At 41.7% G+C, this 72,089-nt stretch overlaps 1 pseudogene; it reads right to left on the bottom strand.

The window, feature by feature from the left end:
* Positions 1-26,608: 26,608 nt before the first annotated feature.
* On the bottom strand, positions 26,609-28,670 carry LOC147902954 (cytochrome P450 94C1 pseudogene; annotated as a pseudogene).
* Positions 28,671-72,089: the final 43,419 nt, after the last annotated feature.

A 72,089-nucleotide genomic window follows, 5' to 3' on the forward strand; every position in this document is an offset into this window, starting at 1 on the left:
AGGGTTAGGCTGAGGTTGAGGCTGAGGGGAAGGCTGAGGGGAAGGCAGAGGAAAAGGCTGAGGGGAAGGCTGAGAGGAGGGCTCACAAGAGTTGGGGGAGGGCTCATGAGAGTTAGGGGAGGCCACTAGACCCGGATAGGTTCATGTGCATAGATGCCATGGAGGTGGTGGAGCTAGAGGAGGAAGGGTGGAGGCGGTGTCCCGTGGGTCTAGCAGTGTTCTTCACTGTTGCTATTGAATAATGAGAGTTAGGGTTTTTTAAAATGTTTTATATAGGCCCATCATTTTTTGACATCCCTTTTGATTACGTTTAGGGTTTCATCGTGCCCCCTGCCCTAACCCCTCCACCCCCCCACCCTCGTTGCCCTCCCCCCCCATTGCCCTCCCCCTACTTGCCCCGCCCACACCTGTCGCCCTCCCCCATACCCCCCCTCCCCGCACCCTTGCTACCACTCCACCCCTCCCCTTGTCCCACCCCATGCCCCTCCCTTCTCTCTGCCTCCTTCACCATGTCCCCACTTTCCCCAACGTCTTGTGAGTATAAAAATTGTGGTCAAAATAAGCAAGATATTAAAGAGTGAGTACACAAATTGTGGTCAAAATAAGCAATATATTTATTTCATATTTGTATACAATTACACCATAGCTTCGGTTGGTGGTTGGACCCATTTGCTCCCTTCTCTCACTCTAGCTTGCAACCAATGTGGACTCCTCGACTCCCTATGGATGCTTTCCAAGCACTATGCCTTCTATTCTTTGATATAATTTGAACTGATTTTGCAAGTTCTGATGCCTTTGCCTTTTCAGACTTCAAATTCCTTCCTAGTAAACATCTAAAAAACCAGTCAAACATCTCATGCAATGCATTGCTCTGCGAGTGACACCACCACCATGCCTTGAGTTCTTGAGGTAGGCTGCCTTGGCTCTATAGTGTAACTTCTCCATGCCTTGTGTATTCCAAATGGATAAAGGGCCCCAATTTTGTACAAACCATGGCCCGTGTGCATAGATAATATGCTGTAAACATGATGAGAATCATTGCTACAACAAAAACTGTTTATAAAGCAAGCGCTAAATATAACGATGGTGCGAAATTACCATGTAATGCATAATGTGTGATCCCCCCATGCTTTCACCACCCATTAATTGCATAAACTCTTTCACAGCCATCTTGAACCTTTCAAAATACATCTCATCGATTTGAACCTGGCGAAGCAATTTTATCAATGCATCTACCTTTGTCCATACTTTAGCTCTCAAAGTTGCTACTTGAGGATGAGAAGCCTTATTGGTCATGTATTCACACAATGCTTTCCAGTATTCCCAACCCAAACTACTTTGAGACAATGTATGTTTGCCTTTGTCGAGATTGTGGTTTAATAGAAATCTCCTTGCCTTCCCTCCACCCATGGACACTTTTGCAGGAAGATTCTATGTTGCCCAGACATTTTCTTATCCTCCTTAAGTTTGACATGTCCTCCATGGAATCCCATCTCTGATAGAAACTTCTCAGCTTTTGCAATGCACCGTGTGGATACTTCTTGCGGAATTAAATTTTAAGCATAAACAAGATGCAAATACAACAACTTATCAAGCACGCAGTTCTACGTGTAAAGTACATATGTGTACTCTCTTATGTGGGATGGGCAAGATGGGATCCCACTTTGGATCCTTCTTGTCATGATTGGGAGCTTGCATTTGGCTACAAGATAGAATGCCATTCTCCCATTGTAAGCCATCCTTTTGCTTACATTGCAAACACGTGTAATAAAGGCATGTGTTCATTGCATTTGCACCTATATCACAACCATGCAAGCACTTGAGGGTTTTCAAATCACGAGCAAGATGCCATTCAACTTGAAAGGTTACATGGCCATCGACTGTCAATGTTTGCCCTTCCTCCTGTCTTCAGATCGTCGATGGGAATCCTTCTTCGGATCGTTGATGGGAATCCTGATCTATCTAGAACCCACTTCAATGTCTCATGGCACTCTTTCGGAGTCTCAAATGCTGCAAGCCACCATATATCTTTCTCTGATTGCACTGAGAAATCTTTCTCTACTTCTTTGTTCCCTTGAACAAAGGCTAAGGCTTTATTCATAATGTAGATGCTGACTCTCTCTAACTTGTGCTCTTTCACCAATTGAGCTTCATCCATTTTGATGACAAATATGAGCTTTCCATTGCAATCTATACAACAAAAGAGAGAAATCAACATCTAAGTAGACATTGTGGAAAGCATTCATCTCAAAGGTTTGCAAGCTAGATTTCTTTTTACTCTTCCAAGTCATTGTGCCACTTATGCAATGGTACCCTCCAAGCATTTCTCTTGCACATTGGTTTATTTCTCACCATGCACATCTCACAGACCAAGGAGTGGGTAGGGGCACTGTAGACTTCTTATACTTTAACAAAATAGTAGACTTGAAAAATTTTGAAAACAGATGTGTAAGCTTCACGACTTACACCGGCAATATCACAAGCTGCAAGCATCTCCTTTACATCCACAATATCCTTGAAGTCCTTCATCACCTCTTCAGTAACTTGCACACGTAGGTGCTTGTGTCTTGGGTCCCTTAGTATCCCAATGACATCACTTGACTTCAATAAATTAGCTAGAGGATATGAACAGTCAATATCGTCCCCGTCCGTTCTTCCCATCACATCTTCCATGAACTTCCTAAAGAAGAACACAATAAAAACTTAGTCACAAATAATGTAGCACAAAAGAGTGTAATTTCATTGGAACATTTGATAACCAACCTTGTAGCCTAGACTCTCCTCTTTCTAGCACCACCGAGTGCCAATGCATCCATGTGATGTAAGTACCTTCTTTTTCTCTCCTTCAATCCCAAAGGTGTCTCTTTCATCTTTTGCACTCGTTCTTCTACCTTCTCTTATTCCTTCTCTATGGCTCATCGAACTTGATTGTATATAGATCTTTCCAAGCCTTTTTTGGACTTTTCTAGCTTACAGAGTAGCTCTTCTAATTTACGTCGCTCCAAGTCGAATGCATTTCACTGCAAGTCTAATGCTTTGGCTTTATCATGAAGATCCTGGTTCTTCCTTTGAAGATCTTGCATAGAGTTATGCATTGCCAACAATGGTGCTATTTCCTAAATGTGCTAGCATCTCTGCTTGGGCTTTGTACATCTCGCTTTCTTGCATAGCCATTGACTGAGCATTGTTTAACCGATTGCAATAACCAAGCAACCTCGCATGTCCATTTTCAACAAACCAAACTAGCTCATGCATTATATGGAAAGGAGGGCTCTTTTGGTTGGTAGGATCTAAAGGATACAAGGATCCTTCTACCCAAAGGTCGAGATGCTTCTTTCCTTGCGAACGAAGACTGTGGATTTTGGAAGCTCCCCTCAATCCTAGACTACATGTGCTTGCATATTCAGCCTCCAATTCTAAGTGAACCTGGTACTTGTTGGAGATGTCCTCGAATGGTGCCATGACTAAAGGAGTGTAGAGAAGGAGAAGACCAGTAGTTGAAGAGGAGGAAAGGGGGGCACACCAGTAGGTGTGGAGGGTGAGGAGGAGTAGGCGTGGAGGAGGGAGGGAGGAGCATGAGGGAGGGGGGAGGAGGAGCAACCGTGGAGGAGGAGGGAGGGGGAGGGGAGGAGGAGTAGGCGTGGAGGAGGGAGGGAGGGGGAGGGAGGCAGGGGGAGGAGGAGGAAGGGGGAGGAGGGAGTGAGGAGAGGGAGGGGGAGGGGGAGGGGGAGGGGAGGAGGGGGGAGGGGGAGGAGGGAGGGAGGGAGGGGGAGGAGGAGGTAGGGGGAGGAGGGAGTGAGGAGGGGGAGTGAGGGAGGAGGAGGGAGGAGGGGGAGGGAGGGAGGGAGGAGAGAGAAGGAGAGAGGGAATTCAAAATTCTAATTTTGAATTTTGAATTTTTTGGTTCCCACCTAGGAGTAAGAGTTGTGTAAGAGGTGGGGTCACTTTTGGGCGGGGTTAGGACTTTTTGGGACCTACCTTGGCCCTTTCATTAGGACTAATCCATTTCTTAATCCATTCCTTATGAGGCCCTTTTGAGACCCCAATTCTCCCCTAATGAATTGACACCTACAAATTACAATTCATTTTCAATGGTTATTCCAATGAACATGGCATAGATTATGAAGCGGATTTTTTGACAATATGATAACAAGCCAAAACAGTATTTGCTTTAGCTTCTCATTTTGATTTGTTTATGAATTAAATGGACCTAAAAATGGATTTCTTGAATGGTTATCTAGATGAAGCAATCTACATGCAATAATCAAAATGCTGTGCTCTTAAAGGATCAATAGAACAAATTGTATAATTGCTCAAATCCTTGTACAAGTTGAAATAAGATGAACAAATATGGAGATTGGAGAGAAGAGTGGAGATAAGGAGGGAGGGCATAGCTAGAGAGCACACCACAAATGACTAACTTTACACTAGATTTAGTTGAAAATGATCATATATAGACAAATTCCTTTAGGGTTAGGGTTTTCAATCCTTTCCTTTTTAGCACTCTTTTGGGTTAGTGCGATGCACGTACCGAACATCATGTTGAGATGAATCCTCAACACCTTCCCTCAAGATCAACAACATGAAGTAGGCCTTCCCTCAAGATGATGATTATAGAGAATTGAAGAAGGACTGAGCATTACATTCGATCACACCCCTTTAATGGGAATGTTGTTTTTCTGCATCAAACCAAGAGCTTGTTAGTGCTTCTGAAATAGATCTTTCCAAGTGGTTTGGTAAAGATGTATGCAACATTTTCCTTGTTTTCACAATGTTGTAGTGTGATGTCACCAAGTAACTCTTTCTCTAATGAATTGCTCTTTGACATCTGAAATGTGCTTTGTCTTGGAGTGATATCCAAATTTCTTGGATAATGCTTGAGCCGATTGATTATCACAGTATATTGTTATTGGCTTTGATTCATCAAAGTAATTTGTTTTTGACAATAGTTTTCTTAGACATATAGCCTCACATGTGCCTGTTGTGAGTGCCTTATATTCTTCTTCTATTGAAGACAAAGAAATACTTCAGTGTTTGTTGATAACTATGATATCTTTACCAAGGAAAAATGCATATCCTTATGTAGTTCTCATGGTCTCATGATCTCCTTGCAACCTTGGATGACTCCCTTTGTATTATATTCCAAACTATCTTGTACAAATGATGTATCTCAAGACTCTTTTGGCTGCATTTTAATGAGACTGTTTTGGATTTTCCATAAACTGTGCAAATATTTTACTGCATAACAATTATCTAGCCTTGTGATAGTTGTTAGATATCAATGCTCCACTCTCGTGTAACTATGCGGAAACCATCTAACTCTACTTGTAAGCCCCCCATATGAGGAGAAGGCATTTGAGTAGCTTGGTTATCTGGTAGGTCCTGGTTTGGACACCAGATGGGGGCCATGTGTGGCCTGATGGCTAGATGGCTTCAGATAGAGTTGGCACACCGCCAACTAGGCTATGTGCAAGTGCAGGAAGGCATCCTTTGGCTGATCGCATTGAGGGTATATGGAGCATTTCTCGGGGCAGCCCACTCTCGAGTTGCAGGGCCCATTTGGAGCCTTAGATGATCCCAGATGGCACTGGGCTGAACGGTCACCGTAGGTTCGTTGCTCTGTTTTGCACACCGGTTCTATCGTATGGTCAGTGGCCTATTTCGGGACCAACCCCCAATCGACCATTTTGGGTGGACTAGGTCGGTCACCCAATTGAGCCTAACCAACTACGACTGGTGGCTATATAAGAGCAAGCCCGTGAAGCCCATTTCATCACTGGCTACAGCAATCCTGATTCCTTAGCATTGAGCCTCGGTCTTCTACTATTTCTAGCACACCATCGAAGCTTCTTTCTCAGGAGCACACGGTTGGGAGGCAGTGCCATCTATTGTATCAAATCTACAGTAATCAAATTTTTGATTCTCCATACTATCTTGTTTTCTCTCTTGCGTACAAGATCCTGTTATCTGTTGAGCATATATGTTGTATTATTTTCTTACATGGTATCAAAGCGTGGACTCTAGCAAGAACATTTGGTAGTGTGTTTCTGTTTGGGAGCAGATTGTGAGAGATGGCCCAGCCCGCAAGACTGCGAATCCCACCGTTCGGCGAAAGCGGAAAGTTGGACGGCTCTAACTATCCACTCTAGAAGTTCAAGATGAAGACCATCCTAAGTGCATACGAGCTTTGGGACACTACTACTGGGGTGGTTGCGAGATTGGATCCAGCCAATGCAGGATAAGGGACCAATTGTGGATGAGATTCTCGCATGGACAAGAAGAAATGCAGATTCGATGTGTTCTATTGTCTGCAGTGTTAGTGATTCCATCATGGCGTTAATTCAACATGTCACCACAATGGAGGAGGCATGGACGGTCTTGAAAAAGCAATACGAGACCATGAATCAAACACAGATTCAGAATCTGGAGACTCAACTCGCGAATGAGTTGTCTGAGTCTGAAGCAGCAGAGAAGTTCATCACCAGGGTGAAGAATCTGTGCGATCAGATGACTGCGATTGGAATCACCATCATCAGCGAGAATCTAGCACGAAGGTGCACACGGATTCTCCCACCAAAGTACGACAGTCTTGTTACGATGCTGAATATGCAGAACAGAAATCTACCCCTCAACTTTGAGGATTTCAACGCGATGCTTCTGGAGGAGGAGATGCGTCAAAAGATGAGGACTGGAGAAGATTCGGCTTTTTGGATTGGATCAAAGAAAGGTAAGGGTAAGGACTCTGGTAACCCATCTTCTTCTGATGATAAAAAGAGAAAGAAGAAGATCAAGTGCTTCTATTGCAACAAGGCAGGGCACAAGCAGAATGAGTGTCAAAAGAAGATTGTAGATGAGAAGAACGGAGTAAAGAAAGAGTCCAACAACAACGCGTAGGCAGTACCAGTAGAGCTGTTCGTTGCAATTGAGGAGATTTGCACGAAGGTAGTTCATGTACCTGCGGATGAACCGTGGATCATTGACAGTGGTGCATCACGCCACATGACCAGTCGGAAGGATTGGTATATCTCTCTATAGCCAGTAGGGAATGACATCCTGGTAGTAGTCGGCAATGATGCAAAATGTCTAGCAAAAGGAAAAGGTACGATTGCTCTCAAGTCAGATGGAGTTGTAAAACAGTTGTCTGATGTTCTTTATGTGCCAGATATCAAGAGGAACTTGTTGTCCATTTCTGCGATCACGGATCGGGACCTCAAAGTTCAATTCGATAAGAATGGTGCACATATCCTGGATCTTCAAGGAAAGGTCGTTGGTAAAGGTACATGGTGCAACAACATTTACGAACTCTCAGCTTTCAGTGCTCAAGCGGATGTGAAGAACACTAAGCTGTGGCATGAGAGGTTTGGTCATCTAAAACTTAGTTCTTTTTAGGAGATGCATAAAAGTGGAATGATTGCAGACCTAACAGAAATTTCAGATCTGCTCGATGTATGTGAAGCTTGCATGATGGGCAAGCAGCATCGGCATCCCTTTCCTAATGAGGCCAGTAGGGCAAAGGCTCCTCTAGAGCTCGTTCACACGGACCTCTGCGGAAAGATGGAGATGGAAGCTTTGGGTGGTTCCTACTACTTTATGATGTTGATCGATGACTACAGTAGAAGGATATGGATATACTTCCTGAAGACAAAAGACGAGGCTTTAAGTAGGTTCAAGGAATGGCATGTGATGGTTGAGAAAGAATCGAGGAGGAAGGTGAAGAAGTTGAGATCAGATAGAGGTGGAGAGTTCACATCGACTAAATTCAGAAGTTACTGCAAAAGTCATAGAATCAAGAGGCAGAAACCCCCGCCACATACATCACAGCAAAATGGAGTAGCAAAACGCAAGATGTGCGTCATCTGCGAAATGGGCCGGAGTATGATGAAAGGGAAAGATTCGCCAAAGATTTTCTGGGCTGAAGCATGTAACACTATAGTTTACATCCTGAATCGTAGCTACACGAAGGCTGTGAATGGGATGACTCCACTACAAGCCTTTTCTGGTAAGAAACCTTCAGCTACACATTTTAGAGTTTTTGGATGTGACTGTTTTGTGCATGTCCCTGATGCTACCAGGACCAAATGGGAATCAAAGAGCCGGAAGTGTATTTTCTTCGGCTACAATGAAGAGGCAAAGGGTTACCGTCTCTATATCCTATTACCAAGAAGGTAATTGTAAGTTGCGATGTGGTCTTCTCAGAACAGCCGCATCAATTGGAGGAGGATGCTTCCTTCCCAGACAACCAGGACCAAGATATCCATCCAGTACTACTACCAATAGCAGACCGAACTCCCCCAATGGTGCTTGGGAAGATTCAAGACAAACAAGATGAAAAAGAGACTACAGAATCACAATGGCAACGGCCATTCTCGATGTGGGTAAAGCAGCTTTTGGATGGCAGATAACCTCCAGCCATTGAGGAGGAACCATCTGAACATTGCCGGTCCAAGAGATTAGAGGAGCAAAGAAGGGTGCTGGAACACTTGGTCAACTATGCTTTGATGATAGAAGTGATCCATGCTGATGAACCCAAGTGTCTTGAAGAGGCACAAGGCGATGATAGGTGGATGGAGGCTATGCAGTCGGAGTATGGCTCCATAATGAAGAACAACACTTGGGACTCTATGGATCGACCACCAAAATGCAAGGTAATCGGAACCAAGTGGGTGTACAAGACCAAGAAGAAGTCCGACGGCATGTTGGATAAGTACAAGGCTCGGCTCATGGCAAAAGGATTTGCACAGGTACATGGTTTTGATTATCACGATACTTTTGCTCCCATAGCTCGACTAACCACAATTGGCAGTGTTTTGGCTTTAGCTGCCTAGGGAAGTTGGCCCATGTTTCAGATGGATGTGAAATCTGCCTTTTTGAATGGAGATCTCAAGGAGGAGGTATACGTGGAACAACCACCAGGTTTTGAGATCCCCGGTTCAGAAGGTAAAGTCTGCAAACTGAAGAAGGCACTTTATAGATTGAAACAGGCCCCATGAGCGTGGTACCAACAAATTGATGCCTACTTTCTACAAAACAGGTTCAGAAGGAGCCCATCTGATGCAAATTTGTATATCTTCAGAGAAGGAGGCAGGTGTATGATCGTGGTTCTTTATGTTGATGACCTTGTCATAACAGGGAACCATGAAGAGAAGATCTCACAGACGAAGCATTTGCTAGGAAGAGAGTTTGAAATGATAGACCTCAGATTGATGCATTTCTATTTGGGGATTGAAGTTTGGCAGGAGCCGAAACAGATCTTTATTTCATAGCTGAAGTATTCTGGAGAGATACTGAAGGCATTTGGCATGGCTGAGTGCAAGACAGTTGGTATCCCTATGGAGGTTGATGCGAAGCTCTCAAACGAGGATTCATCACCACTGGTGGATGAAGCGAAGTACAGAAGGCTTGTGGGCAGCTTGATTTACCTATGCAACACATGGCCAGACATTAGTTTTGTGACAGGTGTACTAAGGAGGTTTTCCAATAAGCCCCGGTAGAACCATTGGAGGGCAGGGATGCGGGTGCTGAAATACATCAAAGGCACACTTGATTATGGCATCACCTATACCAAGGGCAACATCTTGACGGATTATGTGACTCGGATTGGGCAGGAGATGTGGACAATAGGAGATCAGTGACAGAGTACTGTATCTCACTTGGATCTGGAGTTGTGTCATGGGTCAGTGTCATGGGTCAGCAAGAAGCAACCCACAATTGCTCTTTCTTCTACCGAGGCCGAGTACAAATCTGCATGCTTTGCTTCTTGTGAGGCAGTGTGGTTGAGGAGGATTTTGGGGGACATGGGTGTAGTGCAGAACAAGCCTATGCAGTTATCATGTGACAATCAGAGTTGCATGGCGATTGCAAAGAACTCAGTGTTCCACGCTTGCACAAAACACATTGAGATTTAATATCACTTTGTACGCGAGCTCATCATGGATGGAGAGGTCGACTTAGTGTACTGTCCGACTACAGAGAATGTACATCTTCACAAAGGCTCTTGGAAGAGACTTGCTAGAGAGGCATCTTCATCACCTTCACATTGGACCGAAAAAGTAAGTTCACTTGCGGGTGGACATTGAGGGGGGGTGTTAGATATCAATGCTCCACTCTCGTGTAACTATGTGGGAACCAGCTAACTCTACTTGTAAGCCCCCCATATGAGGAGAAGGCATTTGAGTATCTCGGTTATCTGGTAGGTCTTGGTTTGGACACCAGATGGGGGCCATGTGTGGCCTGATGGCTGGATGGTTGCAGATAGAGTTGGCACATTGCCAACTAGGCTACATGCAAGTGCGGGAAGGCATCCTTGACTGACCGCACTGAGGGTTGACGGAGCATTTATTGGGGCAGCCAACTCTCAGTTGCGTGGCCCGTTTGGAGCCTCAGATGATCCCGGATGGCTCTATTTTGTGCACCGGTTCTATCGTATGGTCGGTGGCCTATTTCGGGACTGACCCCCAGTCGATCATTTTGGGTGGACTGGGTCGGTCACCCAAGTGAGCCTAACCGACTACAACTGGTGGCTATATAAGAGCAAGCTCGTGAAGCCCATTTCATCACTGGCTACAGTAACCCTGATTCCTTAGCATTTAGCCTCCGTCTTCTACTATTTCCAGCATGCCATCGAAGCTTCTTTCTTAGTAGCGCATGGTGGGCAGGCAGCGCCATCTATTGTATCAGTTCTACAGTAATCAAATTTTTGATTCTCCATACTATCTTATTTTATCTCTTGCGTACAAGATCCTGTTATCTGTTGAGCACAAACATTGTATTATTTTCTTATAATAGTTAGATATATAAGAGATCCGATGAGCTGTCGATGGTACTTGTCATTGACTGTAGGCTTGTCTAGAACTTTTGTAAGTTCAAACTTAGTTCCATGAGAGTGGCTGCAATCTTGCAATCTGCCACATGAAACTTCTTCAGGAGACTGTGCACATATTTTTGCTTGCTCATGAAGGTGCTATTTGAGTCTCTCCAAAACTCAATGCCAAGACAATAGTGCATAAATCCAAAATCTTTCATGTCAAACTTTGCAAATAAGTCTTGTTTCAGCTTCTTGATGAAGCTTTCATTGCTTTCTGTCACAACCAGATTATCAACATACAAAAGTACAATAGTGACGTCTTCCCCTTGAACTTTGTAGTAGAGAGTATGATATGCATTGGACTTCATGTATCCTAGATTAGCAAAATACTTGTCGATTTTGCTATACCAACTTCTCGATGCTTGCTTTAAGTCATCAAAACTTCTTGTCAAGTGTGTCTTCGAAGTATACTAGCTCATTTAAAGCCATGATGGTAGTCATGAGAGCATAATTGGTAGTTTCAATCTGAATTGCTTTGCCTTTTTGAGCATATGTCAATTCGACTGGTGGTCTGCTTCTTTTGGTAGACCATCTGAGTTGTTGCTCTTCTTGGGGTGTCTTTGGCAATTCTTGCTCTTCTTCATGAATAACACCTATTTCATTAATTTTGGACTCGTGCACTATCCAAATTCATTTTGTGAGATAATTTTGGATAAAACATTTTAAAAAAAGAGGCTCTGATAAAACAAAACATTGAGTCAAAAAGGAAGATTTTAAAAAATCAAATTAGAAAAAATGACGTGAGATGTTATTAAAACTAGAGTACATTAAAAATAGAGGACATCACATTGTTAAAAGAGACAAAAAGTAAGATTTTAAAAAATCAAATTAGAAAAAATGGCATGACATGTTATTAAAACTAGAGTACATCTCAAAAAGAGCACATCACATTTGTACAAGAAGTAGATCATAACTTAAACAAACTCTACATAACTCCCTACTGCCCAGAAACAACACACATGACTGACTAAATGACCAAGTGCTGAGTCCACTTCTAAGAACGACATACATAGTCGAATAAATGACTAAGTGCCGAACTATACCTAGATATTGGTTAGAAAGGAAGATGTTACATCTCAACAACACACATAGTCAAAAAGTCGACCAAGTGTAGAGGAGAGTAACAGTACCATTGACTGGATATAGCCAACTGAATTTTTACTCATTATCCTCATGTAGGGGCATTTCAAGGATAGATCAAGGGGACCATATCTTTGGTCAGGATAAAGCCATATGTTGTCAAAAAACACCTTAATACAGTCTCTCTTATCTTCTTAATCACCCAAAGTCTAGAAGATCTCATCATTGGTCTCTCTTATCTTCTCAATAACCCAATCTTTCACTGCCTCCATGGCTGTATCCTCAACATAATTACATGCAAAGAAGAAATTTAAGCAATCACAAATTGTTTCTTTATCATTTCTCTGTGAGGCTCTTATTGTTCTCTCAGCATCCGCATCAAATCGCCCATGATGAGAGCTGTGATAACAAAGGTTACTTAAGAAGTCTAAGAGATCTTGTCGTGCTTTTATCATACGTCTTAAAAGTCTTTCACTTTCTGCTATCTTGAGAGTCTCCTCCCTCTTTGCGTGCCTTTGTGCATCAAATTCCTCTCTCTCCATGTGTGTCAAAGGAGAACCTTGTCGAATTCTGGCCTCTCTCTGTGCTCCTTGGTCAGCAATCCATTCTTTGAGACTGTTAATTCCGAACTCCACGTCTTCGACAATCTCAAGGACATCCATGGGTGGGGAGATGATAAAGAAAGGGAGATGGACTACGATGGAAGAAAGAAGAAAGTGTTTGTGGAAGGACTAGGATGGAAGAATACAAGTTAATGAGAAGCACTAGGATGGATGAAAGAAGAGAGTGTTTGTGGAAGAACTAGGATAGAAGAATACAAGTTATCAAGATGGATGAAAGAAGAGAGTGTTTGTGGAAGGACTAGGATAGAAGAATACAAGTTACTGAGAAGGACTAGGATGTAAGAAATAAGAGAATGTTTGTGGAAGGACTAGGATGGAAGAATACAAGTGGACTAAGGCACGATGTGTTCATTATGATAAGGATAAGGGTTGGAATAAAGTGAGAGAAGCATTGGTAATGCTCTACTTTAAGTGAGTGGAGATTGTCCAACTGAATAAAATTTTGCAGAGCATTGGGAATGCTGTACTTTAAGTGAGTGGAGCATTGGGAATTGATACTTGCAAGTGAAATATATTACAAGTGAGAGAGAGAGAGAGAGCGATAAGACGAATACAAGTTAATTAGAAGGACTAGGATGTAAGAAATAAGAGAGTGTCTTGAAGGGATCGAAAGTGAGGGAAGATGTAAAGTGAAAGACGAATACAAGTTAATCAGAAGGACTAGGATGTAAGAAATATGAGAGCGTTTGTGGAAGGACTAGGATGGAAGAATACAAGTGCACTAAGGCACGATGTGTTCACTATGATAAGGATAAGGGTTGGAATAAAGTGAGAGAAGCATTGGGAATGCTCTACTTAAAGTGAGTGGAGACTAGGATGGAAGAATACAAGTGCACTAAGGCAGGATGTGTTTGCTATGATAAGGATAAGGGTTGGAATAAAGTGAGAGAAGCATTGGGAATGCTCTACTTTAAGTGAGTGGAGACTATCCAACTGAATAAAATTTTGCAGAGCAATGGGAATGCTGTACTTTAAGTGAGTGGAGCATTGGGAATTGATACTTACGAGTGAAATATATTACAAATATTACATCATCACATATTCGTATCAAAATTCTCATCACACAAGGATTTATTTCCAAATAATCACATCATCACACATTCATATCATAAAATTGTGTGCATGAAGAAATATATTACAAATATTACATCATCACATATTCATATCAAAATTCTCATCACACAAGGATTTATTTCCAAATAATCACATCATCACACATATATATCATAAAATTGTGTGCATGAAATAATTATACAAATATCATCAGTAAATGCCACTTAAGTAATAAGTCACAAATTGGTGTATAATCAACAAAAACTACAAACACAACATCATACATGCATCACAACTCTTCTGATGCTTCTAGTGGAGACTATGGCAACTCTTCTGATGCTTCTAATGGAGGCTGTGGTGCCCTAGATGTACACTCAGTCTCTACTTCTTCTATAGTATGTAGTGCTTTCGGAGTAGACTTAGTATCCTCTTCCTTAAATGCAAGCGGAGGCTGTGGCAACTCTTCTAATGCTTCCAGTGGAGGCTGTGGTGCTATAGGTGTACACACTGAGTCTCTACTTCTTCTGTAGTGTGCAGTGCTTTCACAGTAGACTCAGTCTCCTCTTCCTTAAATGCAAGCTCTGATATTGCTTCAATTACATGTTGTATTCTAATGGCAGCAATTAGGTCTCGAATGATTTTAGCCCTAAACAATTGTATATCCTCCTCTGAATATTTGAGCTCCAAAGAGTCTTCTGATGAGATCTGTGGCTTAAGTGAGAAAATTTCATTGAAAATCAACATGCAGTTGTAGGCAACTCTCCACCCACAACTATGCCCATCTTCCTGCTCTACTAGTAAATGCTTTTGGAAGTCTACCGAGTCTTTGTACTATCCTGTTTCTCTGATAGCAGATACCAACTTCTCAATCGACCTGCTCATCATGACATATTAAAAAAACTTAGTGTGTCTATTACATAAGGTACATAATATAGAAGTAACAACAGATTAATAGAATACTTACATTTGCACTGAGCCATGAAAGCCTACAATTGAGTTAACAAACCAACAATAGTTGTCTTCAAGGTCCCAAACCACTAGACTCCAATGTTCCCTACACGAATAATTAAGAACCATTATTATTTAATACAATGTTGCCAGTATAAGATGAAAATAAAGGTTGCCATGATACTTACATCTCATGATATGCCATAAATAGGACTCACATGCCATGTAAATGTAAAGGCTGTAACCATTTACAAACATCGGCTATTGTCTTTCTACTATCGCTAAGTATAGGAGAAAGGAGGGAATCCAACATATACACACGGTTTTGTATGGCTCTACCAAATCGTGAGATAACTATACTGCACCAACCAATAAATGAATATTAGCTTATTAGATTTAATCAAAATATTGAATTATCAAGCAGAGAAAAAGTTTGTATCAAACCTGAGAATGGCCATCATAATGTTGTTATTGACCTCATTTGAAGCTCTAGAGAGGATTGAAATCTCCTCTCCCCCAAATTCAAGATACTGAGGTCTATGTTGAATCATAACCCTAACATTAAAAGAGCTTCCCAATTCTTCCAATGAAGCCATGTTTGTAGAGTTGAGGTCTTCTATCCCCTTTGACTCTTTGACAGCATTCATTTCGCACTCCTCTGAGCCATTATCTATTTGCCTTGTGGGAGGGTCCATAATGTCGCCCTTAATGATTGCTCGAATTGTACATGTTATAAATGCATAGAGATGCAAATCCGTATATGTTGACAGTGTGGTGTCATTTTGTATCTCAAAAATTTGAACAAGTACCAAAAAGCAATTGTAGCCCACCCTCCATCCACAATTATAGATGTGGCTATTCTGTTGATGTGATACCTGACATGTTATATACTCTATTTGTTGTGCCAAGTCACATTGCCGCATGACTGTGTCGATAGCACCTACTAACTTTCGAGCTGATCTGCACATCAAAACATATAACAACAGTGAAAATGTGCATTGCATATCAATCTACATGTCAAGAAGTGACAACAAGTGTAGTCTATACTTACTCTAACACAGTGCCATGGACGGATGTCATTGAGTTGGCAAAGAAGCACTTCTTTGCAAAGATGTCCATGACTACTAGACTCCAATGTGAGCTGCATTATCAATAAAGAATAATTACTATGTTTGAGACAATTCTAGCAATACAATAGAAAAAACAAGTAGAATAATTACTGTGTTTGAGACAATTCTAGCAATGCAATAGAAAAAACAAGTAGGATTTGATGCTTACTTCTCATAATATGCTATAAAAATAACTCGTGCGTCATTCATAGGAACGTGCTTCAACCACTTGCAAGCATCCTCTATTGTTTCTTCTTTGTTGCTAAGCACTTACGAAATACAAGGATCGAGCATATATGAAACGCTTTGTATATTTTGCGAAAAATTTGCTATAACATTACTATATTTAAAAAAAAAGTATTAGCTTCTTGGGTTTAATCAAAATAAGCAAAGTATAAAGCCAAGGAAAAGGCTGCATCAAACCTGAGGATGGTTGTAATGACTTTGACATTAACCTCTTTCTTAGGATTCAAGAGGATTGAAATCTCTTCTTCACCAAATTCAAAAAAATGAGATTGTTGTCGAATTAACAACATAGCGGTGAATGAACTTCCAATCTGCTCCAATAGATTCATATTTTCATGACTCATCTTATTGAGAGAGTAGTCTACATCATATTCTTCTTCACTTGCTATGTCTTCTACATCCTCCTTCTGCTATAAAAATATAAAAAAGTTATGTGATGTACACATCCCAAATAAAGGCTTAAACAAGCAGATAAGGTTTCATAGATGCTTTCATTAGAGTGAGTCTCTCCTCCGCTTGGAGTTAAAATTTAAAAAGTAAGGTTTCATACATGCTTTCATTAGAGTGAGTCTCTCCTCTTGGAGGAAAAATTTAAAAAGTTATGAGATTTACACATCCTAAATAAAAATAAAGGCTTAAATAATCATAGAAGTATAAAGATAGAATGCTTTCATTAGACTCAGTCTCTTCTCCTCTTGGAGGAAAATATAAAAAAGTTATGAGATTTACACATCCCAATTAAAGGCTTGAATAAGCATACAAGTATAAAGATAAGGTTTTATACATGTTGCAATGTAGTCATATTTTCAGGTTGTTTCCCAATGGTAGTAATTAGACGCTGAATACTCTTAGCCCGAAATGCTAGCAGATCGGCTTTTGTATATGATTCCATTTTGACTGGTAACTCCAAATCAAAAATCTCTCTAAGAAACAACATGCAGTTGTAGGCAACTCTCCACCCACAGCTGTGCCCATCTTTTTGCTCCATTGGTAGACGTCTTTTGAATTCTACTTGATCTTGTTGCTCCATGGTTGTTCTGATAGCAGATACTAGCCGATATGCAGCACTGTCCATCATGACATATTAAATATATTAATAAGTCATGATCATAAGATACAAAATAAGAAAGTATCAAAAATATTAAGAGAATAATTACCTTGGGGAGTTGGCATGATAGCCTTCCATTGAATTCACAAACCATAAACGGTTGAGTTCAAGGTCCCAGATGATCAGACTCCAATGTGAGCTACATGACCAGAATAAAAATGATTATTGTTTTACACAAACTTGCCAAAGAAATAGTAAAAATAAGGTTAGAGTTGATACTTACGCCTCATGATAAGGCATTAAGATGATTCTCACCCCATCTAAATTCAAAGGGCTTGATTAGGTACAAACATCTTCTATAGTCTTTTGAGGAGAGCTAAGAATAGAAGAAAGGAGAGCATCGAGCATGTAGACACGATGTTGCACTACACTAGGAAGCTGAGAAATAACTACACTGCACCAAGAAATAAACAAACGTTAGCTCATAGAATTGATTTGCATTCTGCACTAGGAAACTGATATATAACTACACTATATAACTACACTGTGAATAAATAAACAAATGTTAGCTCATTGAAGTAGCAACAAATAAACAAACGTTACTTGAGAATGGCCAAGATAACATTGTCATTAACCTCTTTTAAAGGATTGGAGAGGCCCTGAAACCTCCTCTCTACCAAAGCTCAAATACTGAGGTTCTCGTTTCAAAACGATCCTAACTTCAAATGAGCTCTCCATTTTATCCAATGCAGCTAAATTTGCAGAATGGGTCTCTGTCATAGCTTGTATTCTATGTTTGGCGTCATTCTGCTTTTCCATGGTGCCTTTAAAGCTCTTGTGTTGCATTGTTGAAGTAGAAGGGAGTGCCTCCATATTGACTCCATCCATTTCTTCTCCCTCTATTACGTGTAAACAAATATGAGAGACTAGATTCATTATCTTTAAATTTAAATCTTATTTAAAAAATTGTATTTAGTTGAGAAATAGAGAGTTCATACCAGTAAGTATTGTCGTAGTGGCCTTTTTTCATAACCCTGCGAGCCATAATTATCAAAGAAGGCATCATCATGTTTGTCTTCATCCACCAACCTCTCTCTGAACGGGTCATGTAAGTCCATCTTTTCATCATCATCAACTGGGACATTATGATCTTCAAGGTAATCATCCATGTCATCAGTGTCCTTGTGGTCTATCTCTTTTTCATAGCCTGTGGTTAGATCTGCTTGAAGCTGAAAATAAGCCATGAAATGCTTATTTTCAATAATATTTGTGGAGTTGCCTTTTCTGAGGAGATCCTCAAATAAATATCCCATCTTGCACAAGGTGACCTCCCAACCTACCGGTAGCAAATTCTCCATCATGGTAAGCAAGAGACTCCCACTTTTTGCAGGACTTCCATAGTTGTTTTTTTGATAATGTATGGACTTGGGAATATCTTGCTCTTCTAGCATCAATCTCAAATTATTTGAATTCCCTCTTATGTTCTTTTGTAAGGAGTGATCAGGGTTGGGACTCTGCATACACAAAAAGAATGATTCAAGAGATTGAATCGCTATGCCACATTCTCTCTTGCCTCTCTTTGCTGCATAAACACCACTAAAGATCTTCAAATCTGATGAATATGCTCACTCTAGAGTAACCTGCATGGCTTCTTTGTCTTTTTTATCAACAAAAATGACAATGTTGCAAATTTCCACTTTGCTAATGGTGGTATATACTATTCTATCAATGAAGTTATGGATATCATCGCTAGAAACTTCATTGATAAAGAATAGTTGTGGATTATCCCATGCTGACTCATTCTTGAAGAAGTCATCTTCTGAAACTCCCCTGAAGTTCAAAAGCTTTCTAGACTCTGCTGTAACCTCTACATTGAATTAAAAGCTTTGGTGCATATCTGTCGACATCCTTATCTCGCTGATTATTCTTTCCACATATGCAACCACTTGTTGTGGGATTTCTTTTCTCATATAAGAGGTTACTATTTCTGACCCATCTTCATCCTTTTTAATCCACCTCGTGTTTGCCCATAGCTTTACCTTGGGTGTTGGCAAAGAAGCTATATGCTTAACCACATTATAGTCAATGTTACAATGAGTAAGTGGAATTTGTTTCTCTGACAGCAAATACTTAATGGCACTATGCATTGCATCACGCCTCACCTGTACATTGATGCATTCTTCCATGCAGTGGTCTTTGTCTTTTTTTCCAAAAAACCATTCTTTCTTTAAAATTTTTTGTGTTGCCATGGATACATACTTGTCAGGTAAGTACTTTATAGGCCTCCACATCCTTGCCATCAACTCCTTCTTATCCATTACCTTTGACTTTCTGGAGATAAACAAAGGAGCTTCATAGGTCAATTGTCCACGCTCACAAGCAATGCACGTTTCAAGCATCTCATTGAACACTTCAACAGGACGAAATATGATAGAAGTGTAGTCGGCATATCTGTCCCTCACCACCTTAAGGCTTGTCATACTTTCTTCTCGCTCTTGAGTTCCCCTAGGCACAACTGCACTCAAAGAAGTATAGAAGTTCGTGAGTGTGTCGACATCTGCTTTTGTGACCTTTTGCTTCAAATCAGGATTTGGAGAACCAAATGTTGTCCATATAACACTTGCCTTCTGTAAGACCTCTGATGTTGATGATATCTAATGCTTTCCATGGACATAATGATTAAGTCTTTCGGACTCAATCAAATACTTGATCTCATGCTTGAATATACAGACTGTTGCAGGATAATAATGGAATGAACTTATCTTTGCAAATTGTTTTGGAGTGAGTCTTTTGACCTCCTTTGCTTCCCTTGCGATCTGATTACAAGCATAAGCCCAATGTTGACCATCAATGGGCTGGAATTTGCAATGAAGGAGGAATTCCTTCTTTGCTTCCTTTAGCATATTCTCACCTTGTGCCTCTTCACCTTGTTCTTGTGGAATATTTTTAAGAGTGTCTTTAAAGAATCGACTAAAGGTTTCCTCGAAATGTGTAGGCCCTGTAAATGTTATTTGATCTAGAAAACTATTTTTGCTTGGACAAAACATTATTGGGTGCAAGACCACATTGCTTGCCATAGGTTTCTTACCATCTCTCAAAGCGTCGTATATTTGCATTGCATAGGATATATCAAGGCTTCAGCTATTAGTAAAGAGAGATGCAGCTTCCACATCTTTGGCATTCACAAACCACGTCCTTTGACCCCAGATATATCCCACATCATCATCTGTAACTGCTTCATTAAGACGCAGATTGAGATTTTTATTGATGTGAGTTCATCCTGATCATCTTCAGCCTCAGGTTCTGAGTCTTCTTTATCTTTCTCTTCTTTTAACCATTCATCCACATTATCTCTTTCTACAGTGGGACGATGTCTTTTTTTACTGCTTGGAACTGTGGCTCTTGCAGTACTAGCCTTTTGCATTTCACATCGTGGTTTGCTAGCAAGAGCTTCTAGCATAACTGCAGTGGATCGACCTTGATCTTCTTCAAATTTTTTAAATTCCCGTGCACTCAAGGCTTGTGTTTCATCATCCTTAGTTACATCCACCATTTCTTGCTCTAGAAGTTTGCGCTCATGTTCTACACGTTTGTGATAGTGTACCTGTTCTTCTTGTCCTTGCATCGAAGTCTGAGCTTTTTGATCTCCTTCATGTGAAGATCCTTGAATATGAGGAGCATATTGTGCATCCTGAAAGTACTTAAACATTATCTTTGCATGCATCCTTTTTGCCACCACACTAGGAAATTCCTCCCAAGTATATGAAAGAGTGTCCAATGCACTTTGCAGCTTTGGAAACTTTGATGGTTGAGGAGGAGGCATCACAAAGTTCTTTGAGTCTCTCCTTGACACAACAATATGAATACCGCCAACTTCAGGATCTGAACTCTTTGTAAAAATATCCACAAAAGTCTCTTTTGGCTCTATCATTATGCCTATCACAAGGCTTGAAGTCATATCTTTTTTGAAGAAAGTAGCATCCCATGGATCTTCATCACCATTGAACTCCCTTTTTGACATAAGTAGAAAGAGTCTCTTTTCCTTTTGATGAAGAAACCAAGCTCTTTTGCCCATGTGATATCGAGTCCACCTACCAAAGCCATTGGGGCTATATTCCTTTCCTTTGAAATTCAAAGTGACATCAGAAACCCATTCTCTAATCTCAGAGTCATTTAGGATAGCCACCACATTAGTTGATTGCTCCATAATCCTACAAGAAAAGATAAGGAAGAATTTAGATACATACAAGTAAAGTACAATATACAACACTTGATACAATAAATGTGGGAAATAGCCCAAAAGGCTTTACAAGGCTTCATATGGCAATAAATGTGGGAAATAGCCTAGAAGGCTTTACAAGGCTTAAATATTTGTACAAATGTAAACAAATTAGCCAATAAAGCTTTACAGTAATATAAAATGTCGTCTAGTGATAAAGCTTCAATCTTCGTGAAGACATGTAATCTATCCATCCATTGATTTGCCCTCTAGTCATAAAGCTTCAATCTTCGTGATGACATGTAATCTGTCCATCCATTGATATCTGTGCACTGATACACAACTGATGCAATCTACCCACTTAAAACTGTTCCACTGATATCCACTTATGCAGACCACATGATATCCACTTATGCATCCCACTGATACTTGTTAAATAGTAAATGGTCAGGATGGTCGGGTTTATTACAAGGCGCTTCATATGACAATAAATGTAAAAAATAGCATAGAAGGCTTTACAAGGTTTTTTATGACAATAAAGGAGCTTAAATATTTATACAAATGCAATAAAAATAACCAATAATCATCAAGCTCCAATATGTCCCATGACATGTAATCTGTCCACTGACATATGTAATCTGTCCACTAATATCTGCTCATGCAATCTGCCCACTGATAAACTTCTTGGTAAATGGTAAAAGGTCTTATTTAATAGCATGTTATGAGTGTTAACTGCATGTGAGCGAAGGGACTGACAACGATTAGGAACTAGTTAGAAAAATTTGAGCATGGCTTCTCTTGTCTCTCTCCCTCCCTACTCTTCTCTCTCATTTCTCATTCTCTCTCTCCCTTTGGTGGCCACGGCCCCGAAGAGCCCCTCTTCTCTCTCTTAATTTCTCTCTTTCCCTCTCTCCTCTTGCCACGTTTCATTCTGATAAGCATCTCTCTCTCTCCCTCTCTCTCCCTCTCTCTCTTTCTCTCTCTCTCCCTCTCTCTCTTTCCCTCTCTCTCCCTCTCTCTCTTTCTCTCTCTCTCTCCCTCTCTCTCCCTACTCTCTCCCTCCCTCAAGCAGCCACGGCCCCCAGGAGACCCTCTTCTCTCTCTTAATCTCTCTCCCTCTCTCTCCTCTCTCTTTCTTTCCCTCCCTACTCTTCTCTCTCATTTAAGGAGCCCCTCTTCTCTCTGTGAATCTCTCTCTCTCTCTCCCTCTCTCCTCTCTCTCTTTCTCTCCCTCCCTACTCCTCTCATTTCTCATTCTCTCTCTCATTTCTATTCTCTCTCTCCCTTTGGCGGCCATAGCCACCAAGAGCCCCTCTTCTCTCTCTTAATTTCTCTCTTTCCCTCTCTCCTCTCTCCTCTCTCTTTCTCTCCCTCCCTATTCTCTCATTTCTCAAATTTACAAACTCAAATATAAATAAAAAACTAATTAAAATAGAACTTAAAAACTCAAATAAGAAACTAATTTAAAAAGAATTGTAATGCCTTCTAAAAGACCCCCCTCCTCAAAAACTTTAATAATAAACTAATTGAAAAAGAATTGTAAGTAAAGAAAAAGAATTACAAGACGAATTTTAAGAAATAGAACTCAAAAACTTTAACAAGAAACTAATTGAAAAAGAATTGTAAGTAAAGAAAAAGGATTACAAGACGAATGAAAAAGAATGCAAGTACCTGGAAAAAGTGAAAAAAGTAAGGCTCCGCTTATCCTTTCTCTTCCGCTCTTGGTTGCTTCAATGAAATGAGGAGAGAGTTAGAATGAATGAATGGAAAGAAAAGTATATATAAGAAAAACTAGCCCACTCCTCCTACGCATGATAAATTTGAATTTTCAAAAAAGAGAGGGAAATTTGAGTTCATTATAAATTTGAATTCAAATTTGTGTTCAACATTCTTCTCATACTTTCTTCTCGTAAGTCCCTTTCATTCTTCTCGTAAGTCAAATCTTATTTGTCGCTCTTGCTCGTGATAGTAAGTCAAATCTTATTTGTCGCTCTTGCTTGTGATAGTAATCTTATTTGAGCAAGAATCCTATTTGTCGCTCTAGTAAGTCAAATCTTATTTGAGCAAGAATCTTATTTGTCGCTCTTGCTCGTGATAGTTCTACTCTTAGTTGTAAGAATTCAAATTTGTGTTCAACATTCTTCTTGATACTTTCTTCTAGTAAGTCCCTTTCATTTAAGTCAAATCTTATTTGTCGCTCTTGTACTCCCTTGTTTCTCTCTCCCTCACTCTCTCTCTCTCTCTCCCATACCTTTCCCCCACACTCTCTCTCTACAATCAGAGATGAGTTCACTTATGAAGAATAAGACTTGGGACTTGGTTTCTTTGCCACATGGAAAGAAAGCATTGCCATGTAAATGGGTCTACAAAATGAAGGTCACAAGTGATGGTGTGCCTAGGTACAAGGCCTGTTTGGTCGCTAAAGGGTTCAAGCAAGAGAAGGGGTGGACTTTGATGAGTCATTCTCTTCGGTTGTGAAGGTGACCACACTTAGATGCATGCTTGGACTAGTGGCATCAGAGGATATGGAGCTTATGCAAATGGATGTCAAGACAGCTTTCTTGCATGGGGATTTGCATGAGGAAATTTACATGGTGTAGCTAAAAGGCTTTGAAGAAAAGGGCAAAGAGCTTTTAGTTTGCAAGCTGAAGAAGAGTCTCTATGGTCTTAAGCAAGCACCTAGAGAATGGTATTAGAAGTTTGATGCTTTCATTCGGTCCCAGGGTTTTAGAAGGAGTGAAATTGATCACTGCCTCTATACTAAAAGGGCTAAGGATAATAGCCTGATAATCTTGGCACTATATGTGGATGATATGCTATTGGCTAGCAAGAATACTTATGAGCTAGATGCATTAAAGGCCAAGTTGCATGAGGCCTTTGATATGAAGGATTTGGGACTTGCAAATCATATTCTTGGTATGCGCATCACGCATGGTCAGAGTAGGAAACTCCTTTGGCTTTCACAAAAAGAGTATGTTACAAAAGTATTGCAGCGTTTCAATATGGAGGGGGGAAGGAAGTGAGTACTCCATTGCCTCCATATGTGAAACTGAGTCATATAAATAGTCCCAAATCAGATGAGGATAGGGCCATGATGGCCAAGGTTCCTTATGCATCAACAGTTGGGAGTGTTATGTATGCTATGATAGCTACTAGACCAGACATTACATTTGCAGTGGGAGTTGTTAGCCGGTATATGGCTAATCCAGGAAAGAGGCATTGGGAGGCAGTTAAGTGCATCATGAGGTACATGAAGGGTACCAAGGAGATGTGCATCTGCTTTGGTAGAGGAGACATGTATGTACTTGGGTACATACATTCAGACAATGCAGGGCATGTGGATAGTAGGAGATCCAATTCTGGTTATGTGTTCATCTTTGTAGGTGGTGCAGTGTCGTGGATGTCTCGTGCACAGAAGTGCGTTGCTTTGTCTACCACAGAGACTGAGTCTGTTGCAGCCACAGAGGGTTGCAAGGAGGCTATATGGCTTGATCGGCTAGTGGGAGATTTGGGGATTCATACAAGTGTATCGACATTGCATAGTGATTCCATGAGTGCTATTCAGCTAGCATATTCAGCTAGCATGGAATCCGGTCTTTCATGCAAAGACCAAACACATTGAGGTCAGGTACCATTTCATCAGGGAGGTACTTGAGGACAATCGCATAGAGCTTGTTAAGGTTCATATAGATGATAACCCTGCACATATGCTGACGAAGAGTCTACCTAGTCAGCGGTTTGAGTATTGTCGTGTATTGATGGGCATTGGATAGTATGCTCACTGGTTGTTCTCCCTTAAAGGCACATTGTCCTTTAAGTGGGAGGTTGTGGGGGTTAAAGGCCACTGTGCCTTTACCCCGGTTATGTACAATACTCAAACACATATATAAATGAATGAAAAAGAAGATTAGGGTGTTCTGCACCCACCAAAACTTGTGTGGCTCTCTATTTCTCTCTCTCCCTCTTCCGTTCTTGCTTCCGTTGTGAGCACTCTCACACAGCTTTATTAATAAGCATAGTATAACTTTGCCTTGACGTGATGCTATATGCTTACTAGTTTGTGGATCGATTTGTGTAAGGGCCTTGTAACATTGGCTAAACTCATGGCATTATAGAGTAAGCTTGGAAACTAAAAATTCAAAATGGTCTCCATAGAAGGGAGCCCTATTTCATCTCTCATAAAATTACTTTATTATTAATAGGCACGTTAGCTTCATTTGCAAGTTGTGGAGATCAGGATGTAGTTTAATGCTTTCATTGTGAAGACCATTAAAGACAATAGAATGACATTCATAAATGATATTTTCATTAACAAAAAACAAGTCCTAAAACCTTTTCATAAAAGATATCAAGATCAATAGTAGCCAAATTACTAACTAAAACAATGAGGCATATAACAAAGATTAAACTTATGAAGCATGACTACTTCAATTAACTTATTAAAGACAACTCAATGCAAGGTTTCTAAAGTTTATAGCGTAATCCACCCTTAATGTACAAGAACTTATTCCCCTCTTCAGTGTGTAAGGAGTTGAAACAAGGTAGAAAAAGAACGGCATAACTAATTGCAACTTGCATCACAAATGACATCACAACCTCTCTTGCAAATGTGATCTCTTGCTCACATTTACAACTTGCTTTGAATGGAAAGAGGACATTGCATGCATTATGGGGTGGAGCTTTGGAGAGATATGGAGAAGGAGAATCACATAAACATGCTAAAGGAAGGCACTTTATTCCAAAGGAAGGTACTACTTTATTCAGACACTTTATTCACTACTTTATTCAAAAACTTTATTCTCTTAAAAGATTGGAGTTTTATTCTCTTAAAAGATTGGAGGTGAGACCTCAAGAGAAGGAAACAAGAATGAGAAACAAAATTTGAGGATGATAAGGGAATATGGGAGCTTAGAATGAGTAAGTAGAATAAGGGGGGATTAGAATACAAGGGGAGCGAGTGTAATGAGCACTTGGGGGGTGCAGTACCGCAATAAAATCACACCTCTTTACTTTATGAACTAATGAATTTTTTTATAAATTTGAATTACAAAACCCCTATTGTTATTGTAATTCTGTTAAAATTTTTATTGAAGAGAACCCCTCCTTTTGAATGCACATGGTATACTAGCATTCTATTAGGGGAGCCCTTGAGAATGAGGTGAAAGATTGCATGGGAAGCTAGCATTTTTAGAGTCAAGTTACAAACTAAGAGCCGAAGTGAAGACCGGGAGTCAAAGCTGACGTGCAATGCCAAGAATAGCATGCATGCGAACACACACCCACTTTTGTTTGGGTGAAAATACACACACACACACATCCCCAACACGAACTAGAGGTGCAATCACCAAGCGAGAAAGGATGGCTTACTAAGTGAAGATACATAGTTACAAAGGGAGAGCCTAAACGACTCATGAGACTCACGTAAAGAGTTAGGGAAGGAAAACGGGGCTAAATGAGCGTTTAATGAAAGGACACGCTCCAAAGTAGATAGACAGATCTACGTAAAGAGTCAGGAAAGGATTACGCGGGTAATGAGCGTTTGAAAGTCACGTAAAGAGACGCTCCATAGGACATAGACAGATCTATGTAAATGCAAATCTAGCGAGGCCAACCAGAGATCTAGATGAATACGTACGTAGATGCAAATCTAGCGAGGAAGAACATAAACAGGGAGGCCGTCTTTGATTTTCATGGTTAACGAGAGGCTGTAGGACGGAACGTATCCGTCAGCCACCTTCATCTTGAACTCGTGAATCAACGAAGCTGCCACTGCTTTCATCTGCATGATCGCCATCTCCTTCCCCAAACACACTCTCGGCCCTCCTTGAAATACCGGAAACTTGTAAGGACTCGCTTGCACAAACTCTCCCCCCCCGTCCAGCCACCTCTCCGGCTTGTACTCCTCGCAGTCTTCCCCCCACACCCTCTCCATCCTCCCCATCGCATATGGATGGTAGCTCACCTGCGCGTTCTTCCCCACCTCTGTCCCGTCCGGTAGTACGTCCCCTTCCTTCGCTAGCTTCGTGTCGTGTGGCAGCGGTGGATATAGCCTCAGTGACTCGTGCACTGCCGCATGTAAATACTGCATTTGCTTCAGCTCTTTGAACGAGAACACCGCCCCTGATATTCCAGCTCTACCCTGGTGAGCTGCTTTCTCTCTCACGGTAGTACTGTCGCTGTGTTGCAGTCCTCCCGTGGCCTCGCCTTCCTCACTAGTGTCGCTCCGCGCTCGCAGAACTCCTTGTATCTCCTCAAGGATGGTGTTTTCTACTCGCGGATTGAGACTCAGCAACCAGAAGAACCAGCTCAAAGCAATCGAGGAGGTGTCCCTCCCCGCTAGCAAGAAGTTTATCACCATGTCGCTCAGTAGCTCGTCAGATCTGGCCTGCTGTGTTTGTGCGTCCTCCTCTTTACTGGGACTCGTAGAAATTTGCCGATCCATGCACTGCGCCTTCTCCTCTTCTGCAAGACACATGAACCTGAACAAGAGATCAGGGTTTTGATTTTGGATGGCAGCCTGCACCTGCTCGTTTCTTCGTTTGCGGATCGCATCCATCGCAAATTCGTGCACCACCTGCAAAGCTTCCCGCATTCGTTTCTCTGAGCCTATATTAAGGGCCGCCTTGAGCTTCCAAAGCCAAGAGGGTGTTATAAGCCTTTGGCCACTGAGCTCGGTAGCATCGTCAAGGGCCTGTGCAAAGGGTACATTGTGGAAAGAGGGGTTAAGACAACCTGGATCAACTCCCAGAGAAATTTGGCATATATTGTCAAATGCGAATCTGAGAAACACGTCCTGCAAATCCACTAGAGTGCCTTCATCGCGTGCTGCTCTCAGCACAGGCAGAAGACGTGAAGAAATTAAGACCCGAATAGACTCCAAGATCAAGCTCCTAAGCGAGTGCGAACTGAACTCGTGACTGGCGACTTTCCGTTGGGCTTTCCATAATTCACCGTCGACATTCAGAATCCCTCGCCCCATCAGGTCCTGCATCATCATGTGGAACCGGAAGCCTTTGGGATAGTTATGGAAGCCGGTTTTCAGGATGTGCTCGATGTTTGCGGGGTTAGCAGTGACGAACATGTCAATACCGCAGAGAACAGTTCTGATGGTGAGGGAGGGAGAATTGCGCAGCAAGTCTGCGATCCAATCGTAGAGTCTGCTCTTGTTTCGCAAGAGGGGGATGGAAGAGCCGAGGATGGGGTAGATGGGCACCCCAGGGTTCTGCCCAAAGCGAGGGTGGTGCCACCAGACGAAGGAGAGGAAGGAGATGAGGAGCATTAAGCAAGGGAGGGAGATCAGGAGGAGGGGGATAGAGGCAGGAGAAGGTGAGATGAGGAGGAAGCTCATGGTTATCTTTGATCTCTATGATGGAGGAGACTCACAAGTGAAGCAAGGAGCAAGGAGCAAGATAGTCGCAAGAGGGCTCTATTTGTAAATCTATGGGATCCATGTAGGAGAAGAGAGTCTCAAAAGGGGAGGTGGGGGGACATAAATGAATTTTGCATTAGCACTAGTTTGGTAGAAGGACGCACAAACTCTCCTAGGACACTTTTATTGTGAGTGGCTGTGCATTAGAATAAGGGGAGAGTACATTTAAAGGAATTGAATTTTTGGCCTCTTCCCAAATTCCCCTTCTTAAAAGTTCTAGTTCTCTCCTTTAACTTATTATTAATGATTTCTTTGCAAAGTACAACATGGACCAATTGTCTAAGTGGCATAGGAAAGTGAGATAGAGGATACTTATTACTTTACTAGTGCAAATAAACAATATTCCCTTTAGTGAAAGAACAACTAGGGATATGTACCACTTTCCTGTTGTAGAAAAAAGTTAGTAATCCATGAGTCTTTATTGGCTTTGTAGCAAAGAATTAGAAGTCTCTTACAATTATTTTCTAAGTACACTATTTTTTAGGTTTTTAAATTCAATACTTTATTGCTTTGTTTTTTGTCAATTTCTACTTTTAGAAAGTCAGTTTTAAGGCACCCCCCCCCCCCCCTCTCTCTCTCTCTACCCATGAGGCAACGTGCCATGCTCTTGCCATGCCCATGCATTAATTTTACCAGCTAAAGTCTCAATCTAGGATGAAATTGGATTCGGACATCAAGGATTGAATATTGTAGACATGTATCACATATGTTTTTGAAAAAGCATTTATGATTTCTTCAATTAACAAGGGTGCATGTATTTACGAAAGCACTTGGCTCCAAGTTGTGGGTTTTACGGGTCTTTAGACATTGTCGATTGTTTAGTAAAAAATAATAAAAAAGATACGCTTTGAGGACTCACAAGATCCATTAGGCTTTGCCAAGGTTTTATAGTTATTTGCATGCTCTCACATTGACTGCAAAGCCACTGCCTTTATAAAAACAAAACTATAATTTAAAACTAAAAGATAAATTGGCATTATTTTGCCTTGAAGTTTTTACGAATGATACTTGCAAAGTGTTGATGTTAAGTTTTTGGGGTTTTTTTGGCTTTATTTTTATTAATAGATCCAATAGACGACAATCTCTTCACCGGTAGGCATAAAGCCCATTAGGCAAGCATAAAGCGCATTAGGTAGGCATAAAACTCGTTATGTAGGCATAAAGCTTGTTTGGTTGACATAAAGCCCTTTCAATAGAAGAACATATTTTTTTTTGCAGGCAAACTTGCTTTTTTGGCAAACAGCTTTTTGGATAGCAATTTTTTTTCTCAAGCAACGGCTTTAGCAATTCACAAGCAAATCAACTTTAGCACCTTGCTCACAAATGAACACGCGAGACTTGGATGAGCGATTAGAAAGCTTGAAGTGACTTGAAGACTTATAGCTAGAGGAAGCCAAGGCAATCATTCTAGGGAGAGCTCAAGTATAGAGGGAGAGTGGAGCCCCTGAATCGACTTATAGCCATGTTGGAGGGGGGTAAAAAGCACACACAAGCTAAAAGCAGAAAAGCCAACAGCCACACACAAGCTAAAAGCTGAAAAGCCAACAACCATCTAAAAGTAGGTTTAGAAATTCCTAAAAAACTAAGAATAATCACAAAACTCCCACTCGACTCAATCCTAAAGCACTGTCTCTAGGAGAGCCAGTGCTAATAAAATATTGGATAATATTACTACTAATTGGTATGTCTAACTTATAAAGATGATAGAGGGCTTAGGGATACTTTTTAATACTTTTTTGATGCATGGATCGATGCATGGATCGACTATTGACATTACCCTTGCCCTTGTGATAAATGACCATATACAAAAGAAATATTAAATGCTTGCTTAAGATGGTGTATCTTCCTTGTACTCTCATTCATGAATTATCAAAGCTTGCCCAACATGTCACACCTTCCTTGCATACATAAGATCTACCAATGCCGCATGAGAAGCACTTTGATTCAAATCTTGAATCCTTTTAAAAATTAAATTTCTTTTAGAATATCCCATTGTGATTTGATATCATCATTTCATTTGAGCAAGGATTAGGAAGTTATTGTTGGACACAAGAATAGGTTGCCAACATTGTCACAAAAGTCAGTTGCAGCCAACATTTCACAAAAGCATAGGTTGCCGACATTGTCACAAAGCCACTTGATAAATTCTCTCCTTTTGAACACCTTGATAATTACTAGACCAAAGTAAAATTTAAGAGGGAGACGTGCGATTGTTAATTTTCAATATAATATGCATATTTTTTTGGTGCAAAGCTGCATGACCCCTTTTGCTTGTACATAAACCAAATACCTTCCCTTTTGCTTGTACCAAACACCAACCCTTTCTTTGTACATAACACCAAATACAAAAGTGAAATTAAATGGTTTGACTGGGTGTAGCCATTTTTTATGGCTGCATATGGATAACTTGCTTAATTCATAATTTATGCATTTTTCAATGGGATTTGACAAACTTGGTGTCTAAACTAATGTACACATTTTGAACTTGAATTTGAAATCAACTCTCTCTCTCTCTCTCTCTCTCTCTCTCTCTCTCTCTCTCTCAACCTCTAATGCCCATGCATTTATTTTACTAGCAAAAGCCTCAATCTAGGATGATTCATAAATTTGAATTCAAATATCTAGGATTGAATATTGTAGACATGTATCACATGTGTCTTTTAAAAAGCATGTGTGACTTCTTCCATCAATAAAAAATTGGATTATATCACTACTATTGGTATGCCTAAAGTATAAAAAGCATAGAGTCTTTAGGGATACTTTATTAATATACCTTTTTTTATCTCCATGGATCTACTATTAGTGCCATTCTACTCTTTTCCTCATACATAAATTACCAAATCAAAAATAACATATTAAATCATTGCCCAAGGTTGTGTATTTTCCTTGTACTCCAATACATGAACTATCAATGCTTGCAAGTTGCCTAGCATGTCACACTTTCCTTCTCCCTTCCTTGCATACATAAGTTCTACCAATACTGCATGTATGATGTGAAGCACTTTGGTTCAAATCTTGAACTCCTTTAGGAAATTGAAATGCTTTTAGAATCACATACTATGCTCTATCATCATCATTTTAGTTGATCGAGGACCACATTTAACATAAGAAAGGTTAGATATCAATTGTCACAAAATCACCTACTAGTCAATATTATTTTTAACATCTTGAAATTTACAAGACCAAAGTAAGTTTAAGAGGGAGAAATTTACTAGCATAGCCACACCAACCTTTTCCTTTTACATAAACCAAACACCAACACTTTCCCTTGCACCAACTACCAATCCTTTCTCTTGTACGTAAACCACCAAATCTAAAAGAAAGTAGTGAAATTAAATGGTGGGCTAACGTGCCACACCTTTCTTGTACTCCCATACACGTTAGCGTACCACCAAAGTCAAAAGAAAATAGTAAAATTAAATTGTGGCCTAACATGTCACACCTTCCTTGTACTCCCATACATGAGTAGAGTTTAAGAGGGAGAAGTGGGATTGTTAATATGTGTAGATTTTTTTGGTGCATAGCCACAACAACCCTTTCTTTTTACATAAACCAAACACCAACACTTTTCCTTATACCAACCGCCAATCCTTTCTCTTGTACATAAACCACTAAATGCAAAAGAAAATAGTGAAATAAAATGGTGGGCTAGCATGCCACACCTTCCTTGTATTCCCATATACATGCATTAATTGCCAATTGTGTTGATTTCTCTTCTTTATGTTCATTATCTTCTATACATGCATAATAATTAGATTGGTGCATTGGCAAATGTCATATTAAGGAAATTGAAATAGTCCTTAGAAACTTGGAAGGCATATGCGATTGTGATTTGGAAGGCACATGTGATTGTGGTTCGAATATGACAAATAATTAGGTCTTGTTTTCTTTGATCACCAATTAGCACAAGTATTGTTAACAATAAGAGACAAATTAAACACTGAGTCATAATAAATAACAGTAAAATCATGCAAAGGACAAGTCTAACTCCATTTTTGAAAAAAATCCCCAAAAAATTTATATTTTTTAAAAATTGTAGGGACAAAATATACGCTTCATGTCAATAATATTAAAAAACTAGAATTGTGAAAAAAGAATGCATAAAATATTACTTATTTTTTATTGCAGAACCTAAAAATGTCTAGTATTATCATTTGCAAAAAGTATTCTCTCCCTCTTCTCTCCTTTAATTTAAAAAACATGACAAATTGCAAAGGAGAAGAAACTGCTTCATTCAACTAAGAGAGTTGTTAGAGCTTTTTCTTTGAAATACCAATTGTTTTCTATGCAAGTGCCCATATCAAATCCATATACAAGAATTTCTACACCCTACAAACTAAGCATGTCCACACATTGGTGATTTCTTGAATTTTTTCCTTTTGTCATGTTGTTTAAGTATCTCTAGATCACACATTCCCTCAAGTTCATTGGTGTTGAAAGAATTTTTTATCAATTGATTTACACATAGGTAACAACATTGCCCTCAGAGTCATGGATAAGTTTTGTACCAATATACATTTCTAGAATACTTTCTGTAAATAGCATAAATTGAAAGTTGGTAAAATTGATGTTACTTTAATATCTAATTTCATTTGATGAAACAATTTTACATTGGGCTATGGCATTGTCTAAAAAAAGTAATTTTCTTTTTATACAAATTAGTTTATCAAATGGTTGAATTTCAACATATTTTGATATTAAGATGGGAAGGCATATATGGAGTCCACGACCATAAAAGAGGTCTATTCAAAGCAAACATGTCTCTAGATTTAGATAGAAACCCAACGATTAAAATGATCAAACCGTAAACAATCATGATTACTACAATCTCACTACAATTTATCATTTTACTCTATTTCGTCATGTTGGTTTGATTGAGAGCTCTAGCCTTTTTGAAAATATAGATTTTAGTTTAAAAAGGCTAGATTTGGAAGCGTGAATATGACAATAGTTGTCTTTTTAAAAAATTGATGAAAATTTGGATTTTGAAACACACTTTATTGACAAACATGAATAGAATAAAATTTTTGTTTAAAAAATGAAAAACTTTTATCAGCAAAATAAAATTTTCATCCAAAAAAAGATGAATTTTGATTCTTGAATAAACAAAAATATTGGGCAAAAAACTTTGTGATGTTAAAATTCTGTCGATGAAAAATATACATTGATGGAATTTTTTTCTTTAGAGAAAAAATTCAATCCGCCAACTAAGGTTATTTCCATCAATGAAATTTGGGATTCTAGTATCTAGCGCTGCTAGATTTTGGAATCCAAAATTTCATTGACAAAAAATATATATGTCGACGGATTGAAATTTCCATCGATAGGAAATTGTCATCGATGAAAGTTTTACGTGATTAAGTTTTTTGCCTTCTAATGGAATGAAATTTGCACTCATTCTTGTTCAAAATTTTCCTTTTTTTGGATGAAAAGTTTATTCTATCAACTAACACTTCTATCCGTTAAACTTTATCGAAAAAGTGGATTCTAGAATCCACATTTACATCATTTTTACAAATGACAACTATTTTCATCTTCATGATTCATCTTTAGATTTAAAAAAAGTAACCCACTAAATTGTACTACTCACAATTGTCTAAAATTTGATGGTTTAGATATTTGATTTTGTTTCTATGTCTATCGAAATATTTTCTTTCAACAAGCCTCTTCTTTGGCTACAGACTATATATACCTACTTATCTTAACACCAATGTCCTAATCCAATGACTGTGATGAACTTCAATCATTGGGATGAAGTTTTTGTAAAAGAGAAAACACATGTTTGTAAATCTAAGTAAATATCATAGCTTATTATACTTCTTTTAAACATGCATGCATTATTAGTAGTTTCAAAAAAATATGAGATGATATCATTGATCTTGTCTTTATCAATTTGTCATTTGATGTGAAAAGTAGGAACCTTTTCATCTTTAAATTAGCAATGTGTACATTTAAAAAAAAAGTTTGAAACAGTTATCCTTATTTTTGTAAAAGTTAAAAAATAGCTCATTAATGTCTCCAAAAGATTGTAAAATTGATGAATATTTAAGACTATTGAAAAATCATAATCACCTATTACAAACGACAACTCATGACTTGTTGTCATTTTTCATGATTCACTATTATTAGTGGGGTCATGCAATTGATCTTGGCTTAATATTCATGGGCATGCAATTAATAATGACAAAAGATGCATTAGTTCTCATGCATTTAATCTCATATTAATATTTAATAGACATGTCATGGAAAAACAAAAGGCAATACCATGCCCTTGTACAACCAAACACAAACACAAAAGCACTTAATGGTAGAATCGAACCAAACACCAACATTTTCCCTCATATGGGCCTTGTACATAAACCACCAAATACAAAAGGACATATTAAATGGTTTCCTAATATGTCGCCCATTCCTTCTACTCCCATAGATGAATTATCAATTTGGTTGCCTAACATGTCACACCATCCTTGCATATATAAAATCTATCAGTACTACTTTTGAATAATTAAGTCGGGGTCGTATGTGGCACTTCTTAGTTCATGATTGGAAAATTCTTCTTTTGGTAAAAAAATAATCTATCTCTAGTATAAATCTAATAGAGAATAAAGCTTTATTTTTTTTCCTTCTCTATTTTCAATCTTTGAGTTTCATGAGTTGACATCTCATATGTGGGGTATGAAGTCTTGGGGTTTTTTGGGAGAAAGAAGAATGAATTTCTCTCCTTCAAAATGGATGAAATTTCTCTCTCCACAAAGGATGGTGAATTAATTTCTCTCTCCCTAAAATATGGTTGAAAGCTATTTGATGGATTTAGCACATACAATGAACTTTATTAAAGAATAGTCTAGAGAACTCAAAACTTTGCAAAGTCACAATGAGTCCTTATAGCTTCAAGATCTTTTTTTCCCTATCAAGCAGACAACACATAGAAAGATGGTTTGAGAAGATCAAGAAGTTCAAGGATTGTGGATCTAGAGGACACTAAAAAATCTAAGAATCAAAATCCACAAAGAGAAAATTTGGAAGAAATGTCTCAAATCTTGTGGTGGACACCTACTCTTATTCAAAGTTTGAACCATGAGAGAATATATTTTAAAACTATCTTATAGGAGGTGCTTGAAATCAAAAAACAATTTGTTTCCTAGTTGGGATAATATGCCCTCAAATTTTCAAGATGCTATTAGGAAGGCTAAAAACTATGACTAGATTCATGTCATGCAAAAGAAAAAGCCAAAATTCCAAAAGTTAAGGGTAAGTAGGTTTGTTGTTGCAATCAATAGTAGGGATAGAATAGGTATGAAGAAAATAAAAAATTATAGAGAGGTGTATGTACTTATCCTCAAAACAAGAATACTTTTGGATGATTTAGAATAATATATGAGTTTGAACTATATTCTATATCCTTATTCCACAATCTTGCAAAGTTCATTGATGCTATTAACATTAATCTCACATCATCTATCTAAACTCAGTAACTTGAGTTTTTTGTCTATTTGATTTTCAGCCCTAAACTTATTATCTAAACTTAGTAATTCAAAAATTTTGACTATTTGATTTTCAACCATGACCTTGAATTATCAAACTTTCCTTTGATAAAGGAGACATGGTAGTATTTGCTATAGTCATCAATAAGAGATAAGTAGTTTTATGCTCCATTGATGCTTAAGCATAACCCCATAAAAGATAAGTAGAATTATGCTCCATCGATGCTTAAGCATAACCCCATAAATCGACAGAAGATAAGTAGTATTATGCTCCATTGGTGCTTAAGCGTAACCCCATACATTAAAGTGTCCATTCCAAGAGCACATTTTATGCATGCCAAAGCTTGCTCTAGCTTGTTTGACAAAGAAATAATTATTTAAAAAAAGTGAGTTTTGGAATCCCAATTACCATATTTTTATTTTTGAGTAATATTAGGCTGTACCGAGCTATATCAAGCTTCTTAAATTCACATGTATGTTTCTCTTGTGCCACAATTCGTCATCATAAAGCAACTGCATCCTATTGCAATGATGTTTTTCCATCCATCCTTCTTTTCGTAGAATAAACTATTCACCACAAAACGACGTAGTACAATGATGTTTCCCCTTCCATACTTTAGAGTTGAATTCATAAGATCATTTTTAGCAGTACACTTTATGATATAAAATAGTTACAAATATGCTAACATTAGCTCTGTTAGTGTCCCTTGAAACACATGACAAATGGCTTGGACACACAACATTGTAGATGTTGTCAATCAAAAGGACCAACATAGCTACAGTGATTGGCCACACAGTGGACTCCATCCCAATGTGAGGAGTCTGTGGGCATCAACAAAATACAAGAAATGGAGAGACAACATATGTGAGGAAGTATTGCTAGAGTGACATTATTTTGGCACAACACGAAAGTAAAGATGTTATCAATTAAAAAAACCAATGTGGCTCCACTGGTTGGACATAGAGCAGAAGCAATGTATGATCATCCTGATATGAAATAAGAACGACATTTGCAAAAAGAAGACGGGGTGTAAGAATTTTAACAAGTACATCATACACATCCTGGATACAACACAAGCCTATGGTTACCTAAACCAATTGGTGGTTGTCTGTGATTGAGTTTTGGAATAGTTTAATTGTTTAATTTTAAAATCGGGCTAGCTTGGACTTAATGTGATTGTCCTAAACCAACCTGGTGGTTGGAACATCATGTGATTATCCTAAACCAGCTCGATGGTTGTTTGTGATTGAGTTTTGTAATAGTTTAATTGTACAATTTCTACACCAGGCTGGATCCAGACTTAATGTAATTATCCTAAACCAGTGCGGTGGTTGGAACATCATGCAATAATGGTTGGTTCAGATTAAACACTAGTTATGTGATTGTTCTAAACTAGCGTGGTTGAATAGAAATTAACCGATGTCAGGATTTTAAGTCATAAACTTGAGATATACCTCCATCTAATCACCCAACATGCACAAACAACCTTACTAAGCCCTCTTTTTGCATACTATGAGGAAAACAAAGCAAAACGCATATGTGCAAAGACAAAGATGTAGATGAATTAAAGTAATCAAGCTACTAGAAAAGAAAACAAGTTCAACTACTGGGCTAGTTTAGGAAAGTCGCATATAATCTAAAAGCTAATAATCAAGCTAGTAGTAAAACAAAATAATTTCAGTTTAGGACAATCATATGTAATTAAGCTAGTAATTAAACTAATCAAGCTACTAGTTTAAAAAACAATTGGGCTGGTTTAGGATAGTCACAATTTCAACCACTGAGCTGGTGTCTGACCTAAACCAGCTCAGTGATATATTGCTTTACATGAAAAAAAAAGTCTAATTAAACTAATCATGCTAATAATTAAATTAATCAAAGATACTAGAAAATAAAACAATTTCTACCAGTGGGATAGTCACATAATTTTCTAACTTGAACAAGGCTCTAAGATTTAGAAAGTAACAATAAATTGTTGTTCATTTTTGTATTTCCATTTAACCACAATTTTAATCAAGTAACTATTGTCAGTCTGATTTAGGACAATCACATATGATCAAGCTACTAGTAAAACAAAACAAATTCAATTTAGGACAGTCACATATAACCAAGCTACTAAATAAACTAATCGATTTTAAACTAATACAAGATAATAATTAAACTAATCAAGATACTAGTAAAACAAAACAACTAGGAGGGTTTAGAAGAGTCACAATTTGAACCATCATGATGGTGTGTGATCTGAACTAGCACGGTGATATATTGTTGTACATGCAAAAAACATAGTCTAATTAAACTAATCAAGCTAATAATTAAACTAATCAATGATACTAGAAAACGAAAAAACTTCTACCACCGGGCTAGTTTAGGACAATCACTGTAGCTATTGTCTATAACTTGAGCAGTGCTTAGTGATATATAACAATTAGACAATAACAATATATTGATGTTCATTTTTCTATTTTGTTCAACCACAATTTCAATCACGGAGCTATTGTTTGACTTGAACCAACTCAGTGACGTTCCAACCACCACTGGTATGGTTTAGATAATCACATTAAGTCCAAGCTAGCCTAGTTTAGAGCATAAATCACTATTAGCAATGCAATGGCTAGCCTTTTTACAAACAAAATCCTTTGTTGTGTATGAAAAATAAGTCAATTCTTTTAGGCAATATAGAACCACTTATAGGATGAGCTCTCTATAAGTATGTTTAACAGAGTTGAAACAGAAGCACCCTTTGGTTGGTAGATGAAGTGTTACTAGACTCCAATGGTCACAACATTTGACGATTGTCACACCAGAAGCTCACCAGAAGCAACTAAAGTATGAGACTTGAATATCGCTGCCTTCTAGCATGGTCAAGTCATAGCGCAACACTACACCATGAAAGATTTTTTTAAGTGGATATCCAATTGATGTCAAACTGGCAAAGAGGGGATCCCTTTGTGCTTTTGACATGAACATGACCAGCGTTGATCTTTTCTTGTCTTCCAAAGGGCCATGTATGATAAAATTTACAAGGTCAACTATCCTGACCACTCCAAAGTCTTGCAACTCATCAAGGATAAACACACATGGCTTATCCCAAGCATCACCGTACTTACTATAGAGATGCAAGCATGATTGTGCACGTGACATGGTTTTCTTTCTGTGTTAAAGCACTTATGCAATCCTGTGTCAAATCCCAGCTCATATCATGATTCATCGTCTTTATAGATATTCTAATCCTTGGTCTTGGTCCAAGTTGCAATAGCTTTTGCTTAATTTACAGCTGCCTCAGTAATGTCTGGGATTCCAAGACAAACACTATTTCTTTAACTTGCTCCCTGAGGGACTTTTCATATGCAACCTTGCCTCTAGTCTCATCTTGGTGAGTGACCTCTATTATCTTTACTGCATCTACTTTAGGTTTCCTAGCTGGAGCTATCAACAGGATATCTCTCAATTTAAGATCATCCCAATTCTTTGCATTAAGGATCTTGTCATATCTATAAGCCAGTCTTCAGTAGCTTCTTGGAGAGCAAGTAGTGTAGGCCTTTGCCATCTAAAGTCCATGTTCCAGTTGATGCATATTGCCCCCACAAGCCTCTACAATGGTGCCATGGGTACTACATACCCAATGGGTTTCTGAGCCTTCTTGATCTTCATTAAGACAGATATACCTTGGCTCACTCTTTTCTTCCTGTTCCTTGCTTAATATGAGCTTGATGGGTGACAGCTTGATGGGTGTCAGCTTGATGGGTTAAAAGCTAGAGCTATAGTGGGTTTGGGTGATGGAGCTAGAGCTACAGTGGGTCAGTGTAATAGAGATGGTGAGGTTGTGGGTGAAAATTTGATGGGTTTCAGCTCGATGGGTTGAGCTAGAGCTATAGTGGGTCTAGCTGATGGAGCTGGAGCTGTGTTGGGTCAATGTGATAGATCTGATAAGGTTGGATAGCACAAGCATGTAGGGAGGAAGATGAAACTCGAGATGGAGATGGAGAATAGTGAATCAGATTTTGCAAGTGATCAAAGAGATATCCTTTTTCAGGTGAGTGTTTTTTTCTCACTTTGATGCTGATTTTTTTGCTGATGATGACCACTTGGCTGGAATGATTAGCCTCTGCCCCTACCTCTCTGCTTTTGCCTGAAGCTATGAATGTCTGATTATTAGAATGCCGAGGGGCCTAGTCCAAGAAGTGGTTTCTGGTCCCGCATTGTGAATAGGAAGGGGGGCTAGTTGGAACCACGACCTAGATCTAGGTTCCCTCAAATCTCCACATAAAGGGGTGATTGTTTTGTCTTTTTTTAAAAGAATTTACTTAGCATTTGACATGTTGCATGCATGCATTGAAAGAATCTTTTGTGATTGAAAGTTATTAGCTTTTAGGAAATCTTTAAACTTTTACATCGGTGCATGATAATTCATTTGCATTTCATGTAATTAGAAAAATAAAGAATACATAGGGTGGGGGTTATTGTCACATGCCTGCCTATCAGCATCATCCTTAGCAACATCAAAATCAGCAAAGAGGAAATCATTCCAATCGAGGAAGATTCCAAGGATGAGGGAATGCATCCACCAACGTGTCAAACATTCAGTGCAACTACTATCATAAGTTTGGACACTATGAAAGAGATTGCCACGGAGAAAGCAGTATGACCAAGGCACTCAATCCAATAGTAATCGAGGGAATTTTCGCGGAAGAGGAAATCATCGTGGTGGACATTCTAGTCACAGTCATTTTGCAAATGAACATGGGACTATGTTTCTTGCAAATGAGGGAATGCAGAAGACTAATACAGTGTACCTAGACAGTGATTGCAATCCAAAAGAGGATTTCAACTATCAAGTCAACCAATGGGGATGATTAAGTCTAGCGCTTGGTCTAATAATAGGTGGAAGCAATCACTACATACTTAATTCACTAGTACCTTGAAGATTGTTTTTGGCATGTGTGGCTGACAAGTGTGACTTGCATAGATATCTGTGCCATCTCCACTTATCTTCACTTTTCCTCCATCCATTCAACAGTTTTGATCATCACTTTTCTCCTACACCGTAGCCTCATCTTCTTCCTCATCTTCATCTGGACAACACTTTAGCCTTGGCTTGTCTCCCACCATCATCCTTGCATATCTACACTTGTGAAAAATCCATGGAGAGAAAAAATACAGGTACTTAAATACACCACAGTCGATCTACCGTTCCAAGTGTTTTTTTAATCTATCTTTCTATATGTTTGCTTAAAAACCCAATTCCACTGCACTAGATCTTAGGCATTTGCTTCATCTTTTGCATGATCTAAGACCATTTTCTTTTAAGATTTACCTGAATTTGTCTGGAACTGATGTTTTATATGGAGCCTGGATATTGTTACTTTGAGGCCAAGGTGTTTTCTTGAAAATGCGATTTGAGCATATATAGCTGAGGAACACCCCATATCACATTTATGGGCAAAATCTATTTCTACTGCACCTAGTTCCATGCATTTGATTGATTAGTAGTATTTACATAAGTAGAAGTATTTTCTTGAAAATGTGATTTCAGTGTATTTAGTTTAAAAGAACTTCATATCATGTTTATATGCAAACTTGCAAAGAGAAGGACCTAACCATTCAGGTGATGGAGGTGATGCAGCAAGACCATTCAGTAAGACCATTGACTTGTCAGCTTATGTTGTAAGGGAGGAGGAATCTCCTGGTGAGAATTGCTTTTTGAGTGATTCTGTTTCATTTAGCTACATGTGTAGGACTCAAATTTAATTTTGTTAGATATCAATGCTCCACTCTCGTGTAACTACGCGGGAACCAGCTAACTCTACTTGTAATCCTCCCATATGAGGAGAAGGCATTTGAGTAGCTTGGTTATCCAGTAGGTCCTGGTTGGATACCACTCGGATACCAGATGGGGGCCATGTGTGGCTTGATGGCTGGACGGCTTCAGATAGAGTTGGCACACCACCAACTAGGCTACATGCAAGTGCGGGAAGGCATCCCTTGACTGACCGCACTGAGGGTAGATGGAGCATTTCCCAGGGCAGCCCACTCTCAAGTTGCGAGGCCCGTTTAGAGTCTCAGATGATCTCGAATGGCTCTGGGCCGAATGGAGTCCATAGGTTAGTTGCTCTGTTTTGTGCACCGGTTCTATCATATGGTCATTGGCCTATTTCGGGACGCGGACCCCCAGTCGACCGTTTTGGGCAGATTGGGTCAATCACCCAATTGAGCCTAACCGACTACAACTGGTGGCTATATAAGAGCAAGCCCGTGAAGCCCATTTCATTGAAGGAACATGTGGCAAGCTATCTCTATGATGGAAAGGAAAGAATGCAAGACAATGGAAATAAAAATGAAATGGAAGTAGACAATAGTATTGAACCAAAATACTCACATGTAGATAGCTTGATGTTGACTGATGTAACAAAACTAGAAAGTACAATGCCTTTATAGAATAGGCACACACACTCTAGGTGTCACATGTATATGGGATAAGTCCCATAGTGACACATGACACTCTAGGATATAAAGTAGTCTAGTACTACTCTAGAACACTAGAAAACACTCACTTTGGCTTCATGTTCCAACACCCCCCCATGAAGGCAAGGTGAGAGATTACTAGAATGGAGCCAAGAACAAGACATGACATGATGAATCTACTAATCTGTACATCCCAAATAGCTCAGAGGCTCAAAAGAGAAGCATGGCTACCTGACCCAACAAAACGGTCTAGGGAGTGGTCTAGGGAGTGCACCAACATCCTGGAACTCGGCCAGGCCTGATATCGAAATCCATCAATGCCAATAATAGGACTCTCATAGTACATCCCCCCCTGGCTTCATAACATGAAGTGGTAGGAAGCCACACACAAATAAAGTAAAAGAGAATAACATCATTTTAGGAGGACTATCCAAGGCTGAGAACCTTTATTGATTCAACACACATGATTTATTTGCATTCATTTTAGGGGGACTCCCGAGGCAGAGTACCTTCGACACACCCAAAAAACAAAGTCAAGATCATCCGGTGCATAGAACTCTTTATTAAGAGAGAGATCTTGGATGTGAGCAGTGAGAGCATGAATTGGAGTAGAGGTGTCTGCATCGTCTTCGTCTTCGTTGGATATAGTCCCAACCAAGTTGGCATGGTCTTTAGATTGTTGTTTGGCCAGCTTTTGGAAGCAACGATCTTCGGTGTGACCAAGCTTTCCACAGTAAGTGCACTTGAAAGGTTTGAAGTTACCTTTCCCTTTAGGAAACCTCCCTTTAGAAAATAGTGCATTGGCGTCAAAAGTATCACTATGCCTTCTTTCATGATCAAGAAGCATAGCAACCATGTCATGGTAGCTCATGCTTGCCACTCTTAATGCTGGTATGATCTCCCGATACTTAGGAATTTCTTCAATGCTCGTGAGGAGCACTGCGACCTGGTCATCATCCCCAACTGGGGCCTTCAACGCAGCAAGTTGGGTGATGAGAGACTCCATTTGATTCAGATGGGCGAGAAGAGAGTCCTCATGCTTCATCTGGAGTTTGAAGAATTCTTGGCAGAGAAAGACCTTAGAATTGATTACCTTATTGCCAAAGAGACCTTCAAACTTCTCCCATAATTCTTGAGCAGTGGAATCAAAGTCGAGATGATGAATAATTTCATCACCCAAACCCAAACCAATGAGAGAAAGGGCTTTGTCGTTTAAATTCTCCCAGTGTAGAATTTTCTTCTCATCCGATTGTGGCTTTTTATCCTTGCCACAAACAACATTCCACACCCCGTCTTTCATAAGGATAAGACGCAACTTTGTTTGCCATGTCGGAAAGTTCTTACCAGTGAACTTCTCAATAAAGGTACTCGATCTTGAAGACTCCATGGCTGTAAATGATTCTTGATTAGGACATGGAAGAAGTCATCACGGGAGAGGGCATCACGAGAGATGTGAACACGTGGAAGAGGGAGGCAACAGGAGAAATAAGAATCAACAATGTCTTGCTGCTGTAGATCAGGTCGAATCAACTCCACGAATCAGCACTGTCTTGCTGCAGAGATCAGGCCGAATCAGCTCCACGAATCATCTCCACGAATGTAGAGAAGTGAGCAGCAGCTTCAGGAAGAGTGGTGGCAGGCAGCTTCCAAGAAATGATGGGCAACAGAACTCGTGGGCAAGTAGAAAAATTCGCACAGGAAAAATTTCGTCACTTTCTTGCAGGAGCCATAACTTTTCACCAGAACCTCGAATTGCAAAGATGTGAAAACAAAAAATGAAGTTCTCAAAGTCCTCTACAACTTTGTTCAGATTCAGGTCAAAATTTAGCTTCTGTCCAAAGATACGGCCATCAAAAAGTGGTAGCCTGTTTCTAGCAAGGAGATGTAGCAAGAATGAAGACGTCATTGCTCAAGGAACCACAGCGTGGGCAGCTTCTTCATGAACTCAGGCAGCTCCACATGAACTCGGGAGATGTAGGAAGAATGAAGACGATGATGAGGTTAAGGAAGGGGAGCACCTCTCTTGCACTTAGAGAAAGAGAGAGAGGGCGTGACTTCCTTTTCCGGCCTCCCTCTCCTCAATCTCTAAGAGCAATGTGGCTCTGATACCACATGAAGGAACATGTGGCAAGCTATCTCTATGAATGGAAAGGAAAGAATGCAAGACAATGGAAATAAAAATGAAATGGAAGTAGACAATAGTATTGAACCAAAATACTCACATGTAGATAGCTTGATGTTGACTGATGTAACAAAACTAGAAAGTACAATGCCTTTATAGAATAGGCACACACACTCTAGGTGTCATATGTATATGGGATAAGTCCCATAGTGACACATGGCACTCTAGGATATAAAGTAGTCTAGTACTACTCTAGAACACTAGAAAACACTCACTTTGGCTTCATGTTCTACAGCAACCCTGATTCCTTAGCACCCAGCCTCCGTCTTCTATTGTTTCTAGCATGCCATCGAAACTTCTTTCACAGGAGCGCACGGTTGGGAGGCAGTGCCATCTATTGTATCAGTTCTATAGTAATCAAATTTTTGATTCTTCCTACTATCTTGTTTTCTCTCTTGCGTACGAGATCCTGTTATCTGTTGAGCACAGACGTTGTATTATTTTCTTACATGGTATCAGAGCTTGGACTCTAGCAAGAAGATTTGGTAGTGTGTTTCTATTTGCGAGCAGATTGTGAGAGATGGCCCAGCCCGCAAGACTGCGAATTCCACCGTTCAGTGAAAGCAAAAAGTTGGACGACTCTAACTATCCACTCTATAAGTTCAAGATGAAGACCATCCTAAGTGCATATGAGCTTTGGGACACTACTACTGGGGTGGATGTGAGGCCGGTTGCGAGACTGGATCCAGCCAATGCAGGACAACAAATAGTACCAACTGCAAATGAGATTCTCACATGGACAAGAAGAAATGCAGATGCGATGTGTTCTATTGTCTGCAGTGTTAGTGATTCTGTCATGGCATTAATTCAACATGTCACCACAGCGGAGGAGGCATGGACGGTCTTGAAAAATCAATACGAGACCACGAATCAGACGCGGATTCAGAATCTGGAGACTCAACTCACGAACGAGAAGTTGTCTGAGTCTAAAGCGGTAGAGAAGTTCATCACCAGGGTGAAGAATCTATGCGATCAGATGACTGTGATTGGCATCACCATCATTAGCGAGAATCTAGCACGAAGGTGCATACAGATTCTCCCACCAAAGTACGATGGTCTTGTTACAGCGCTGAATACGTAGAACAGAAATCCACCCCTCAACTTTGAGGATTTCAGCGCGATGCTTCTGGAGGAGGAGATGCGTCAAAAGATGAGGACTGGAGAATATTCAGCTTTCTACACCGGATCAAAGAAAGGTAAGGGTAAGGGCTCTGGTAACCCATCTTCTTTTGATGATAAAAACAGAAAGAAGAAGATCAAGTGCTTCTATTGCAACAAGGCAAGGCACAAGCAGAATGAGTGCTAAAGAAGATTGCATATGAGAAGAATGGAGTAAAGAAAGAGTCTAGCAACAGTGCGCAGGTAGCACCAATAGAGCTGTTTGTAGCAATTGAGGAGATTTGCATGGAGGCACTTCATGTACCTGCAGATGAACCTTGGATCATTGACAGTGGTGCATCGTGCCACATCACCAGTCGAAGGATTGGTATACCTCTCTACAGCTGGTAGGGAATGACATCCTAGTAGTAGTCGGCAATGATGCAAAATGTCCAGCAAAAGGAAAAGGTACGATTGCTCTCAAGTCAGATGGAGTTGTAAAAAAACAGTTGTCTAATGTTCTTTATGTGCCAGATATCAAGAGGAACTTGTTGTCCATTTTTGCAATCACTGATCGGGACCTCAAAGTTCAATTCAATAAGAATGGTGCACAGATTCTGGATCTTCTCAAGGGAAGAGCGTTGGTAAAGGTACATGGCACAACAACATTTATGAACTCTCAGCTTTCAGTACTCAAGTGGATGTGAAGAACACTAAGCTATGGCATGAGAGGTTTGGTCATCTAAACCTTAGTTCTTTGAAGGAGATGCACAAAAGTGGAATGATTGCAGACCTACCAAAAATTTCAAATCTGCCTGATGTATGTGAAGCTTGCATGATGGGCAAGTAGCATCGATAGCCCTTCCCTAAAGAGGCCAGCAAGGCAAAGGCTCCTCTAGAGCTCGTTTACACGAACCGCTGCGGAAAGATGGAGATGGAAGCTTTGGGTGGTTCCTACTACTTCATGACGCTGATCGATGACTACAGTAGAAGGATATGGATATACTTCCTGAAGACAAAAGATGAGGCTTTCAGTAGGTTCAAGGAATGGCATGTAATGGCCGAGAAAGAATCGGGGAGGAAGGTAAAGAAGTTGAGATCAGACAGAGGTGGAGAGTTCACATCAATTGAATTCGAAAGTTACTGCAAAAGTCACGAAATCAAGAGGCAAAAACCCCTGCCACATACATCACAGCAAAATGGAGAAGCAGAACGCAAGATGCGCGTCATCTACAAAATGGGCCAGAGTATGATGAAAGGGAAAAATTTGCCAAAGACTTTCTAGGCTGAAGCATGTAACACTACAGTTTACATCCTGAATCGTAGCTACATGAAGGTTGTGAACCGGATGACTCCACTGCAAGCCTTTTCTGGTAAGAAACCTTCAGCTACACACTTCAAAGTTTTTGGATGTGACTATTTTGTGCATGTCCCTACTGCTACCAGGACCACCAAATGGGAACCGAAGAGCCGGAAGTGTATTTTCTTGGGCTACAGTGAAGAGGTGAAGGGTTACCGTCTCTATGACCCGGTTACCAAGAAGGTAATTGTAAGTTGTGATGTGGTCTTCTCAGAACAGTCGCATCAATTGGAGGAGGATGCTTCCTTCCCAGACAACCAGGACTAGGATATCCATCCAGTACTACCACCAATAGCTAACCGAAGTCCCCCAACGGTGCTTGGGAGGATTCAAGACAAAGAAGATGAAGAAGAGCCTGTAGAACCACAATGGCAATGGCCATTCTCGAAGTGGGTAAAGTAGCTTTTGGATGGCAGATAACCTCCAGCAATTGAGGAGGAACCATCCGAACACTGCTGGTCCAAGAGATTAGAGGAGCAAAGAAGGGAACAGGAACACTTGGTCAATATGCTTTGATGACAGAAGTGATCCGTGCTGATGAACCCAAGTGTCTTGAAGAGGCACAGGGCGATGATAGGTGGATGGAGGCTATGCAGTCAGAGTATGGCTCCATAATGAAGAACAACACTCGGGACCTTGTGGATTGACCACCAAAATGCAAGGTAATCGGAACCAAGTGGGTGTACAAGACCAAGTACAAGTCCGATGGCATGTTGGATAAGTACAAGGCTAGGCTCGTGGCAAAAGGATTTGCACAAGTACATGATTTTGATTATCAAGATACTTTTGCTCCCACAGCTCGACTAACCACAATTGGCAGTGTTTTGACTTTAGCTACCCAGGGAAGTTGGCCCGTGTTTCAGATGGATGTGAAATCCGCCCCTCTAAATGGAGATCTCAAGGAGGAGGTATACGTGGAACAACCACCATGTTTTGAGATCCCCTGTTCAAAAGGTAAAGTCTGCAAGCTAACGAAGGCACTTTACAGGCTGAAACAGGCCCAACGAGCATGGTACCAGTGAATTGATCCCTACTTTTTGCAAAACAGGTTCAGGAGGAGCCCATCTGATGCAAATTTGTATATCTTCAGAGAAGGAGGCATGTGTATGATCGTGGTCCTTTATGTGGACGACCTTGTCATAACATTTGGAGCCTCAGATGATCTCGGATGGCTTTGGGCCGAACGGAGACCGTAGGTTAATTGCTCTGTTTTGCGCACCAATTCTATCATATGGTCGGTGGCCTATTTCGAGACCGACCCCTAGTGGACCATTTTGGGCGGACTGGGTCGGTCACCAAATTGAGCCTAACTGACTACGACTGGTGGCTATATAAAAGCAAGCCCATGAAGCCCATTCATCACTGGCTACAGCAACCTTGATTCCTTAGCATCCAGCCTCCGTCTTCTACTATTTCTAGCATGCCATCGAAGCTTCTTTCATAGGAGTGCACGGTTGGGAGGCAGTGCCATCTATTGTATCAGTTCTACAGTAATCAAATTTTGGATTCTTCATACTATCTTGTTTTCTCTCTTACATATGAGATCCTGTTATCTGTTGAGCACAGACGTATTATTTTCTTACATATTTCATATGATGCAGTCAAGAGAAGAGAGACCAATGAGAAGGGTTGAGAGAAAGGTGGACAGGAAGTTGTTAAGGGAAAGGAAAAGAAAGAAAAGAAGTCACCCCAACTGTAGCTCTTTGAATTTTTATAAAAGTCTGAATGTCAAATGTAGTATCACAAATACCATGAGATGTTCAATAAGGAGATGGATTTGCATTCTCTTCTAGCATAGCACAAGGATTTTCTTGGAGAGGCGTATGAGTCTTTCAACAAGATGATAGTTAAAGGATCAAAAGTTGTCAACAATAAAACTTTTGTACATATCAAGGACATTGCCGAAAATGATAGGATCAAGTATCAAATGCACAAGCTATTTGATAGTTTTGAAGACTGCCACAAGAGAATCTACAGTGTACACAAGGGCAATTGGAGGATACTTGAAGAGTCACTTGCATTTGCCATGTATGTACGCTATGCTAATGGGTCAATTGAAGACACAAAGGATAGTGATGAGGAAGAGGAAACATAAGATAAGTCGGATCTACCCACCTGAATAGCCTAATGTTGCTGCCTCAAATGCTCTGACCAATCGTGACACCAAAGCTCATGCTCTTCGCTCCGAAGGCAATGATCTAATGCGTGCATCTACACAACTGCTTCTTGTTGTTGCTCTACAAGAAGTCTTCTTTCTTCTCGTTGTTTCTCCTTCCGTAGATGTTGCAAAAGTGTCTTCCATTTCTGATTTGATACCGTGCCAGTGCTTTCCTCGACCTGCACTCTATTCCTTGTGCCTTGATCTGGATTTTCAGCTTTTGTATCTCCCAACCTCTGTCTGGTTCTCTTGCAAGCCATAGCGAGCTGCATGTTGCCATTGACAGCATGGCCACAATTAGTCCAGAATAGACCCAAAGAAGCTAGCTAGCGATGCAAGCAAAGAATAGAAAACTTACCCGAAAGAAGACATTGGCAAACCAAAGTCTGCACAAGGTCACGTCGAGGTGCTTGCGGGTTGCAAGGCAAGCTTGGTGGACATATTCGAAGATACCATCAAGCTAACTCTTCGCTAGTCTTTTGTATCCTAGCACCAGCCAGATGGTCACGTAGATTTCAATACTATTTTTGCTCTAGTGTCATGCACATCCGTAAAAAAAACACGCTGCTAGGTATGTTATCCGATCAAGCACTTATGGGATGGGAGTGCACTTTGCATGTAAGTCAATTACACCTAGTTGAAGGTGTGTGCAAAGTATTGTGCCCATGGGATATGCTTTGCATTGTCGATCAAGCCTAAAACACCGTTTTTGCCATTGTGTCATGCACAACCATGAAAAAACACGGTCCTAAGTGTGTTATTCAAACAAGTACTTATGAGATGGGGGCTCCACTTTGCACGCAAGTCTCTTTCAACTACGTTGATGTGCGTGCAAAGTATTGTCACCATCGGATATGATTTGCATGGTCAATCACACATTATACACCGTTTTTGGCCTTGGTGTCATGTACAACCGTCAAAAAACACGGCCGTAGGTGTGTTATTCAAATAAGTACTTATCGGATGGGGGCTCCACTTTGCACGCAAGTCCATTTCAACTATGTTGAGGTGCGTGCAAAGTATTGTCACCATCGGATATGCTTTGCATGGTCGATCACGCATTATATACCATTTTTTCCCTAGTGATATGGACATCCGCAAAAAACACGCCATTAGGTGTGTTATCTGACCAAGTACTTATCGGATGGGTGTGCCTCATTGCAAACATTTCAATACCACCTAGGTTGAGGCATACAAAAAGTGTTGTGCCCATCGGATATCCTTTGCATGGTCGATCGAGCATTAAATACTATTTTTGCTCTAGTGTCATGCACATCCGTAAAAAAACACGCTGCTAGGTAAATATCCAATCAAGAACTTATGGGATGGGAGTGCCACTTTGCATGTAATTCAATTCCACCTAGTTGAAGGTGTGTGCAAAGTATTGTGCCCATCGGATATGCTTTCCATTGTCGATCAAGCATAAAACACTGTTTTTGCCTTAGTGTCATGCACAACCATGAAAAAACACGGTCCTAAGTGTGTTAATTAAACAAGTACTTATTGGATGGGGGCTCCACTTTGCACGCAAGTCCGTTTCAACTATGTTGCAGTGCGCGCAAAGTATTGTCACCATCGGATATGATTTGCATGGTCGATCATGCATTATACACCGTTTTTTCCCTATTGATATGCACATCCGCAAAAAAAACATGCCCTTAGGTGTGTTATTTGACCAAGTACTTATCGGATGGGTGTACCTCTTTGAGAACATTTCAATACCCCTTGGCTGTAGTGTACAAAAAGTGTTGTGCCCATCGGATATCCTTTGCATGGTCGATCGAGCATTAAATACTATTTTTGCTCTAGTATCATGCACATCCGTAAAAAAAACACGCTGCTAGGTATGTTATCCGATCAAGCACTTATGGGATGGGTGTGCCACTTTGCATGTAAGTCGATTCCACCTAGTTGAAGGTGTGTTCAAATTATTGTGCCCATCGGATATGCTTTGCATTGTCAATCAGGCATAAAATACCATTTTTTCCTTAGTGTCATGCACAACCATGAAAAAACACGGTCCTAAGTGTGTTAATCAAACAAGTACTTATCGGATGGGGCTCCAGTTTGCACGCAAGTCCGTTTCAACTACGTTGCAATGTGTACAAAGTATTGTCACCATCGGATATGCTCTGAATGGTCGATTACGCATTATACAACGTTTTTCTCGTAGTGATATGCACATCCGCAAAAAAACATGCCCTTAGGTATGTTATCTGACCAAGTACTTATCGGATGGGTGTGCCTCTTTAAGAACATTTCAATACCACCTAGGTTAAGGTATAGGAAAAGTATTGTGCCCATCGCATATGCTTTGCATGGTCGATCGAGCATTAAATACCATTTTTGCCTTAGTGTCATGCACATCCGTAAAAAAACGTGCTCCTAGGTGTGTTATCCGATCAAGTACTTATGCGATGGGAATGCCACTTTGCATGTAAGTCAATTCCACCTAGTTGAAGGGTGTGTGGAAAGTATTGTGCCCATCGGATATGCTTTGCATTGTCAATCAAGCATAAAACACCGTTTTTGCCTTTGTGTCATGCACAACCATATAAAAACACGAATGTACGCGTGTTATTCAAATAAGTACTGATCGGATGGGGGCTCCACTTTGCACGCAAGTCTGTTTCAACTATGTTGAGGTGCGTGCAAAGTATTGTCACCATCGCATATGCTTTGCATGGTCGATCACGCATTGTACACCATTTTTTCCCTAGTGATATGGACATCCGCAAAAAAACACGCCCTTAGGTGTGTTATCTGACCAAGTACTTATCAGATGGGTGTGCCTCTTTGCATGTAAAAAACACGCTGCTAGGTATGTTATCCGATCAAGCACGTATGGGATGGGTGTGCCACTTTGCATGTAAGTCAATTCCACCTAGTTGAAGGTGTGTGCAAGGTATTGTGCCCATCGGATATGCTTTGCATTGTCGATCGGGCATAAAATACCATTTTTGCCTTAGTGTCATGTGACAAAATATGAAGAGGGGAGAGGAGAAGAGTGGAGATGAGGAAAGAGGGCACAGCTAGAGAGCACACCACAAATGACTAACTGTACACTAGAATTAGTTGAAAAAATAGAATATATACAAACCCTTTTAGGGTTAAGGTTAGGGGATCTAACCCTTTCCTTTATAGCACTCTATAAGGTTAGTGCTATGCACATATGATCACGTGATGGTGCTATGCACACATGATCACATGATGTTGAGCGTGAACTCTCAACACCTTCCCTCAAGATCAACATCATGAAGTAGGCCTTCCCTCAAGATGATGATTCTGGGGAATCGAAGAAGGACTGAGCATTACATTCCATCACACCCCTTTAATGGGAATGTCCTTCCTCTGCATCAAACCAAGAGCTAGTCGGTGTTTCTCGAATAGCTCTTTACCGAGTGGTTTGGTAAAGATGTCTGCAACATTTTCTTTGCTATCACAATGCTACAGTGTGATGTCACCAAGTAACACTCTTTCTCTGATGAAGTGCTCTCTGACATCAATGTGCTTTGTTCTGGAGTGATATACTGGATTTTTGGCCAATGCTTGAGCCGATTGATTATCACAGTATATTGTTGTTGGCTTTGACTCATCAAAGTAATCTGTTTCTGACAATAGTCTTCTGAGCCATATAGCCTCACATGCACCTGTAGTGAGTGCTCTATATTCTGCTTCAGTCGAAGACAAAGAAACAGTTGGCTGTTTGTTTGACAACCATGATATAGCACCTTGACCAAGGAAAAATGCATATCCCTGTGTCGATCTCCTGGTCTCATGATCTCCAGCATAGTCACTATCACAGTATCCATGCAACCGTGGATGACTTCCTCTGTATTCTATCCCAAATTGTCTTGTACCTCTGATGTATCTCAAGACTCTTTTGGCTGCATTCCAGTGAGACTGTTTTGGATTTGCCATAAACTATGCTAGTGAGCTTACTGCATAACAAATATCTGGCCGTGTGATTGTCAGATATATAAGAGATCCAATGAGTTGCCTGTAGTATCTGTCATTGATTGTAGGCTTTTCTGAATCTTTAGTAAGTTTCAAACTCTGTTCCATGGGAGTGGCTGCAATCTTGCAATCTGCCATATGAAACTTCTTCAGGAGACTGTCAACATATTTGAGCTGACTCATGAATGTGCTATCTGAATCTCTCCAGAACTCAATTCCAAGACAATAGTGCATAAGTCCAAGATCTTTCATGTCGAACTCTGCAGATAAGTCTTGTTTTAATTTTTTGATGAAGCTATCCTTGCTTCCTGTCACAATCAGATCATCTACGTACAAAAGTGCAATAGTAATATCTTCCCCTTGAACTGTGTAGTAGAGAGTATGATCTGCATTGGACTTCATGTATCCTAGATCAGCAAAATACTTGTCAATTCTGTTGTACCAACTTCTGGGTGCTTGCTTTAAGCCTAGAGACTTTTCTTGAGATGGCAAACCTTGTTCTCTTTTCCTGGTTCAACATAACCGGCTGGTTGTTGCATGTAGACTTCCTCGTCCAGATAACCATTGAGAAATGCATTCTTGACATCGAGCTGATACACATTCCATTTACTGAGTGTCGCTAGTGATATCAAGAACCATATGGAATCCATCTTTGCTACTGGAGCATAAGTCTCATCATAATCTTGGCCATATTGTTGTGCAAATCATTTTGCAACTAATCTGGCTTTGTATCTCTGAAAACTGCCATCTGGATTGTACTTCACTTTGTATACCCATTTGTTGGCTATGGCCTTCTTTCTTGGTGGAAGGTCGCATAATTCCCAAGTGTTATTTTTATACAAAGCATCCATTTCTTCATTCATAGCAGTTTGCCATTCTGGCTTATCTACTGCGTCTTCGAAGTATATTGGTTCTTCTGTAGCCATGATGGTAGTCATAAGAGCATAGTTGGTGGTTTCCACCTGAATTGCTTTGCCTTTCTGAGCATATGTCAATCTGGCTGGTGGTCTGCTTTCCCTAGTAGACCGTCTGAGCTGCTGTGCCACTGCTTGGGGTGTTGCTGGCAATTCTTGCTCTTCTTCATCAACCTGTTCTGTAGATGACTGTGAAGTCGATGCTTCTATCTCCTGTGTAGGTGAGGTTTTCCATTCTGATTCCTCATCAAAGATTACATCTCTGGAGATAATGACTTTGCGGTTGATGGGATCATACAATTTGTATGCTTTGCTTTCTTCACTGTAGCCAACCATGATGCATTTGCGTGACTTCGCATCCAATTTCCTGCGATGATCATCATGTATGTGGGCATATGCTATGCAACCAAATATGCAGAGATGCCCAATCCGTGGCTTGTGTCCAGTGAATGCTTCATAAGGAGTCATACCTTGTATCGGTTCGGTAGGAAGCCGATTAAGTAAGTAGTTAGCTGTAGCTATTGCTTCTGCCCAATACTGATTCGGAAGATGCTTTTCACTAAGCATTGCTCTAGCACTGTCTGCTAAAGTCCCATTCTTCCTTTTAGCTATTGCATTTTGCTGAGGAGTATCTGCACATGTGAATTGTCTTCAAATGCTGTGATTTTTGCAAAAATTCATGAAGGCTGAAGACATGTATTCACCTCCTCTGTCTGATCTCATGACCTTGATCTTTCTGCCTGTTTGGTTTTCTACCATGGCTTTGAATTCTTGAAATCTGGCAAACACTTCAGATTTCTCTTTCAGAAAGTAGACCCAACAATATCTGCTGTAGTCGTCGATGAAGGTCAAGTAATAAAGTGAACCATTGATGCTGCGGGTCTGGGCATAACCCCATACATCTGTATGAATCAAATCAAGAATACCTCGTGCACGAGAGGTACTTCTGACAAAGTTGGTTCGCTTTTGTTTGCCGAAGCAGCATGCTTCACAAACCTTTCCAAGAAACTGTAGCTTCGGAATCCCAATTGCCATATTTTGATTCCTGAGGTCTAACAAGTACTTGAAGTTGACATGACCATATCTCTTGTGCCATTTTGCAGATAGTGGCATCTGTTGCATTTGAGCTGACATGGCATGCTTATCTGGTACTGTAGCTAGCATCCTGTATAAGCGTCCTTCCTTGACACCTTTTGCTACTAGCTGACCTCTTTTGGATTTGTCTCTGATAGTGCATTCATCATCGTCGAAGATGACTTTGTAGTTGTGTTCTGTCATTTGACCTACTGACAAAAGGTTCTTGCTGAGCTTCAGAACATAGAGCACATCTTTGACTAATCCTTTTGTACCAGTGAAATTGTTCATAGGGATAACACCTGTCCCTTGAACCGGATTCGGTGTATTGTCTGCTGTGTAGATGACATTCTTTTGACCTTCTAATGGCTTCATTTCTGTGAACCATTCGTGATGATTTGTCATATGAGATGATGCACCGATGTCGATGTACCAAGGATCCTGTTCCACTTGGTCGACTTGATAGCTGAAATCCTCTTTGGGATTGAAATCAGTGTCTAGGTGCATTGTATCAGTCTGATGCAATTCCTCACTTGGAAGAAACATATTTCCATGTTCATTTGCAAAATGACTGTGACTAGAATGTCCACCATGATGATTTCCTCTTCCTCGGGAAGTCCCTCGATTACTGCTGGATTGACCGCCTTGGTCATACTGCTTCTTGCGGCAATCTCTTTCATAGTGTCCAAACTTGTGACAATAGTTGCATTGAATGTTTGACACATTGGTGGATGCATTCCCTCGTCCTTGGAATCTTCCTCGGTTGGAATGATTTCCTCTTTTGCTGATTCTGTTGTTGCTGAGGATGATGCTGATGCTGATGCTGATTTTGACTTTGTTGATGATGACTACTTTTCTGATATGATTTACCTCTGTTTCTACCTTTGCCTCTGCTTCTGTCTGAAGCTGTGAATGCCTGATCATTAGAATGACCTTTACGTGCTTGAATGGCCTGAGTCCTGAGTTCTTCACCAAGTAGAACTGACTGAAGTTCTTCCAGTGTTGGAATTTGCCGTTGGATGGCAATACTCTGGACTAGATTCTCATATCCTTCTCCTAGTCCATTCAGGATTACTTGAACCATTTCTGCGGGATTCATAGTCTCTCCTGCTGCTGCAAGTTGATTGTTGTAGTCTTTGATGCGGAGTACAAAAGCATGACCGGTTTCACTGCTGTTGCGGAAACTCTGGTTGATCTAGTTTCTCAGGGTGAGAATCCTAGATGTGTTCTTGGACTCGTAGAGAGCTGCGAACATATCCCATGCTTCTTTTGATGTCTTGACTGTGTTGAGCTGTCCTAGAATGACATCTTGCACATTCTGCTTGATCAGGTGATAGGCATACTTGTCTTTCTTATCCCATTATTCTGCTTGAGCTCGGGCAATGGCAGGATCTGCTACTGGTGCGGAAACTGATGGTGTAGATGTAGATCCCGTTGTAGATTCCGTTGATGGTGCTGTGACAACAGATGGAGTAGAGCTACTGGTGGTTGGATCGGCCAATGGTCTAGGTATAGATCCATCAACATACTCCCATTTGTCCTGAAGCACAAGAATGGTCTCCATTCGGTATTTCCATGTACCGTAATTGGAGTTGTCTAACTTAGCAGATGCCTCCAGATTGAGGATGCTAGTCGACATGGTGCAAACAATGTACTCAAAAAGTGTCCTGGAAAACTCTGTATGAATCAACTGCAAATACACTGAAGATGCCAAGTGAAATCTCTGTACCGTCGGTGAAGATAGAACTGCAGTAAATAAGATCTGACCTGTGTTACAAGGCTTGTGGCAATGATGCCGAGAATAGCCAAGAGGCTTTACAAGGCTGAAAAAATGATGTGCACGATGCCGTGAGATAGCCAAATAGGCTTTACAATGGTGGCATGTGTGTGTGAAATCAAGTGCTATCTGCCCACTGAACCAATCTGCAATGCCTCTGAACTCTGAAGTCTGCTCACTGAACTGATGAACGTAAGGTTTCAGGTAATGTAATGATGTGAAATCGGATGTGAGCGTATGGACTGACTCCGAGTAGGTACTAGTCGAGAATTTCGGGCATGGCTTAGATTGGCAACTTGGGGAATTCAAAGCGTCCCCTCTATGGCGATCTAGTCTACTCTGATCTAGATCTAAACCAACCGTCGATCGATGAAAGAGCAGCAAATAATTCCTTTTCTTTTGTTCTTTTTAAGTGCTGGGTCAGATGCGTCGATGTAGAGGCAAATGTGCGTGAAGGAAGTGGTTTTGTCGGCGAGGCTCAAATGTGAGTGTAACTTGCGCTGAAATGTGTGCGTGATGTAACGAGCGCGTAGAGCACAAAAAATCGAGCGACTTTCCTTTTTGGAGCACCCTCAAATTCTTCCTGGATCAAGAGATATGACTTGATCTAGGTGGAGGGGCAAAAGGAGTGCAAATGGTGCTCAATGATGATGTGTCACTGTGAGTCACATGCAATGATGATGTGGCACTGTGCTTAGCAAGAGGTGTGCCAGTGAAGCTCTGTGCTGAGGTGGTAGGAGTGGTCACATGAAGTGACTGTGAAGCACTGTGTGTGCCTGCAGAGGTCAGTGTTGACTGGACTACTGAGGTGGCACTAATGAGGTGGCTTGCTGATGTGGCACTGCTTAGGTGGCAGATAAGGATTGCCACGTGGCAAAATTTTAACCGAAGACCAAACCCAGGGTCCACTGACCTAACCCGGGTCAAAGCCTATCTACCACGTGTCACAACTGTGATCAAACCACCTAACTAGGGGTTGACTGAACCTAACCCTAGGTCCTATCTGCCATGTGTCAAGTGACTGACCACTGGTGGCTAACCAAACCTAGGGTTGCTGACCAACCCTATCTGCCACGTGGCTTTTTCAAGGTGCACCTTTGGATGTTGGAGATCTGGTCACAGGAGCGTCGCGCCTGTAGCGTGAAGGTCTCTGGCTTTGCAAGAGAGTTGCGTTTGCTGGAGAGAGTCGTTTCGCAGGAGCTGCTTAGAGGCTCCACACAGTCGTGTAGATTTGCAAGGTGCCGCGGCTATGGGACTTGTTGTAGTCAACCTCTATGGAGTTGCTGAGGCGCAGGTGGCTCTGTGGCGTAGAAGCTCGTTGAAGGAGCTTTGGAGCTTCCATTTGGCTGAGCGGATCATTGGTCGAGTTGTTGCCTGCAGGTGTGGGCTAGCTGCAGAGATACTTGGAGATTCTTGAGTTCGTGGATTGCGGGCGATACTTGGAGATACTTGGAGATCCTTGGAGTCGAGCACTGCAGGCGCCTGTGGAGATGGCCCGTAAGGACTTCGTTGTAGGAGTGAGCTCGTGAGCTTGGGATTGCATCACTTGTTGGCAGTGGTAGATCAGAAGCGACTCGTTGCAGCCATCTATTGAGGTGGTTGGAGCAAGGAGCTACGGAAGACCTCCATTGGTGGCAGTTGGAGACGCCAACAAAGCTATTATCTCATTGAGAAGCAACTAGAGTTCGTGTATTCCAGTGTTGAGAGAGTCGGGTATTCCAGCAGGGAAGTCATGGAGGTAGATGGCGACTGCAAGGGTCGCCTTAGTTGTAGCTGCTCGTTGGTCGAGTAGCTGCACGGGCTCTGGCGGAGAGGCAAATAGAGGCGAATGGCTTGCGAGGAGCTCGTTGGCGGAGCTTGGAGATCATTTGCAAGCTTAGACTGTCGAGAAAGTCTATCCTCTCGGCTCATGACTCTAGCCCTGCATGCATCAACTATGACAATGCACACAGCATGCTTCGAGACAAAGCCTACGGCTTCCAGTTTCCTCTTCAACAGTGGCAAAGCATGCGCAAGGCTTGCTTCATGGGGTTGCGCAAAGCCTGCTTCAGAAGAGAGGCTGTAGAAGATCGTATGGAGCAGCCTGCTAGCAGATGCAGCTACGTCGACTGGAGCCAGTTGTTGAGGTCGTCCGAGCGTTGCTTGTGCATCAAGATAGGAGTCGGCTCCTTATCTCACATAATTTCTCACACAAAAAGTCTCTCACTCGATTCTTTTTCTCTCAAAAGAATAGATCTCTCCTATATCTCTCTCAGTGAAGGAATGAAAAAGAAAAAGAATTCTTCCACAAGAAGAATTTCGATACAATCTCTCACTTACAAGAATGAAATCTCTCTCTCTTTCTCACTTGAAACTATCATAAGCACTCAAGCAATGAACGAAAATATGAACGGAAAAATCTCTCACATGAACAAAAATTTCTCTCAACAGAAGTGAAGGGAAGGATCTCACAATCACTCAAGAGAACTCTCAATCTCACAATCTCTCTCACACTCTCAAGAATCGCAATGCCTCAGCGGAAGGCAAGGGAGCTCTGATACCATGACAAAATATGAAGAGGGGAGAGGAGAAGAGTGGAGATGAGGAAAGAGGGCACAGCTAGAGAGCACACCACAAATGACTAACTGTACACTAGAATTAGTTGAAAAAATATAATATATACAAACCCTTTTAGGGTTAGGGTTAGGGGATCTAACCCTTTCCTTTATAGCACTCTATAAGGTTAGTGCTATGCACATATGATCACGTGATGGTGCTATGCACACATGATCACATGATGTTGAGCGTGAACTCTCAACATCATGCACAACCATGAAAAAACACGATCCTAAGTGTGTTAATCAAACAAGTACTTATCGAATGGGGGCTCCAGTTTGCACGCAAGTCCGTTTCAACTACGTTGATATGCATACAAAGTATTGTCACCATCAGATATGCTCTGCATGGTCGATTGCGCATTATACAACGTTTTTCCTGTAGTGATATGCACATCCACAAAAAAACATGCCCTTAGGTATGTTCTCTGACCAAGTACTTATCGGATGGGTGTGCCTCTTTGAGAACATTTCAATACCACCTAGCTTAAGGTATAGGAAAAGTATTGTGCCCATCGGGCGGATATGCTTTGCATGGTGGATCGAGCATTAAATACCATTTTTGCCTTAGTGTCATGCACATCCGTAAAAAAACACGCTGCTAGGTGTGTTATTCGATCAAGTACTTATGCGATGGGAATGCCACTTTGCATGTAAGTCAATTCCACCTAGTTCAAGGGTGTGTGGAAAGTATTATGCCCATCGGATATGCTTTGCATTGTCGATCAAGCATAAAACACCATTTTTGCCTTTGTGTCATGCACAACCATATAAATACACGACCATACGCATTTTATTCAAATAAGTACTTATCGGATGGGGGATCCACGTTGCACGCAAGTCTGTTTCAACTACATTGAGGTGCATGCAAAGTATTGTCACCATCGGATATGCTTTGCATGGTCGATCACGCATTGTGCACCATTTTTTCCCTAGTGATATGGACATCCGTAAAAAAACACGCCCTTAGGTGTGTTATCTGACCAAGTACTTATCGGATGGGTGTGCCTCTTTGAGAACATTTCAATACCACCTAGGTTGAGGCATACGAAAAGTGTTGTGCCCATCGGATATCCTTTGCATGGTCGATCGAGCATTAAATACTATTTTTGCTCTAGTATCATGCACATCCGTAAAAAAACACGCTGCTAGGTATGTTATCTGATCAAGCACTTATGGGATGGGCATGCCACTTTGCATGTAAGTCAATTCCACCTAGTTGAAGGTGTGTGCAAAGTATTGTGGCCATCGGATATGCTTTGCATTGTCAAACAAGCATTAAACACTGTTGTGGCCTTAGTGTCATGCACAATCGTCAAAAAACACGGTCCTAGATGTGTTATTCGACTAAGTACTTATGGTATGGGCACACCACTTTGCATGTAAGTCAATAATACCTAGGTTGAGATGTGTGCAAAGTAGTGTGATCGCATATGCGTTGCATTGTCGAGTAAGCATAAATCAGCATTTTTGCCTTAGTGTCATGGACAACAACCAATAAAAAACGTGGTCCTAGGTGTGATATTCTAAAAAGTACTTATTGAATGGGCATTCCACTTTGCATGGAATACCATACCACCACTTTTGAGGCACGTGCAAAGTATTGTGCCCATCGGATATGCTTTACATGGTAGATTGAGTATTAAATACTGTTTTTGGCCTTGGTGTCATGTACAACGGTCAAAAAACACGATCGTAGGTGTATTTTTCAAACAAGTACTTATCAGATGGGGATGCCACTTTGCACACAAGTCAATACTGCCTAGGTTGAGGAATGTGCAAAGTCTTGTATCCATTGGATATGCTTTGCATAGTCGATCTCACATGATACACCATTTTGTTTCTAGTGTTATGCACAATCGTCATAAAATACGTTTGGAGGTGTGTTATCCAAACAAGTACTTATGGGATGGGTGCACCACTTTGTATGCAAGTCAATACAACCTAGGTTGAGGCGTGTACAAAGTTTTGTGACCATCGGAGAAATGTAGATGCGATAATATTAGAAAATTCTCGGTATGTGTATATGTGTGAGTCTGTGGCAAACAATTTTGATACAACAAAGTAAACACCTAGTGCACAAATTATGCACTTCATACCTTGAGTAAATAAGCTTGTTGATGAGGATAAATACTCCCTTGAATAAAAGCACAGTTGTTGTATGACCACAATAGGATCGCTTTGACACCTGTGATTTTGCCCACATGTAAGTTTGCAAATAGTATAAAAAATCATATAATAATATATTAATAGTTTGCAAATGTGTATAGCAAGTGAGTAATGGGCAGTGGAAGTGGGAGTGAGGAGGGAGGAGTGGAATGGGAGAGGGAAGTAATAGGTATAATAATATATTAATAGTTTTCAAATGGCAAGTGAGTAATGGGAAGTGGAAGTGAGAGTGGGGAGGGAAGAATGGAATGGGAGAGGGGAAGGTAATAGGGGAGTAAAATAATAAGGGAGTGAAATGAGTGAGGGAGTTAATAGGGGATGAAAAAGAGGAGGGTGAGATGGGGAAATATGGGATTTTGGGAAATGGGAGGAGTATGGGACGTGGTGGAAATGTGGGATGGGAGTGGTGGCAATGGGGAGGAAGAAGAAATGGATGGATGGGGGGAGGGCTAATGGAAGATTGGGATGAGGGATGGGGGTCCAATGGGAGAGGGGGAGTAATGGGAGCCAATGGGAGAGGGGATAAAAGCCAATAGGAGAGAGGGGAGGAATGGAAAGCCAATAGGAGAGGAGGAGGAAAACCTAATTTTTCTTATATATAGTCTTCCTTCATTCATTCTCCCCTCATTTCATTCATTGAAGCAAGAAAGCAAGGACGATCAAGAAAGCAAGGAAGAGCAAGAAAGCAAGAAAGAGCAAACTTACAAACTTTTTCCAGGTACTTAAAAATTTTTTTGATTAATTCTTTATCTAGATTTTGTTTTTAAAATTTAAAGAGAGAGGAACTAGAGAGAGAAAGGTTGAGGGGAGGAGAAGAAGAGGATGGAGGGGCTGGAGGGAAGGGAGGAGGAAGGGAGGGAGAGGCGGGGGGAGTAGAGGGGGGAAAGGAGGAGAGAAGGGGGGTGGGGGGGGAAGGTGGGGATTGGGACAGTCTTCCCTGGAGGGGGGGCGGGCAGGGAAGGGGGGAGGGGGGGGGCTGGCGGAAGGGGGGGAGGGGGGGGAGGACTGGCGGGGGGGAAGGGGGGAGGGGGGGGCTGGCGGCGGGGAGGGAAGGGAAGGGGGGAGTGGGGAAGGGGGGGGCGGGGGTGAAGGGGGGAGGGGGAAGGGGGTGGGAGGGGCTGGCGGCCGCGGGGGAAGGGGGGGGAAGGGCTGAGAGGGGGGGGCTGGGGGGCTGGCGGCCACAGCCGCCAGCTCGGGGGAAGGGGGGAGGGAGGGGGGAGAGGGGGGAGGGAGGGGTGAAGGGGGGGGAGGGGGAAGGGGGTGGGAGGGCTGGCGGCCCCAAGGGAAGGGGGGGGGGGAAGGGCTGAGAGGGGGGGGGAAGGGCTAAGAGGGGGGGCTGGGGGGCTGGCAGCCATGGCCGCTAGCCCGGGGGAAGGGGTGAGGGGGGGGGGGAAGGGGGGGGCGGGGATGGAGGGGGGGGGAGGGGGAAGGCAGTGGGAGGAAGGGGGGTTGCGAGAGGGTGCGAGAGGGGGGGGAAGGGGGTGGGACGGAGGGGGGCGGGGGAAGGGGGGGGAAAGGGGGTGTGCGAGAGGGGGGGGAAAGTGTGTGCGAGAGGGGGGGAAGGGCTGGCGGCCGCGGTCGCCAGCCCATGGAGGGGGGGCGGGGGTGAAGGGGCGGGAGGGGAAAGGGGGTGCGAGGGGGGTGGGGGAAGGGGGGTGGAGGGGGAAGGGGGTCGGACGGGGGCGAGGAGGGGGTGGAGGGGGAAGGGGGTGCGAGGGGGGTGGAGGGGGAAGGGGGTGGGGGAAGGAGGGGGGTGGGGGAAGGAGGGAGGGGGGCCGCCAGCCCCGGGGGAGGGGGGAGGGGGGCGGGGGGGAAGGGGGGAGGAAGGGGGTGGGATGGCGGGGGCTGGCGGGGGGGGAAGGGGGGAGTGGGGGGGGGGCTGGCGGCCATGGCCACCAACCTTGGGTGGAGGGGGAAGGGGGTGGGACGGGGGCGAGGGGGGAAGGGGGGAGGGGGGGCGCTGGCAACCACGCCAGCCCTGGGGAAGGGGGGAAGGGGGGTGGAGGGGGAAGGGGGTGGGACGGGGGCGGGGGGGGAAAGGGGGGAGGGGGGGCTGGCGGCCATGGCCACCAGCCCTCGAGAAGGGGGGAAGGGGGAAGGGGGTGGTGGGACGGGGGGGAAAGGGGGGAAGCGGGTGGGGGGGGGCTGGCGGCCGCAGCCGCCAGCCCTGGGGAAGGGGGGGGCTGGCAGCCACGGCCGCCAACCCTAGGGAGGGGGGGTGGAGGGGGAAGGGGTTGGGACGGGGGCGGGGGGGGAAAGGGGGGAGGGGGGGCGAGGGGGGGGCTGGCAGTCGCGGCCACCAGCCCTAGGGAAGGGGGGATGGGGGGGGAAGGGGGTGGGATGGGGAGGGCAGAGGGGGAAGGGGAGGGGGGGAGCGGGAGGGGGAGGGGGAAGGGGGGGCAGAGGGGGAAGGGGAGGGGGGGAGCGGGAGGGGAGGGGAGGGGGGGAGGGGTTTTGGCGGCAGAGGGAGGGGAGGGGAAGGGAGGGGAAGGGAGGGGAGGGGATTACGGGAGGACGGGGGGTCAAGGGAGGGAGGGAGGGAGGGGAGCGGAAAGAGAGAGAGGAGAGAGAGAGGGAGAGGACAGGAGGGAGCAGAAGGAGAGAGAGGGGAGAGGAGGGAGGGGAGTGAGAGAGAGAGTGAGGGTTCCTTTTGATTTGCACCCCAATTCGCATTCTTTTTCTTATCCTTTTGCTCTCTTTTCAGCTTGTAGCAATCCTTTCTCATATGGCCCTTCTTGCCACAATGGTAACACTCAATGTTCTGTGCCCTGGATTTGCTATGAGACTTCCCTCTTTCTTGCGACGTCCCCCTGAACTGTGATCTGCCCCTTTGCACATTTAAGGCTGCATCCTACTTGTTGCCATCCATAGACTTCCGTCTAATCTCCTCGGCCAACAAGCTACCCAAACATCATCAAATTTCAGTACTCCACCAGGTGCAGAGTTACTGACAGCTGTACAGAAGGTATCCCATGAGGATGGCAATGAACATAAGAGAAAAATTGCCTTACATCAAAATTCATCTTCTGAGCCTGAAGCTGGCTGAAAATAATATTGAATTCATTCAAATGAGAAGCAATGGAGACCCCTTCCTTCATCTGTAGCTCAAACAACCTCTTCATGAGGTAAACTTTATTAGAGGCAGTTTCGTTTTCATAAGTGGCGCACAGTTTCTTCCACAAATCTTCCGTAGTCTACTCATTTACTACTGTGAAATAAACTGACTCTGCAAGATGAAGTCTAATAGTAGATTTTGCTAATGCATCCAACTCATTCCAATCATCCTCAAACATATTTGCAGGCTTAGCTTCAATCCCTTCCAAGGGTTTAATCTGCTTCTTTTGAATGAGCACCTCCCTTATTTGTTCTTTCCACAGAAAAGTTTGTCCCATCAAACTTTTTAATGCTAAAAATCTCCTTTTCAGACATGGAAGAGGATGCCATGATGCAAATGAAGCAAAAATGCCAAATGCTAGTGCCTACAAGAGAGAATCACACCAAATACCAGGTGCACCCAAATGTGTATGCCCCACAATAGAGTGAAACATCACCAAAACTCAAAGCTCAAAGCATCAAAAGGTGCATCTGACTCATGTGCATATACTATGCATCCATATGAGCAAATCTGGCCCAAAAGAAAATGCCAACTGCAATGGCAATCCAAAATGCCAATAAGTGCCAAATGACTCAAGCATAAACACCGTCCACTGGCATATGCATCAATAATATCTCATCCAAGAGAGCATAGCACTATCAGTGCATCACTTGCAATGTGTCAAAGCTATCCCTTAGCATAAAATAGCATCCATGTGCAAAGCATCCATAAAAATAGCATCCCACAAGGCAATTTGGGCCTATCAGCGCATCCAATAAGGACCACAATGCATCCAAATGGTCTATAAATCATCCACTGCAACCCAATGCACACCACAAATGAGCGCACACTGCAACCCAATGCACACCACAAATGAGCGCACACTGCAACCAGAGTGATCTGAATAAGGTATGCTCAAGAAATCATAGTCCCACAGTAATGACCACTACTGAAAATAGAACCTGAGATGCCTCAAAACATGGGCACCATTGCATAATTAGACTCAACAAGAAAATCTACAAATATCTCTCTTCTGCTGGAACTCCAAAATCCCAACCGATGAGTGAGAAATAGGAGTCAAAACTTATCCACTGCCATGTGGCATAAATCTAAGGTTTCAAAACCTTAGAATGAAAAATGCATAACAGAGAGACGAAATCGAATACATAGAGATCTATAACTCTGAAAATCCTCCACCGAATCACGTAAGAACTAACAGGTAGGGGTTTTTGGGCGTCCGGAACGCAATGGGACAGACAGTTTTGGAAACCGTGGTCTCAATCACTAGGTCCAACACATGGACTGAAAAACGTTTTTGGAAATAGAGCTATTTGTAAACTCTACCGGAGTGCGAATGATGAGCAACATAGAAGTTTTAGGACCTCTTGAGTCCATTGGAACTGACAGATCTGCAAATGGTTGCTCCAAACTTGAGTTCCAACACCCGAGCAGAAAAACGCAGAAACTGACACAATGAGTCAGAAATCCAATGAAATGATCCCAGATTCAAGAATGAAGGTGTTTCCAAGCTCTGAAGTGAAGTGGACACCAAAAGCAAGTAATAGTTGCCTCTACAAGTCAATACAGAGTCTCTGTCATCGAATGGAACAGGGAAAAGCTCAAAAAATGACTTTTTCTTTGAAAACACTTAACACGCTCTCAAAACCACTTCGCAAAACCAAAGTGACTTTTCCAAAGGTTCCTCCAAGGTCTCTACACACTCGGATGCAAGTAGTAAAGTCACCCATAGAACTACTGAGCTTCAAGCATTCACGCACGCTCAGCTAGATCACCCGTGCTCTAATACCAGTTGAGAGTGCTCACAACGGAAGCAAGAACGGAAGAGGGAGAGAGAGAAACAGAGAGCCACACAAGTTTTGGTGGGTGCAGAATACCCTAATCTTCTCTTTCATTCATTTATATATGTGTTTGAGTATTGTACATAACCGGGGTAAAGGCACAGTGACCTTTAACCCCCACTGTGGGCACAAGCTCATATGTTGCAAGGACAAACTCAGTCTAATGCATTTAGCTCATAGAATAAGAGAAATTATATAATGCCTAATAGCTTTTGATATGTTTATATGAGCCATATATCTTGAAAACAAAGCTTTGTTGGGTAAACAAAGATTGAAAAATGCTTATGTCTTGTGTGCATACTTAGCCTAGCACAGTGAGCTTTGGCTTGGTACATCCATAAAGTGGGACAAACCGAATGGATGGAGTTCTTGGAGCCTTGCAACAGTGGTCTTGTTGAGGACTTAGTACCCTGACATTGGAGCATTTATCATGAAGGCCAACCCATCATGGCAATAGACCTATACTCGTAGAAAAAACAATCTTGTCTAGCAAGGACGAGGTCCATAATATCCTATGGGGTAAGGTGACTTTAAAGGTACATAGTATGGAGTAATGCATGCTTTGAAGGTTGCATATTGCTGCAAACAGAATAGTTAACAGTTCGATAAAGGAGGTCTCCTCCTGTTCCCCAAACCTTTGTGACCATCATGGTAAAAAAGATCATAATTCCATGGAAGTGTGCAGACGTAATAAGACAAGTGCTTAAACTATCTCTTAGCTATCATAATAAGACAATTGCCTAAACAACATATAGGAAGGAGAGCCTAGTGTTGTCTACTATTGAGAAATCTCCTCGTTGGATAATCAGAAACCTTCACATGACTGTCTCTACGCTCATGTGTCGAAAGGTTTGTGAAACCTTTAACTCCAAGCCTCAGTATATCTAGACACCAGTCTCGATATGGGACCACAATGAAGCATAGGCACAACACGATAGAAAGAAAAAAGAGCATTGTCCCTCTCCATCTCAATATGGGCATTCAGGCAAACCCACTTGTGTGTTATGTTACTAGCTTGACGTAGCGAGCAACTCATTAATCTACAAGGACCTCAAAGTGGATTTGAAGTGTAACTCGAGTGCATACCTCATGAAACTAACCTCACGGCTGGCGCATGGACTAGCAGGCCTCTCTGGAGAGTATAGAACTAGGTATACAACTCAGCCCCATGACTGGCCCTGTAGCTTTGGTGAAGAACTGCGGGTTGTGAGAGGAGTTGTTTTTCACGATCACTAGGATACATCATAGTGTAGTAGCTGTAAAGAATGAGGGAGAGAGATAGGAGACTCAAGTTCAGCTTTCTTCACAACACACAAAAGAGAGAGAGGACACAAGGTTGAAGGGTGAAGCCTTTCTTCACTTTTGCACACAACAACAATACAATAGAAGGGGGAAATACCCTATATGTCAAACCTAGAATACGTGGTTCATATGTGAACCCAAACCAAAAACATACGTGGTAGTCTAACTACACCACGAGTACAACTAACATAGGCGGTGACATAAATGATAGTCATCCAGGAGATGTATCGGGGGTAGAGCTTGATATCTCAACAGTAGCAACCCAACGCATCTTGCTATAGCCTTAAGCATAAGAGAAAATCGAGTGTGTCGACTAGTATCTTGACCAATAGGAGTCCTAGAGAAGGTTTTCATAGAGAGCGAACCTACTGGTAGTCTAGGCTCCAAATTTTGTTGCATGTCTCTGGGCAACATATGCGCTCAACTAGGGGCAGCGTCGCGTGCAACAAGGAGGCAATCTGAGAGCTCCATAGGGAGCAAAAAGAAAGGATAATAGATAGAGATAATGGAGCAGCCGGTCAATGACACCATGGAGAAAGGGTGAGGATGAGTTCATCGAGAAGGAGGGCGGATGAAATATCTCTGATGGTTCTTGGCTCTTGGGATTTGAAATGCAAGTATTTCAGTCTCCCTCTCTTTTTATCACCTAGTCCTTTTGACCCGTTTGCTAGAAGGGATGTACTTATGCATTTCAGTCTATGCCAGGGTCATTTAGGGGTCGATTTAATGTGCCAATCTCTAGTAAGCCTATGTCTACTAAGCAAGAATGGGCTGTAGATGATCCTCCTGCTCAAGAGGAGCATTTCAACAAAATAAAAATGAAGGTAGTGAGCAGTATTGAGAGGAGGGAGTGTAAGGCATCCTCAAGAAGTGAGAGTCTTTATTATCTCCTCATTATCTCAGAATTCAGCCCAATCCTTCTCTAATAATTAATGAGGTAAGGACCAAATGGTCTCTTCTTTTTTTTCTTCTTTATGTACCTTATTGGTCCACTATATGAAGTTGATCCTAATGAAGAGTACTCTAGTGGGTGTATGAGGGTAAGGTAGGAGATTCTCTTAGATCTCCTGGAGTACACTACTTTCACTTTGGTCATCCATCTTATCTTATCTTATCTTATCTTATATCTTATCTTATCTTACTTCTTATCTTATATCTTACTATGTATTAAGGAGGGTGGGAAGCACAAGAGTTTACCACGTGTCACCGATCGGTAGCACAAGAGGTGGAAAGATGGAAGGCTTGGAGTGGAGGGAGGGGACTAGAGACTACCATGTGTCATGCAGCGCTTGCTAGAGGAGGAGAGAAGCTGTGATGTGCCATGTGGCACTAGGGAGAGCGAGCAAACAGGGGGCAAATGCCTTGCCCACCACGCTCCCTCTAGAATTTGAATTTGTGTTTGCCGCCCGGAGATGTCACTGTGAAGGACCTCCTCCCAACATAGCTCACTTCTGAGCTCCATCAACCTCTGCTTTTCCCCACTCTATCCCACCATCAATTGACCTATTTTGCTACTCTCCAACGTGCCAATTCCACCCTCCACATCAAGTCTAAAAAGCCTGGTGGAGAGGCTGGAGACAAACGAAGGGTGCAAGTCGCCATTGCCAGAGCTGCTGCTACAGAGGTAGGGCTCGAGATGGTATTAGCCTCTATCGAGCATGAGACGAGCGAGGTATGCAAATGGTGGGCTGTGGAGGAAGGGTGCTATGCACTATGAAGCAATAGGGGTCACTCTGCATGGTGAGTTTATTTAGGCAGGTAGCATTGTGACATAAAAAGGAAATCTACCATCTAGTGAAGCCACGTCACTGTCAGGTTCAGGTTTAAATTTTCATTTTCATTTTTTATTGATTCAAGAAACTTCCTCCAAATCAAACGTTCCTTCCCATCGTCTCGTCCAACTGCCTTCTTGCTCTATTTAGTCAAATCGCCTTCTTGCCCTATTTTGTCGTCCACCCTACTAGATTTCCTTCTTTTGAAATTTCATGTCATTGCGATCATCAAAACTTGCTATTGTTCCTGTTTCACCATCGCCATAGCAGCAGCGGTTGCTTCTAGTGCTATTTTCTCTATCGCCATTGCTTGCTATTGCGCTTGGTGATGTTCTCTCAATCGTCTTTGCCTGGTAATTCTTGGTAGCCCTATGTATTCGTCTTCCATTTGTTTTCACGTTGAAACTGTATGATTGCTAGAAACTGCGAGGATGACCTTGCAATTAGGTGAGGACTGTGAGCGGTGTGTAGAAGGAGAAAGAAGAGATTGACAAAATCGCACTAAGGAAAGCATGCAAAATGTTCTGGACAGCTCTGTGGTCATCATATTGCAAACCTTACTTTTCTTTTGCCTCACTTTCTGGGAGTTATCATGCGATTTGATGGAACCCATTGTGTTCTTTGTATCGTCTATTAGCCTCATAGCTGGTTTTTTGTATTTCATTCTTACCTCTAGAAATCCATCTTTTTAGGATTTGATGCGTATACTTGTTTCTTCCAAGAAAAGGAAGCTTATGAAAAAACGGCACTTCAATGTAGAAAGGTTCAAGGAACTGCAGATGCAATGTGATCTACCACCTTCTAAAAAAGGACAAAATGTTGGTCACGACTTCTGAACTCATCCTCTTTCGCGAACTAAAAAATTTTCAGGGGATCTTGCAAAGTTTGTACCCATCCTTTCTGTGCTTGTTACATCATTTCAAGTCTTTCGACTTAAGACTTTAAACTATCCATACTGATCTAAAGCACGCAAGCTACGCTGTGGACTTAGTCCTTAAACTACCGGAGAGTGCACTTATTAAACATGTAAGCTAACATGTGGATTCACATAAAAGCTTTTGTTAAAAGCTTCGATGTTTACATGGAAACTCTTTTAAGTAGTGCATCGCCCTTTCAGCTGTCATTTCTAAGCTTCTATCATTTAGAAAATGCTCAAGACTGAAAGGAAAAATAAATAGTTAAAGTCATGCCATGAAACAAGGAAGATGCTTCGAGTTGTAGATGACTCTTTGATCTGAAACCCAACTTGATGACTCTCTGATCTCACACCTAGCAGCCTCATAAATGAATGGCTTAAAGAAACACTATGTGCATCACTTTTTGCATTGAATTCATGGGTAGATGCTGCTAGTGCTTTGGAAAGGATTCGAAATAGTTCATACACGAAGAGATTAGACTTTTGGTATACTGCTGTGCAAAATCTATCTGCAGGTGGGTCTCTATAGAATTTGAGGTCACCTCCAACATCCATGTTGCAGGATTATAGTCATCCCTTATCTTGGGTACTCCTAGAAGTGGGCAGCCCTACTATACAGTTGTTCTGGAGCATGAAAAGCTGCTACTCGTCGGGTGTCATGGATTGGTTCACTCCGCTTTGTGGCTCTGCTGTCAGTGAGTTCAGAGGGCAAACAGCCCAATATAAGATGGCCGATTAGGGACCTTGCAAAGGTATTCATGTGCCTCAGTATTGGATACACACTGAAGTAGCAGTGAGGCCCGGATCAGGGTCTACCGTACTTCATACTATGGGTGTAGACAGGAGTAGCAGGAAGGTCTAGGATCAGTCCAAGAATAGTACCTCACCATTGGTTGTAGTGCAGAGCAGCAAGGGGGCTACAGCAAGCAACCTCCATTTCAGTTTTTAAACTACCCTGCTATGGGGTAGCAAGCATGCAATCCAAGAGGTTTCCCAGCAGCCAAGAAGAGCCTACAAAGGGCATGTGGCAGAACTTGGAGATTGAGCATCAGATAGAATAGATCTGCCCCTTAGATTTTTGGTTGTTCACATGGTACACGCTAACTTTTACTTCATGTAGTTCATTTTGGAGCTTTTGTCTATTTGGCTATATGTCTCTCTAGATCTTTGCATCTATGCCAGTATACTTTTTGTGAACATGTGGACTAGAATGTGGACTAGAATCTGAAGTATTGTGCGATTTGTGTGGCTAGTTTAATCTTTACCTACAAGTAGGGCTTGGCGATGAAGCAAGTCC

This window comes from Dipteris shenzhenensis, chromosome 4 (genome assembly GCF_047967505.1).
Source record: "Dipteris shenzhenensis isolate YYH24624 ecotype China chromosome 4, Dip_SZ_1.0, whole genome shotgun sequence".
NCBI classification, from domain to species: Eukaryota; Viridiplantae; Streptophyta; class Polypodiopsida; order Gleicheniales; family Dipteridaceae; genus Dipteris; species Dipteris shenzhenensis.